The sequence below is a fragment of the Tripterygium wilfordii genome, chromosome 15 (assembly GCF_013401445.1).
Source record: "Tripterygium wilfordii isolate XIE 37 chromosome 15, ASM1340144v1, whole genome shotgun sequence".
Classification (NCBI taxonomy): Eukaryota; Viridiplantae; Streptophyta; class Magnoliopsida; order Celastrales; family Celastraceae; genus Tripterygium; species Tripterygium wilfordii.
In genome coordinates, this window is record NC_052246.1 from 9,570,076 (window position 1) to 9,642,164 (window position 72,089).

Genomic DNA, 72,089 nt, shown 5'->3' on the forward strand with positions numbered 1-72,089 from the left:
TCAATCCAATCTAACCAGGAGCAGACGATTCCTCTGGTACACCTGAAGTGGCCGTCAATCAGTAATCAGAAAGAAGTAGAGAAGCAGAATGACTGCGAGGTTCTTCCTGTTAGTTCAGACCAGACATGGATGACATCGTTTGTTCAATACTTAGTTGATGGTGTTCTGCCAGCAGAAAAGAATGAGTCTAGACGTTTGGTCGCTAAAGCTGCTCGGTATACAGTACATGATGGGCAGCTATATAGAAGATCTTATTCAGGTCCTTTGTTGCGATGTGTAAATTCAGAACAAGCCCAGTACGTGTCGGCAGAATTGCATGAAGGAGAGTGTGGTAATCATTCTGGAGGAAGGAGTTTAACTCATCGAGCACTGACTACGGGGTATTATTGGCCGACAATGAGATCAGACGCAATTGACTATGTAAGGAGGTGCGATAAATGCCAGAGATTTGCTCAGATTCCACGCATGCCGCCAGAAAAACTTACTCCTATCGTGGCACCTTGGCCCTTCATGAAATGGGGGATGGATATAGTTGGTCCTTTGCCCAAGGCATCCGGTCAACGACAGTACTTTCTAGTCATGACTGATTATTTCACCAAATGGATTGAGGCTGAGTCCTACTCACTAATCAAAGACCTGGATGTGAAGAAGTTCGTCTGGAAGAACATTATATGCAGGTTTGGAGTTATGTGCGAATTGGGGAATCAAGGTAGATTTTACGACGCCAAGGCATCCCCAATGTAATGGCCAAGCTGAAGCTTCCAATAAAACTTTGATCAGGACCCTGGAGAAGTGCCTGGAGAAGGCTAAAGGTGCTTGGGCTGATGAATTACCTGGAGTGTTGTGGTCTTACAGGACAACTTCACGAACGCCTACGGGGGAAACTCCTTTCTCTCTTGCATTTGGGTCTGAGGCCGTCATACCAGTTGAAGCTGGACTCCCATCTGCTAGGTTTCAGTGGGCTAATGAACAAAGGAATTGGCAGGAGTTGAATGATCAGCTGGACACTATTGATGAACTCAGAGATCAGGCGCTCACAAGGACAGCTGCATACCATGATAAAGTCTCAAGGTACTTCAACCAAAATGTTCGAACTCGAGCATTTCAAGAGGGAGATTATGTGCTCAGGAGAGTCTTTGAGAATACCAGAGAGCTAAACGCTGGGAAGCTGGGTCCGAACTGGGAAGGCCCATATTTGATCGACAGGGTACTAGGAAACGGCGCCTATAGACTGCGCAGGGAAAATGGAGAAGCAATCTTGCATCCTTGGAACGCCGTTCATCTAAAGTTGTACCATTTCTAAACACGCATGATTTTTTGTCTTTATATTGCTATAATTGTAGTTTAAATATTTCCTTTAGTATCTTTATATATTTAAATTTCTGTAGTTCATTATATGTGTCATTATATGAACTAATTTAAGCTTCGGAGTGTCGATGGGAGTCCCATCGACTACCTTTGATTATTCTTTTGAGCGCAGGAATTGTAAAGCCCGAAAAAACTATGGACAGTCGTTTGTTCGGATGCCAAAGCATGGGGACGCCATCGTACCAGATACGTTTTCATGCTTTCTTAAATTTTACTGTTTTTACAAGTTTTACCGTTTTTACGAGTTTTATTACTTCAGTTTTACAACGTACTATATTTGTAAAATATTTGAGGCATTAGAAAAAGAAATATTGATTTTATATATAAAAAAAAAAGAAAAAACATACATATAAAGCATATGGTCTTTACGACCAAATGTTTAAACTTTCGTTCATTTTATTTCTCGCTTCCTTAATCAAAACAGAAAGATTAAGGAGCGAGTCTTGGAGCTTGGCTATGTTCTGCTCCATAGCTTGCGATTCCGCAAGCTCTTCCAGTTGGAGCATGGCACAGCCAACGGTTTGCAGAGCTTTAGTAAGATCTGTGATCTGCTCCTCTTGGTCCTCCATGTCTTTTCTCATCTCTTTCATATCCTTCTCCATCTCTTTCATCGCCTCCTTTAGGTAGACGATGTACTGTGCAGGGTTTCGGTAATCAGGAGGAAGGAACGAACTTACGTCCCTATTGTCGTCAGAGTCAGATGGAGAGTTTACAGAGCTCTGAGAAGCAGCCATTTTTTGTAAAGACTGGGTGTAGTTATCTGGTCTGTAGGATAATTCTATTGCCAAAAGAGAATTAGCCTTTATATAGTTGTGAACCTTACCTTTTCATCTTCTCGAGAACACCCGAAATTAATTCTGCAATTAATTCTTCGCGGTAATCCAAGAGTCAAGATAAACTTTGCAACCGCAAAAATCTACACGAACATTTAAGATAGGAACAGAAGTCTAAACATATTTAAAATTCTAAAATCTCTAAATTCAGTTAATCTTAAAAAACCATAAGAGGTTCTTAGAACCGTATTTGTTGTAGTCAAAAAGGAATTAAATACCGTCTAAATTATCCCATTCAGCGCATGTCATTAAACGCATTTATTACTAGGGGACAAAGGTTCATTTACCGACGCCAAGACGTGCCGTCGCCAAAGCAGCACCAAGACTTTCTGCGTTTCCTGACCAGAACAATGATATAAGGCACGGCTGATCAGACTCACTGTCAGTACTAGGCGACCCATATACGCTTAGCCGGAACTGACAGTGTAGCCTGATCATCGGTACCAATATCACCAGATTCTCTTACCAACTTATCTTCAACCTTTACTCATCGAGTTGTTCTATCCTCCTTATATAGAACGCGATATTCTTACGTATTGAATTCTCTATCAAGTCCACCAATGGTGTTCTGAGACACGTGTTGATTTTCGTAAATTTTTGCCTGCCACTTGGCATACCTATTCAGTTCTTGGAGTTTTTTCAGTCAAGATTTTGTTACTCTGTTCTGAGATTCACCCTGCCATATTCTTTCCAGATGGAAATAATTGAGGCAACGCGTCCCACCTTGTTAGTTCTAGTTTCTTTACACGTCATTATTCGTAGTTTCAATTGGACTTTTAGAGTTACGTTCTAACAGTCCAACTTAAACTGGGGGACAGAGTAAGGCTATTGACTCTAGATTGCTATCAGAGTAAGGTTATTTATTGTAAATTGCTATGATAGGGTATTTAAACTAAGAGGAAATTGGAAATACTAAATTATTCGAACAATTATTGCAAATAACAAAAATTTAAAACCAAACAAGTTCAAATAGTTTCTGTTGTTACTTCAAACTCAATGGCCTCCGAGGTAATGGGAGGATCCGCACGTGGGATATCCTCATCTGCATTTTCAGGCTCAGAAGTTGAAGCTTCAATCCTAGGAGTCGGAAGTACTTCAGCTGGAGCATTTTCTGTGACAGTACCAGGTATTGGCGATTCACGGGCCTCAATGGGCATTTGTTCGACAGTGGGGATGTCACTCTCTGGAGGCGCCAGGTCTTTTTCGATGTTAGGTTCTCCAATTGCTTCTTCATTCACAACCCATCTTTTATTAGGCTGGTAGTTTTCAAGTACTACCACAGCCTTCTTGAGCATCAAGTCCACATCCCATTTCTGATGCTCATTCTTTTTGTACTGGGTTAGCAATCTGAACCTCTCTGCAGCTTGACCAACACCTCCCATGGCCCCTATCTTGATAAGGTAGTTTTCCTCCATCTTCTTGGCCATTTCAACCTTTTCTGCTGTCTTTATTGTCTGCGCCGCCAACGCTTTGTTTAACAGGTCCTTCTCTCTGGAAACATCCCCAAGTTGGTCAGCCAGATGGTGTACTTGGGATTCCAGTGTGTTCACTTTGGCCTCTGCACTCTCCAGTTGTTTGGTGACTCCTTCCCAGCAATCCTTGAAATACTGAGCATCTCTGATTGCTTGGTCGATCCTTGACTCGAATTGAGTGGCTTTGTATGCATCGTCATGGATTTTCTTTTCCAATGCACTCAATGATTCAGTTGATTGCAGGAGCTGCTCATCTGCTTCTTTCAATTTCTCTTCCAATCTTGAGATTTGAGCAGACATTTGAGTATTCTTGTTCTTCTCCTCAGTCAGTTGATTCTCTAAATCTTTTTGTGCAGACATGACATTGGCCAAGTTGTCTTCCAGCCCCTTTACCACGCTTTCTAGTCTCTCCTTTTCAATCCTCTCTTTGTTCAAACTGCCAATGGCGTTCTCTCCAGACCTGAGTACTCCTTGCAGTGCCTGTTAAGAACACAACAAAGGTGGTATTAGTCGTGTAAACTAATGACGATATAATGATACGTCTCCGAAACACTTACAGTAAAGCAATGAGCCACCGATTAGTTGAACTGGCTAGAAAGAGGCATAGCATCCAATTTTTTGGCGTCCTCAGGGAAGACCATTTTCCTAATCCCAACGGGTGGAAGTACGGGAGCAGAAGAGACGGTCAAAGATTTGGGAATCCATATTGATATTTCTTCCATTTCACTTCCCGTGACGTTCAACCTTAGCCTAGGCTGAATATTCTCCCCACCTTGGGCAGTGTCCTCCACTTCTTGGTTACCCGCTGTCGCCAACTCGGTCCTAGATCCGATTGCCATAGCTTCACTCCTGGCAACTTCTGATACTGCGTTTGCATCAACATAGTTGTCAGTTGTCGAGTCAAATTCTCCACGATTTTCGGTAGCCCGTGTCTCCACTAGTTCAGCAGTCTCTACCCTGGCTGTCCTAATGCTTGGTAACCTCCTAGTTAAAGGCATTGTGTCCCCTTCACTGTTGTCTGAATCATCATCCAGAACAATGGCAGCCGATGCACTCGCAGTGGTAATGATAAGACCACCACCCCTACCTCTGGGTCCCGAAGCAATGGCGTCGTGAAGGAGTTTTTTGGTCATTTCTGTCCCTTCGCTGACGTTAGCAGTCGCCTTTTCAGTTGCTTTCTTCCCGCTGCCCCCAGTGCTTTTCGATTTTCCTTTGCCAGTCGGATCTTCTCTTTGTTTCATCCTTCTTTCAGGTATGTCCTCAGTTGATTTTCGTTTCTCTTCGACTTTCTTGGCTTTGGACGTTTCTGCAGCACGCATAGCTGCCTCGAAATCTCCACCCACCGTTTCCTGGCCTTGCTGATTTCTTCCAGCATCCTGCATCAGAGCTTCATACAGGTCATCCGCATTGGTTATATCAGCAAACACGTTCTCAAACATTTCGTCACCTGCACATATTATAAAATAAGACGAATACTTTGAGCATATTTGTTTGTTCGTTTGGACAGTTAAAATGTACTTACTTATGTATCTCCAAAGAGATGTTTTCTCCAATTTACGTGCTGTTAGAATGTTTTTTCTGGATCTTTTACGTGCCCCAAGATTGTAAAACTCTTCTACTCTTTGAAGCACTTCAGGGCTGCTTTTCCACTTGCTTAGCAAATTCTTTGATGCTGCAAAGAAACGGTGCATAAGATTCAGTAACAAGCATAAACAGATAAAGAAGGAATGGAACTTACTATTTCCTTCAACCCAGTTTAAAGGCAGATCCCTATGAAGCCCATATACCAAGGCGTCCCTATCAAAGATATATCTATCTTTCCAGTCAACAATATGGTCGTTGGAGACGGTGTCACAAGAATTAGCTCCTCCCTGTTTCTCCGACGAACCGGGCAATACCTTCCTGGACCACTTTCTTTGGCGTAATAAACCACCGCCAATTCGTTAATCCCGAATTCGAGGTTTTCTAGTTCCGCCAAGCACTGAATGCTCAACAAAATTCTGAGGTTGTTAGGCATCCATTGGCTTGGGCATATTTACCAAATCCTACAAGCATCGGCAAGCAACCTTGGTATGGGAAATCACAATCCTATGCTGAAGGACAATAGATAAAACGGCGTCCATCCAGGGACTTGAAAATCGACTCCCTCTGTGTCAGCTCCAGGTCTTATCTCAATGGATGAATGGATTCTATATTTCTTTCGATAGAAGTCCATATCACTTGCTGCCAAGGTCGATTTAGGGTTTAACCCTTTCGGTATTAACGGCCCTTCAATGTGGCCATTCCTCTCTGATCTTTCTCCTTCATTAACTGGTGCGCTGGTTTCGGCTCTATCGCCACCAGGTTCCTGACTCCCCGACCCAGACCATGAGTAGTTTACACTGGGTTCTTGTTCATCTCTGTTTTGATCGGCGGGAGTTCTACCGCTGCCGGATACTCTTTCATCCTCTGATTCTTGATCATGAGGTCGCATCATTCTGTTAAATACAAACTCAGGGCAAGAGAAAGTGAGAATTACCTTCAATTGGTACGGTACGAGCGTCAATCGATGCTATCCTTTCTTCCGTCTTCAGCACATTTGAGGAATTTCTGTGAATTTCGGTTGAAAGTTTTTCTGAAAAACTATGAGCACGATCTTTGAGTTTTAGTATTGTACGATTGTCCGTAATACCCTTGTGTTCATCATGGTGCACGCTTACCGAAATGTGCTCTCCAAGGAACGATGGCGGTAGCAATTCAAAATTTCAATGTGCACGTCAAACGCATTAAATGCTTGTCGTGTTACGATTGACACGTGTCACGACCTCTATCTGCAACATTTTGATCTTAGCATAATGGCATTCATACAGTATTACTGTCACTATAACTACTGTTCATATACCTAATATTCTTTGGATTTATTGCAAATGGCAGTTTCAGAATAATAGTTGCAGTTCTTTCAACTTTTCGTTTACATAGACTCTTGTACTACATTGAGTAAAGCTCGTACTTACAAAGTCGCCATCAAGCGTTCTTTTTACAGGTGTTAGTCATCGCCTCTGAATACAAATCGGTTACATCGAATGGCTAGCATGCTAGCGCCAATTCAGGCCACGGCAATAGCTTCACCTCAGTCATTATGCTAGCGCCAATACAGGCCACAGCTATGACTCCAAAATAGCTTCTACGCTAACGCCCACGCTGGCTATGTGCAACCTCAAACAAACGAGGTTGTATACCTTGTCACCCTCAAACAAACGAGGGTGTCCCCTGTACAGCTTCGAACAAAGAAGTTGTATCTCACCAGCATCAGTGAATAACATTATACTAGGTTACACACGCCTCTTCACAATATACTCCATCAGGATCTTCACAGAAACCAAGCATCTTGGATCGCCTCTGCTATACGTTTCATCTTCAATTATGCTCATCCCTCTGTTTCTTGTTCATTGCAGGAAATTCATTACGCAAACTCTCCAAGATGAATTTGTCTTCATGCTTAGAGAGTGGGGGACAATTGTAGGTGCCAAAAATGGTATGGCCCCACCTGGTCACACATCGACAAGATGAGCTGGATTGTCTAGGCCCCCAGGTTAACTATCACAGTTAGGCCCGAACCTAAAAGCCAATCTTTGGGTCCATATACAATCTAAACATTATTTGCTACGTAGTATAAACAGTATTCTGACACCAAAACTGTCATATTCTCTGACACTTATCTACAGGATCTTTATAGCTTTATAGACTGGTTACTTTATTATGATCCTTCCTTAGCATGATGGAACTAGGTGTCAAAGCATCCGCAGGTGTTGGCAACCCAGTACAATCGCCAGAACATAGTAATGGCGGCGCCACCTATAAGCGCCATTACTCGGACTACCTCACTCATAAAGCAGTTCTTGTCAGTCTAATCTACAGCCGATATTTACAGGTGTGACTGGCTCACATCCTTAGGTATGGCTTTCTTTCATATACGTATCTATTCATTAAATACCGCCTACAAAACTTCCATACTGTCATCGACACCTGTCTTAATTATGACATATTGTTACTTTACCGCTTACCCTGACACAACCGGGATAGTAGACTTTTTATACACTTCCTTCATACAATTTGGTCCAATGATATAACTGGAATGGATACACAATTCCCGAGGTCGATCCTCGTTCTCTATTAAGACCCCCCCTCTTTTCGTATGTGGGGGATCGAACGTTTTTTTAAAAACAAACTAGACAACACAACAAAAACACTTGCTACCAACTCCAGAAAAGACCTATTCAGACAAAACACCTAAGACTATAGCTGGTCTTCCATCTCCGACAAGTACTAACTTGATCGTCGGAGCCTCCACGACCGGCACCCCCCAAGCCGGTTAAGGAGCTTTCACGGTTTGCTTTGTTGTGAAACTTGCAGGATCCAAGGCTGTAAACGGACCCCACAGGAAGAAGGATAGACCTTTCAACTATTGTAGAAATCTGCTCCTACAATACACATTCTTGAGTTTTCTACCTTGGTCTTCATCACAGTGAGAGAGCACTTGAATAATTTTCCATTTGCAAATAAATTGCTGAATAGTTTAAAAGTCTTAAACTTTAATAAAGGCCACGGTGCCAATTAGAATTCTGCACTAGAATTGGTTAATCAAAGCTTGATCATGGTTGTTAAAAAGGGAAAAAAAATGACATCTGGTATGCCATTGTCTCATGAAACGTAGTCAAGACCAACAATTTCAAAGTAGAGTTAATTAAAACACCAAATTGTATTACCTCCTTTATGTTTAAATATCGGGATGGGGGATATGAGAGTGATTTGAAGTTTTGTCTTAACTGTTCAAAAGAATGGCCTTTTGCAGATCCGAATAGGTATCTGGAATTATGGGGATCGAGTAAATTGTTCAAGGTTGTCTGGTTATTGAATTTATTTTTTTAATTAGCGGTACGCTGACAATTGTTTAGGTGATCGTGGAGACCAATTTGATGCTGTTTTTGGACACGTACGCTTGTTACCATTTTTATCGAGGTAGGGGTTCTGATCTTCTTGGACTTCTAAATACTCGACTTTTCGTTTCAATATAAATTCTGGGATATTATTCTCCTTGTTTTCTACTTGCTCCTTGAATTCCTAAATGTCATTTGCATTGGGAATTATTAGTATTTTGTTGTCTCCAACTGATTGGTCTAGAGTTTGGTTGCGATGTTGTGATCAGCTTTGATTTCGTTATGATATGTAGGGGTTCTATATTTATTGCCCTCTAGTGTCGATATTTCTTTTATCATATGATTTCATAAATCGCTCATTTCGCTTGGCTAGTACTTGATATTCGTTCTCGATTATTTCGTGTTCCGTTCTTGAAAATCTTGGTCGTTACTTGTTTCGTCTTATCGTTTCGTGATCTCTATTCATTGATCTCACAATAGTGCACCTGTTGATAAATTCCTTTTGATATTGCTAATTGTTCTTGATGGTTAATGTGTTTTGATACTTGATTGGTTGTCTGGATCTAATTATCCTTGTTTTGTCAACTTGCGCGATTGATTCTCTTGACATGTAGACTTGGCATGAAGTCGTTTTGGCAATTTGGATTGCTAGAAAATGTTTTAAATAAACAAATTTTATTCTAAATCATTTTTTTACCTTAAAATAAAATATTAGAAATATTTACTATATTTCTTTATAAGTTTATGTGTAAATCACATAATAATATTTTGAATTTTATTAGGTTCTCCGTAGAGCCTAGCGTCATATTTTAGAAAATAGAATGTATTTTTCTAAACAAAGATTGCATCGTTTTGGGTGCATGAAAATTTAAATTGAAGACATGCATCATGATTGACTGGTTGGTTTGGATGAGTGTCGATGATGTAGTTGGCAATAATGCGATAGTATTGTTGTTTTCGTCTGAGTTATTGTGGAATTTGTGGTGTTGGCTTTGTTGTTATTTCCTTGTGGGTTATGGTTGTTGATAGCCACGTAATTATTGTCTAGTCAGATTGTGGTTGTGGTGTTGTGAGGCCTTGTTGTTGTTGTCTTGCTGATTGGATGTGGATGATTTATTGCGCTATGCGCATGGTATTGAGCACCACGGCCTCCGATGGTTATTTCGGACTACCTTGTGTTGCCTTTGAGATTTGTGGATGGTTTCGTGTGCCACGGCATTCGACGACTTTCCAGAGTGTCGTGTGCTGCTACCTTTGATATTTCTGAATGGTTTTGAGTGTCATGGCCTCCGATGATTGTTCCGGACTGCTGTGTGCCGACTTTGAGAGATATAGTTGGTTTGATGCCACGGCCTCCGATGGTTGTTCCGGATTACCGTGTGCTGCGTGTGATTGTTACATGGGATGGTTGGTTGTGTTGGAGACGTGATGTGTATGATTGCATGCATATATATAATGCTTGTTCATGTACAATATTTTGTTGGTATTGACTGTGAAATGACCATATTGAGTATTGTTTGGTATTTTTATCTTGGTTGTTTCGTTGTTACTCTGTGTTCAAGTAGATTTAATATACTCTTTATTTTGTTGGTTGTTTCGGTATTCACTTATCGTTGTTCGATTCATTTTGTGATTGTTGTGCACTCGGGTGCCTACCATATATGTATCTAGGGTTCTGTCAGGTACTTACCCTTACTGGGCTTAATAGCTCACCCTCTCTTTCTTTGCTTCCTCGACTTTCAGGTGAGTACATTGATGGTGACCAGCTTCCGACGGCATGATCTAGATACTAGGATCTGTCAGGTTATGGGTAGTTTTTGCTAGGTTGTTGTTGTTTAAGCTTACAGATATTGAATTTGGTTGGTTGTTTGGATATTTTTATCATTTATTTTAATAATAAATGTATTGTGAGGATTTTGGTAAAATTTTCTGTAGTCGAGGTTAGTTTAGTAATTTCATAGACCCCCCTCTGGGACGGGCTGTTACAATTATTGTCAGTAGAACCACCACCAGAGTAACCACCCATAGGCATATCACCTCCAAAACCTCCACCAACACCTTGATACATCTTAGCAAAATGAATCAATGGATCCAAGACGTATCACTCTACATGCATCCTTAAGCGACCGATCTCAAAGATGAAAAAATGTTGATAAAGTTTGGAGCACAAAAGATGTAGCCTAACACCTAAACCTGAGAATCCGGACAGAAGGTTGATGAAATAGATGCTCGATTTGCATTGTAGGATGTGAGGACAAAGAAACGCTAGCTACCATGCAACCATGGCGTAACCTAAGACGAAAGTAGATGAGAGAGAAGAATAAGATAAGCTCAGATGATAGAGAAGAAAAAGATAAGCTCAAATGAGAGAGAAAATAAAGATAGGAGATAGAAGCGGGATAGTAGTGAATTCTAGGTGGGAAATCTATCACTCTCAGCTATTAATTTTTTAATTGAAATCTATATGGCATGATGATGTGTCGTGCCACATAGATTATGTATGATTGTGTATAGCTACTTTATGGAAGTTAACCATTTTCGTAAAAACATTTCAATGTTGATCGAGATAATAAATTAACTATTTCAATTGAAATGTTGGTTGAGAGAATAAATTAATTAATAGGGTAAAAAAACTTGCAAGTTTAGGAGGGGAAAAAAGATGAAATGTATTCTACTTTTATATTTTTATACATTATTAGGGAAACTTATAACCAGGTCCGTTGATTAAAATATTTTAACCCATTGAGTCTAGGCAATGACGTCACCTTTGTTACTTCTAAAACACGATACGCACCATACATTCACATTACTTCGCAATGATAAACCTTATTATTTGATATCTCAATGTGTGTTCATAACCCATATGTGAACGGTAAAATTGACAAAACTACTCAATTTGTAAAAAAACAAAATCACAAAGACTACCCCAAAGACCAAAATGAGATTTCTTTTATATTTTTAACGCAAGACTCTATAAATAGAAAAATTAGTATTAATAGGGTTATAAATAACAAATTCATTGTCCAAATAAATTAACAATTTTTCCAAATCCTAATCCATGCACAAAATAGAATTATCTAAAATTTGTGGGAGGATAGTATTCCTATCAAAGAAACCGTAAGGGATAAAAGGTAAATAAAAACAACGAAAATGTTAAACATCCCTAGACTAAACATACATAAGTATACATAGAGTGCCACATATATATATGATTGAATTACAAAATTTCATTATATCCCCATAGATATATGGTTGTGGAGAGTTTCATAGGTTTGTGTGCCACTTTTCATCATTACATAGATGTAGGGCTTGGCATCGGGCCGGGCTGGGCCGGCCTGGTTTAGTTCTTCGGGCCTCGTGCCGGGTCAAACTGAGAATATGAGGCCCAGGCCCGGCCCGGCCCGGCCCATAGAGCTCGGGCTTCGGGCCCGGGCCTCGGGCCGGGCTCTCACGGCCCGTCACTATTCATCTTCTTTGAAAATTATAAAATTAAATTATTCATCATAAGATTCGAACTCAGGACATTTATATAAGAGAGTAATGAACTAACCAACAAGCCAAAGCCACTTTCATGTTATACTTGTCAACTAATTAAATTATTATCTTTACATACCACCTGTTATATTTTTAACACAATTAAATAATTTTAGTAAATTTTATATTATACACATCTATAGTTTTAAATAGTTTAATTTTATACTTATTTTATAAAATCTTAGGATTTTAAGATTTTATCAACATTTATGAGTAGATGGTCATATTATGGCTTTAGGGTTAGTGCTTATGTTTAGGGTTTAGGATTTAAGATATTTAGGTTTTAGGGCATTTAGGGTTTAGGGTTAAAGGTTTAGGGTTTAGGGCCTTTAGAGTTTTGGGGTTTAGGGTTTTGGGGTGTATAATATATATATATATACATACACATATATATTATATATTATATATACATATATATTACATATATATATGTATGTATATATATGCAGACAGTGCATGTATATATATATACAAATACACAGACAGTGTGCACTGTCTGGGTATGTATATATATATGTATGTGTGTGTATGTATATATATATATGTAAATATATACATATAAAAATAAATAATGTCGGGCTTGGGTCGGGCTCGGGCCGGGCCAAAATTGGCCCGAGTTATCGGGCTTCGGGCCGAGCCCGGCCCAAAAAATGGGGCCCAGGCCCTCCCAAGGGATCGGGCCGAGCTGCCCAGGCCCGGTCTACTTTCGGGTCGGGCCGGGCTTTGGCCCGCGGGCCCGGGCCAGGCCTAGGCCCGCGGGCCAAATGGTGAGCCCTACATAGATATTGTCTATCTTTTGTCCAAACCCCAACCATTTTCTCTCTCATTGTTAGTCTCTCTCCGATTTGCAAGCTCCGATTTTGCAAGTTATGGATTTAGCGCTACCATTTAGCTAGAAGCACCCAGTGTTGAAGCTCCAAGCACTAGTGTTTGTGGCTATTAGAACTGGTCTTGTAGTAATGAAGAGTTCCAGTGAATATTCTAGGTGAATACCACTGATTTAGATCTACTTTCTTTATGTATAGTTTTCATATGTAGACTGGTGTTCATGTTCGTGTAAATCGGTGTTTGGCGTTTGCGTTTTGAAAATGTGTTATAATTGGTTTCTGAGTTTTAACAATGTGAGTACCACTGATTTAGATATACTATTGCTCGATTACTTTTTTACAATGGTATTTCTCGGTAAGTTATATAAATACATTATATTTGTAGTTAGTTACCTGATATTGAGGTGGTATTACATTTTTTTATTAAGTTTTTTGGAGAGCGATGCTCAGAATCATATTTCGAAGCATAGTCAACTGCAACTTGGTGAAGGTGATGTAGAGCGATGCAGAATCATTTCTTGAAAATGCAGGCCAACAATGAGGGTTTTTTTTTCCTTGATTGGCTGGGATGATAATGGACGTCTAAGAAATATTTTTTGGGCCGACCCGCGAAGCAAGGCAACATGCCAAGATTTTGGAGATGTTGTCACTTTTATACTACCTATTTGACGAATAAATATGACATGTCATTTGCTCCTTTTGTTGGGGTCAATCACCATGGTCATTCGATACTGCTTGGATGTGGTTTAATATCGAGTGAAGACACTGCTACATTTGTATAGTTGTTTAGGACTTGGCTTGTTTGTATGACAGGTGTTGCTCCTCAAGGTATTATTACTGACTAAGATAGGGCTATGAAGAATGCAATTCAAATTGTTTTTCCAAATACAAGACATCGATTATGTTTGGCATATTATGAAAAAAGTCCCTCAGAAGCCAGGTTCTCACGAAGAGCACGTAAGCATAAGTCGTTTATTGGTTGAAGTGGTTTATGATTCACAGAGTGTTAGTGAATTTGAAGGTGATGTACTATCAATTGAACTTATAATTTATTTAGTAGTATGATTATAAGCATGTAGAGTGCAATCTTGTTGTTAGATAAGGTAATTATATTATGCGGTAGTATACTTATGTCAGATCTAAAACATTATAAATGTTTTGTTATTATAGTATAATTAGTTGTATTGGTAGCGCAATTCTTTCATATATTGTGTATCTAATAGTGTTTTTTGCTGCGCAGATTGTTGGGAGATGTTGATGTGTGTTACACCTCGAAGAAAATGCATGATTGACATCTTTGTATTTGGACAAAGAGATGTGGGTTCCAGTGTTCGTTAAAAAGTATTTCTGGGTAGAAATATCGACAACTGGTCGTAGTGAGAGTATGAACGCTTTTTTGAATGGTTACGTGAATTCGGAAACTACATTGAAGCAGTTTGTCGAACAACATGAGAATGCATTGCGGAAGAAAGTAGAGAAGTGTCAAGCTGATTTTTAGTCTTGCAACAACTCTCGTGTGCAACTTTCTATGAAATGGAGAAGCAAATACGAGATTTGTACACCGTGAAAAAATTCGGTGAGTTCCAAATGGAAATCATTAGAATAATGTATTGTGGCATTAAATCAATGGAAAGAGGTGGGTATTCTACTCAATATATTATATATGAAGATGTTGTATATAACGAAGGAGGTAGGAAGAAGATGTTGTTCACTGTTATGTACAATGAAGTTGACGTCATTTGTTCTCGCATGAGGTTCGAGTTCAAGGGAATTTTATGCAGGCATGCTCTGAATGTTCTGTTGTGCAATGATCATGTTATACTTCCGGATAAATATGTATTTAGGCGGTGGAGAAAGGATGCAAGAGGTCATATGCGGGTAAAGATCAAGTTTAAGGGTTGTATAGTGTCGACAGAGCAACATAGGTATGACACTATGTGTAAATCCTTCACAACATTGACAGATATTGCATCAGAAAATGAGGAATCATATGTCAAAGTTATATTATGGATTGAATCATTAGTGAGAAATATGACAGTTATCCAAGCTACACATCTCGTACCATGTTCAGCTGTTTCGAAAGATTCCATTACCAAAAGAAGTAAATGATGACCGCCTTATGTAATGAAAAAGAGAAGTTTCAAGAGAACATGCAATGTAGGTGTAAGTACATCAGGTGGTTCATTAAATCAACAAGAATCTGAATTTAATGCCCTAGGGATTTTGAACTTATTTTCATATGCTATATGAGTATTGTTGACTTTGCGTTTTTATGACTAATAGTAATTTAATATAGTTGAGACATTGTGTTTTTATGAATCAAAGTAGTGTACTACTATGGTGACGACGTGTTTTAATTAATACTTGTGATGTTTTTATATGTTTGGTTATGGCATACATATGATTAAAGTCATGCAATGTATATTTATATATGTACGATATGTAATTAAAAGTTAAAAAATGTAAATACATTATATAATCCCACGGGATCAAAATCAGTACAAAGGTTAGTTTACTACCATGATAATACTTAATTAATTACATGGGTACTACTTAAAAAGTTGGAATTGATTATACAAATATGCATCCCATGAGTACATTGGATCATTCAAGAATTGATGAACCAGTATTGACCTATACTGCAATATGTCCTCCTTGGTTAGTTTCTTACCAATGGTCATGTTGTTCATAAGTTTGTCAATGATGAACATAGAAATGACCCCATAATCAACTTTGCACATCACACAACAAATATATTTTTTTGAACAACATAAATATGTAATAATTGTGTATATGTTCATCAAGTTGTTTATGGTAACTTACGAACCATCGGCTTGTTGAGGGGTATCCTGCATTATCACAATATTATGTGGTCCACCATCACCTGATTTTGGCACTAAAGAATTATAATAGGTGACCTATAAATGTTATTTTGAAGAATATTATAACTTACTAATAATAGTAACACATATATATAGGGTTCAAGGAAAAAATTACCATTTGCTCGACATCTTTGAGGTATGGATCCTTAATTTTCTTACTCCTTGGGAGAATTGAATTATAATGTTGCCATGTTAAAAGATCTCTGTCATGAACAAGGATCGTCCAATGGTTGAGGACATCATGTGGCCCAGCAACATGTAGAGGGAATATCAAATATCTTAAATTATTCACATTCGTCATGATTGTGCTTGACAGATTTCGTTGAATAGATTTCTCCTTCTTCTCTCTTAGGAATGTCATGCTATTACTTGTCACCACGAATGACAAAAAGCTATGATCAAGTGAAGGAAAATTCTCTACCTTGGTACTTTGTATCCTCATCAAATGCTCAGAGTACGCATTGATAAGCTGCAAAAATATAACAGTATGTGACTTATTATCACAGTATGTAATGTATATACCACAGTAGTAATTATGTAATTTGCATATAAAGTAATTAACAACATTTAATGTGCAATACCACATTTTGTAATGTAATTACGACTCTAGTAGCGTAATAAGTAAGTAAATAATGTAAACAATTGTATGATTGACTGTACTATACTTACATTACTTGCAACCATTGACAATTTACCAAGGAAACAATATTGCTCCAAATGACGAAGTTTGTCCCATTCCATACCACAGTATTGAACACAAAGCAAGCAGTATATGTGGAATTATAATTGTGTTCAATAAAACATCCATATTGCAATAGCACATAAAAAGTTTAAAAGGAATGGTACTTACTCATCATTGTCAATTTTAACAATATCATTTAATCTTGACTTCTCTTCTGGTGTCATGTATGTGAAAATTTCTGAGATTTTTTCAATTCCTTCAGTTTTTGAACTTTTTCAATCGTCTTGACATCATCCAAGTTGCACACTTCTTTGACATTATCTCCGTCTTCATTTTTTTTTCTCTCTTTCTTGGACTTCTTTTAACATAATGTGCATATTCACAATCTGAATCTTCCTTTGTCACCATTTTCTTTGTTTTGATACCTATAACCATCAATGAAGGGTCAGGTGATAAATCTTCCTTGACATTCTCCTCCACACTATCTATTTCATTATCTGTCACATTACCCATCAACAATCCCCGCAATAACATGACTTCATCTATAATCCCTTCATTCTCATCAGAAAGTTTTTCTCTTGAACTTATTTCTTCATGCAAATAAGAGGTTAGCAGCTCATTCTCAATTTGCAATCTCTCCCTCTTCTTTATTTTGTCTGATCTATCTCGAGCCAAACCTTCAATCTCTTCCAATGTAGCAGCTTTTTCTTCCTCCAACTTTTTACTTTTCACCAATGCTTCATTTAACAGACTTTTCATGTCTTCAAGTTCAGCAAAAACTTTTTTAACAGGTTTGGACATATGAACCAAAGGAACATTATCTTCCAGACATGATGGTGAAGCTTGTGTAGTGTCATTGGGAAGATTTGGAGGTCCATTGCCAGAACTAGAACTACTAGACTCAATTGAGGCTGAATTTGTGAACGAAGCATCCGTATCAATGTCAGAATTTGAAGGGGGATGTTCATTCTGCATCAATTCTTTCTCTTCTTCATGCATAATCAATGCAGCTTCAAATACCTTACATGTCAAAATAATCATACAAGTAAGTAACGTAATTGGAAGAATATGTAATGTATTAACATAATATTAATCATCATTTATATATTTAGGTACTGTGAATTGACAAATATATAATGTAATAACACAATATTATAGTGTATCAAATAGTCAGAACATCAAATAATAATGTAATTAGCATGTACTACATTTTAAGAACTGAATACCTCATCGCTCTTAACTTTCTTGATGTACCGAATGTTGAAATCCATTGGCCATCCTTTAAGATTCTACTTTAGCAGCCTTGGGAATACAGTAGAGTGAATAGGGTTGACGACTCTAGTATGTTCACAAAACCAGTACTGGAAAATGATAAAATTTTATAGTAAGATATTGATAAAATAAAAACATGGGAATAACAAATAAAGCATTATATTGGTTTGTTATCGATAACAATGTCACACAACCGGTGACCTTTGAAGGTGTTTTGTAGTACTTCTTTATCGAGTCCATGAAATTATCAAATATTACCTTAGCCCAGTTGTATTTCTTAACATTATCCAAGTCTTCAACAATCTTGATGAATGCCCAGGGAAGGTGGTATGCTCTTGCTGAGAAAAAGAGTGTCAAGCACGTGTATAACATCAACAATCATGCAACATCATCAGAATCTTCATCTGACTCACCCTCTAATGCTAAATCAATTGCATTCTTTATATTCGAAGCCTTCATGTTATTGATGTGTAAAAATCTTCGATTTACAAATTCAGATTCAACTAGCTTTTTCTTCCTACCAATCCTCAAACGCCTATTGTCAGACACTACACCAAATATTATCATAACATCATTGTCTGTTAAATCAACTTTTCTACTTCCTAACATGAAGCAACCCTTGCTGTCATTATTTGAGCAAATGTTACTTCTAATTTTTTTTTTCTCTTTCCTTGTTTTCACATCAAGTTCATCATATCTAATGAACTTCTTGAACATAAGCTAGAAGGGAGTTTTCCGGAGACTCCCTTTATGCCTATTTCTCAATTGCAAATTCTTAACTAGCAAGGTGATACCCAATAGACTGAACGGAATTGCACTTTCTTTTCCTTAGGCTTCACATATTTAGATTTTGAAGGACTACTCTTGGCTGCTCTTATTTTCATCATCCTGTATTATTTAAGATAAGGAAATGTAATTAGCAAATTAGTAATGTAATAAAATGGAACTGATATGTTATTAAGAAAACATCCAACACAATATTATTTAGATAGTAATTTAATAAAGCGGAAATGAAGTTTGATTGTGCCAAAAAATATGTAATGTAATTGTGTTAGTAAACTGAGCATAAATTACCGTTACTGTAAAGCAGAGTAACTTCAAAAGTAGTGTTATACGGCAAAAACTTGAGCATAAATTCTTAAAACGATGTGTTATAGGGAAAAAAAAAAAAACTCTACCTTTCAGTAATCATAAGAATGGAACAACATGGCTACATGAATTTTTAGGTCAGCAATTCTTTAACAAAGTATAGTTACTTCAAAAGTAATGTAAGGCCAAACAGACCAGCCCATAAAATAGTCACAAAAAGCGTAATAGGGGAAAAAAAACTCTACCTATCAATAATTAGAAGAATAGAACAACATGGATAAATGAATTTTCAGGCAATAAATTCTTTAACAAAGTAGAGTCACTTCAAAAGTAACGTAAGGCCGAATAAATCAGCACATAAAATAGTCACAAAAAGTGTAATAGGGAAAAAACTTTACCTTTTAGTAATCAGAAGCATGGAACAACATGGATATATGAAGTTTCAACCCAAAGATTCTGTAACAAAGTATAGTTACTTCTAAAGTAACGTAAGCCCGAACAAATCAGGGCATAAACTAGACACAAAAAGCGTAATAGCATGTATATCTGAACTATGAACAATCAACATCATGCAAGAACAAATATCTTGTAGTAGAACACCACTCAACAATGCTCAAATGCAAATACGCAAAAATATATAACAATATAGTTGATTTGATTCATAAAGATGAGAAATGGGTCTGATTTTTTACCTTTCAAATATGTGATTCTTTTAGCTTGTGATGAACCGCCTTACCGTGTTGTTCATGCGAATTCCACCGAGAAGATTTCTAGCCGACGAACGACGGAGAGACGTAGAGACAGAGAGGAATTAGATACAAAGAAAAGCTTTCATTTTTTGAAAGAATAAGAGAGAAGTTTCTCTTTCATGTTTCTGATATCTGACATTGATGTGCAGTTTTTCCTAATTACACATTGGCTCCGTTTGGTACAGTGGAAAGATTGATTTTCAATGCTAGCGGAAAAACTATGAAAAATATGCTGAACTTAAAGCTGTGAAATATGCTGTGAGGTGTTTGGTGAATTAAAAATTGATGCTAGAGGAAAACTGTTGAAATAAAATATTATAATATTAATTTTTTGTTTTTATATTAAAATTAATCTAATAAATATAATTCTTATTAAAAATCATTTTAAGTATTAATTAATAAATATTTTTAATTATTAATTAATAAAATTTTAATATTTTTTTATTTTAAGTATTAAAACTGTTAAAATACTTCTATAGTATTAAAATTGTTAAAAATAATTTTAAATATTAAAATATTTTTCATAATTTTTTAATCATTTTGTTATTATATTTAAGCAAATAAATATAATTTATTATTCAAATTAATTATAAATTGTTTTTATATCAAAACTGAAATTAATATTTTAAATATTAATAAAAAAGTAAAAGAAAATAATATTATAAATATTACTAAATGTTATCATTTGTAGGACCCACAATATTAAAAAATAATAAAATGTAATAATGATGTGGGGTCCACATCATTTAAAAAAAAAAAAAAAGAGGCATTCAACCTCCCGCTATGGAAAGAAGCTCTTTTCCTCCCATTGTGTTGGGGAGCTTCTTTTCTTTCAGTGGATCCACTGCTTCCGCTGCATCAAACGGTGACAGCGGCTGGTGCGGATCCACCTGTTTGCCCGCGTGATTTTAGAAGCAATTTTTTTTTCATTTAAATATGCCATGTTTAGGCTGATGTGATGTGCCACTTAGGCATATGCAAGGATGTTTGTCTATGTAGGACTAACGGTACCGTAAAAACAAATGGAAGCTCTGTCCCTGAAAGGCTGAAACCACTTGGCGTGCCACCCACCATTCGATTCTATGGCTCAGGAAGTACATTCGAAACGGAGCGTTTTAGTAAAACCCAGCAGGTCGTTGCGCGAGGTCAGTGACGTGAATTTATTTTCATTCTCTTCTTTATGGATTCTCCCTTCTTCTCTTTCTGAAGGTAGCAATGGCGAATCCGTTGGCTTGTGGACTGAAAACACTCTTCTTCGCTTTGGGATGTGTAATGTTGGCCACTCTCATCTACACCATCTCCATCGATGGCCTTCCTTTCAGGATCGAACTTCTCACCCCGTAAACCTCTCCTTCTCTCCCTCCTTAACACACACACACTCTCTAATATTCTCAAGAACTTGTGGTATCTAATAACTCTTATCTACTGCAATCGAATTACAGGTGGATGGGGGCTACCTTGATCGACTTCTACATTAACATTGGAGCGTTTGTGGTAAATATTTTCATCACTCATTTTCTATGGCAGATTGAATATCTTTAATTGCAAAGAAGAAATTCCATGCTAAAATGACAATCAAGTAATTTTATGTGCATCTTGTGCAGGAGAGTTTTGTTTTCCAAATTTGCAGTTCTATTTTTCTTTGTTTATATGGGTGTGTGCATTTACATAGTTTATGTATTAAATTCATCAGGCTTGGGTTTTATACAAGGAGGCGAATTATATTAGTGCAATAATATGGATAGTTCTGTTTGTTTCCTGTGGAAGGTACCTTCTCTTGTTTCCCTGTAGATAGATTGTTTACATGCTTTTGTTGTTGGTATCTTCGAATGGTTGTAACTTGTGTGTCTTAAGTTACTTTTTGTATAAGCATGAAAAAATAAGAGTAAATCAAAGATTATGTTTTACTTTTTCTTTGTTGGTTGCTTGGTTGCGGTTTTTAGCAACTAATTTTGGAGCTCGTTTCTTTCTCTGTACCTTATTATTGTTTTTCGAAGTAAGACTGTTGAATAAAATTTATTTACTCAGCAGTGTTTCCTTGTTATCATTCATTTTGTTGAGGACCAGAATTCTTGGCATTGGTATCTTCAAATGGTTGTGTCAGCACGGTTCTCTCTTGGTTCAAAGTTCAAACGTTTTTGGTTTACTTGTGATGCCATTATCTTGCTCCCTGATTTGTTTCTTTTCATTTAATATAACGTTTATTGGTCTTGATCTTCCCCAGATTAGAAAACACATCAATAGATGGTTTAAATTGTTTGTTTTTACTTAGTAATTCTAAAAACATGTAAGTTGTGAATACTTTAATCATTTTTCATGTAGTCTCTCGATGCAACATAGAAAGTTGTTTCTATTTTCCCTTCTATTATATTTTTTATTCACTTCAACTGTGTTTCTAGTTTTTTTTTTCCTCTTCCAGTGGTAACTGTGTGTATCTTTTATTTATTTATATACATTCTGCAATCAGGTTTCTGATATTTTTTGTTTGGTCTTTCCCCAGCATTGCTACATGTGCTTATATTTTTATCCAACTTCTCAAGCTATCACCCTCTCAAGCTTTACAAGATCCAATATACCATGTTCTACTGGGAGACTCTAACAGGTATGTTTACAAATGTTCAGTAATGTTGCGATAAGCTGATTGATTCTACATGTTTCTGTTTTCCTTTTGCCTAATGAACAGATTTATATATTCTGGTCGTATATTAGCATGTTGCCCATCCAAGTGTTAGCTGTCATCCATTATTTTTTCTATATGCATAACAATGAAATTGGAGGCTCAAATCTTATTTTTGCTGTTGCTTTTGAATTTATCGTTGTTCACATAAACTTGTCGTAGGAGAATTGTAGTGGAATGCATGTGTTAATGCCTTAAATATGAAATCTTAGAGGAACAGCTCTGGAGTTGTTTGTTGGACCTATGGTCCTATATGTCTAATTTTGATGATATTAAATCATTTATAAATCATAATGAAACATTAAAGCAATATTTGATTTATATGAATTGAATTTAAATGACTATATATTTTTTAGATAGTGCTGGAAATTAAGTTTTAAAAACAAACATACATGGACTAAGTTAGAGCATCAATTTTCCAATTATCATATCTTAACCAACTTAGGTCCAAATGACTTGAAACTTGAATCACATATACATGAAGGTTTAATATATGTTCTAGGACTATAATCATGAGAAATTAAGTGCATCACATATATATTTGGTCATATGCTTAAATTCCGCCAAAACTAGGTTTTACCTAATTTTGTGCATATGTGTTCTTTGTGAACGTGGTGAACCAAATGAACTCCGATTTAAATGAAATTTCGTGTGCATCTTAGTTTCATCACTATGAACATATTTGATTTAGTAAAGTTCAAGAGAAAAGGTCATTTACACTGAGTTAGCAAAATGACTTTGAATTTACAATTAGAATTTATCGGTTTCACTATTAGTGATCAAATTGCTTGGTTGAGTGACCAAACGATTTCCGATTGTTATGAAATTTTACATGGACATTCTAATACATATAAAATGATTTATCATGCAGTAATATGAATTTTCTGGGTTGTTTTTCTAATATAATTAACCTATGCGCTCTATATGAAGCTCTTTGAGCTTACATGCAATTGGGGAGTTCTACCTCCTATTTCCTTGTAGGTTAATCATCATTGTGGTCTCATATGGCTCAGAATTCAGTATGTTCAAGAGTGGTCGAAGTCCAGTTTCTAAGAATGAGCTTGGAGCTCTAGGAAACTATGAAAAATCCTATATTTGCCAACTTTCCACTAAGGCACTTAATCAAGTTGAATGAATCAAACATTGAGGCTATTGGTTGTGGTCTTCATGGAGATACAACTCTTTTCAAACATGTGGGACAAACCTTGTCCTCTCTATCATTAGTGATATATTCTTGTTTGACATTTTCACTCAAGACATGTGCTACCAAGAAAGTTAGGTTGGTGCAATCAAACAAGATCCTTGACATTTTCACTCAAGACATGTGCTATCAAGAAAGTTATGTTGGTGCAATCAAACAAGATCCTTGACTAAGGGATCACTTTTGAAGTCTTTGATTCAAAATGAAGGGACAAGATGGCATAGTACAATCTACATCCATGGCTGAGAATTAAAGAGAGTTTGAATGGTCAAGATTTGAAGACATACATTGATCAAATGGTTGTGCATAAGACAACTTTCTTGCTTGCAATTTTTGACTTAAAAAAGGGAGCATGTGCAACGTCTATATGCTCTATGGTGGAGATTTGTTTGCTCAAATCATCAATGATCAAGATTAGGAGCTGCAATGGATGGTAGAGATCAACTCTTGAAATTTGATCCAATGGCTGCAAGCATAGGAGAGAATTGCCTTTAAAAGAAGATCTTCCCTTTCATACAACTTGGAGAAGCATTTGCAATCAAGAGAGAACTTTGTTCAAAGCTTTCAAACATTCAAGCATCCATTGTCTACTAAAATCCCAGCTTCTTCTTGAGCCACTACTCAAGGCCTTCTCACCATTTTGCTGCTGCAAAGAGAGGGTGCTTTCACTTGAGCTCAAGGTGTTATTTCTCCCAAAATCACCTCACCTTACCTACTTGAAAATCCTACCCGTGAGTGTGTGATTGTTGTTATTGAAAGTTCTTCACTTAAAGTCCCTTTGTTAGGGCATATTACAAACATTGAAGTTTGAGGGAGTTCTTAGAAACCCTTGGTTGTAAAGTTTGAAGATTGTCTTGAAATCTTTAGTTTCAAGGGTGACCTAAAAACCCTTGTGAGTTTTGTGGAGCTCTTGAGAAAACCACATCCTTAGTGGAGGTTGAAAATCCTAGGTTGGTGAATCTAGGTAGTAGACGTAGGAGAAGGGTCTCCGAACTACTATAAATCGCTGTGTTGATTTCTTTGTTTACTTGTTTATATTTACTACTTGTTTCAAACTGCAGGTTTTTCAAAACCCTAATCTGTCCGAGATTAGCAGACTGCCTTAAACTTTGAATTTTGATCTGAAATTTTGATATAGTGTTTATTAAGGTGTTGTGACATTGCATATAAAATTTCGTTGCATTTTGACATCATTTGATAGGTAAAATCTGAGTTGAAAAATCTGTGTGCAGTGTGTTGCTTGAAAATCTGTTTTGTGCAATTCTTGATTATTTGATATTTGGTCATTCACTATATTGTATCACATCCTGCATTGGATTGAATATTGATTAGGAAAATCATTAGAGTCCAAATTTGTGTGCTACTTGTTAATTGCCATTAATTTGTTTAAATTGAAAAAGGGATTCCAATTGGAATTTGGGGACACAATTCACCCCCCCTCTTGTGTTAAAACTCGATCCGTCATTGTTGTGAACATGAATCTATAAGACAAGTGAAATCAGTTTTTGTTGTGTACTATGACCCGTGCTGCTAAGCAGTAAGCACTGTTTTAGATTTGAGTTAATAACGCATGCAAAATTTCATAGAAAATAACTTCAACACTTAATGGGTCAAGATGTAACTATGTAAGGAATTTAACGGAATCATATCAATGTATGAATTTTTTGCTGCTTGAAGAGTAAATAAACAGCTATGAAGTAAGTTTGAATATCATGCTACCTATGCATTCACATTTTCTATATTATTCCACTCGATTAAGGCATTTACTGCAATGAGTAGACCAATCCTTGAATATTTTATAATTGATAAAATATCAAAGTCATCCCTTTCCTCTGCCCCTCCCCCCTCTTGCTCTATCTCTCTCTGTACTTTAAGATATTCCTTTTTTTAAAGGTATGCTATGGGGAAAATGAAGATGTGCTCTCCTGTAGTGGCTGCAAGAATATTGTTTAGTGTTTTGGGTTTATTGATGCTCGTGATTTTGATTTACACTATCTCAACTGACGGTTCCCCATTCCGCAAAGAGCTCTTAACCCCGTAAGTTTTCCTACTTTTTTCAGTTCTTGCCATTTCTTTTTCTAATTATAATATCATGTCATAAAATTGTTGGCCTACTTCAGTTCTATTTATTCTAGTAAAAAAGATAAGTCTCGCTGTCTCCGAAGGCAAGAAAAGTTTTGTCATCAGTTATAGATTTGTTTCTCTTTTTTCCTACATTCTTCTTGATTCTTGCCGTACCATTATCATGCAATTTGACTTCGATGCTCGGATAATATTCATAAGACTTCGACATGCTACTGGCCATCTATTTAGTACATATTTCATATTTCAATTCTTGTTTTCCTTTTCTCTTAACCAATGATGTATGCAACCATTTAGCATCTTCTTGTAAAAGACGTTATTAGACTGAACTGCATTACTTGTGTTTTAATTGTGAAATAACATTACGAGCTCTGTCCCACTTAACTATACCTGGCCATTGCTACCCAAAGTTAATGGCCTCAATTTGATTTCCTGAGGAGCAAGTAAGAAATTGTGAAACTAGTTGTGCATTTCATCCAAGGATATCTTTCTTCTTTTATGGCCTATAGACTGCGATTAAAATACAGGTTTGAGCACATATGTTTTATGCAGTCATCTTTTTTTGTCTGTGCCTGTAAACAAATTGAATGGTATCTGCCACACTTCAGGTTATTTTCTGCCTAATGAATGTAACGATTTGTTAAAATGCACGCAGGTGGATGACAGCAACACTAGTTGACTTCTATATTAACGTTGTCGCTCTATCGGTATGCATGAATTCTTACCCATGTAGTTACAACATCACTTGGCTGTCAGTTTGCCCTCTATTTATCTAATACGAAAAAGAGAGACTAAGAAATTATGACATATTCAACTTTGCCTGGGATGTGCCACAATGGGAATCATCAACTTCCATTTGCCTAATAAGTTTCTCTCCTTGATAAGACACGGTTATCATAGAGAAAGAGAACTCATGTTTTTGCTAATGATTCAAAATCTTTTGGCATCATAACATTTTTATTTATCATTTGGAGAACTAAAATTCTAAAAAGAAAAATCTTTCTAAGGTGCAGCTGTGCACTTCTTGTATTTTCTTTTTCTAAACAAAAATGGTTAAAGGATTAAAAGTCAGATCTTGACCAAGACATTTCAGGGATCGCATATTCTAGATAGATGATTCATGATTTTGTATTGATTTATGGTAAAGAGAACTTTTATCGTTGAGGTGTAACTAGACTGTTAACCATGGCTTATGCATCTATTCTTCTGGTATAATGAGAACACGATTTGAAAAGGTTGACATTAAATCATCTAAACTTTCATTGTAAGAAAAACCGTTCACAAAACTTCTCTGACTGATCATGCAGTGTACTACAACTGATGCTACTATGGTTAATGCATGCATTCAAGCCACTGTGTCTCTTAAAGTGATCTTATTTACACAATTGATTAGAAGTCTCAGAAATGCTAACATAGGATTATATCACTTGTCTTACAAATATGGCAGTATCTATTCATACCCTCAAAAGGTGATCGAGGCCTAATTCAATGTTTTTAATATGGAATTTTGTAGGCTCCAAATGCTGGTAAAATTAATGTTTCAAATTTCATTAACTGCATTTAAGCTACACCAACTATTAAATATGCCTTTTATTTATTTGGAAGCACTTTTATTGGTAATCTCAGAGAAGAAGGCATACTAGATTTTAGCAATAGTTGGCTGACGATACTTGCAAACAACATTTGTATTAGTCTTTATCGTGTTCTCTACTTTAATTGAAACTGTGATTACCTAGGTGACTTTATTGAACATTTGAACCTAATCATTACTTCTTGTTAACAACATTCTCAGACAATTGTCTTATATAAAGGCATTGTCACTATTTACTGTCAAAAAATGCTGTGGCTCAGTGATGAACTGGTTGAAGGTCTAACTGTTGTGTTCATCATTAATCCATATGATCTTGTGTGGGTGCGAGAAATAATAACATTAGTTCAAGCTTAAATTGCGTGTCTGGACTGAAATATGAGACTTCGAAGTTTTTGATGATTGGAATTAGCACCTATCGTTGGATATATAATGGGTAAACAAGAAGCAATGTTTCTGTGAGCTAGAGCTGACTAAGTCTCCGATACTTGTGCACAAATTTTCGCTTACAGGCTTGTACTGGCCATATAAATATAGAAGCACAAGTCCTGCCATAGGATTTTAAATGCTTCTTTTAATAATATTATTGAAGATGTGTTATAATATTCTTGAATCATGAGATAATAAACTTAGCAGTATTTCATTTGCCATCACAACTGTCATGGTATTTTCTAGTGGTTAGCGAGTGCTGGCAACTGATTCTTCCATACGTGATTTCAGGTTTGGGTTGGCTACAAAGAGACAACATGGCAAGCTGCATTCATTTGGATAGTTTTATTGATTTGTTTTGGCAGGTAACCATCTGATTTTTTAATAAATTTGGGTGCTGCATCATAATCTCTTGAGAATCTGAAAAATTCAGAATCTGTCCCATGAGGCACTAGGATGAGAGCACATCAAAAGTGAATCTGAACTATAAAACAAAAAAAAACAAAAAAATTAAAGAATGCAAACCTTACATTCCCATCCACCTTTGCACTCCATCTCCGTGATACACTCTCTATCTCTGTTTCTCTCTTCGCCCAAGTCAAAACATCTCCCAGCTCCAGCAGTTCTCATCGATCTTGGTCGGAAAGTCACCACCCTCGATATTGATCATTGTCCACCTTAAATCACACTTTCAATTCCAACAATCCCAATAATCAAACCCATTTGTCTGGTCTCAAGTCTCCATGTGTAAATCCAAAAAAGAGCACAGTGAATCTTCCTCCATTTATTATTAATTAATATTTTAAAATTATTTAATTTATAATTAATATCAAATATTTTCATCTGAAAGTATTATATAAGATACAACACAATTCATAGATAATTTTTTTTTATTTGAAATTAAATAATATAAAGAATGAATAAATAATATAAGAAGAAATTAGTATTTTAATACCGTACAGATTCAAATAGAGATACTGATGCAATTGTTTTAGATAGAGATGCTGTAAATCGTCAAAAAATGGTGTTTGAGGAGGTAAAATAGAAAATCTGCTAAGAAACACTTATGCGAGTGCTTTAGCCATATTTTGGTTTGTATGCTGACAAAAGGATGAAGGTTTCTAATTTCTGATGCATGAAATTGAGCTGCCATTGGAAGTTGAAGGTTTTTATCTCGGGAACTTATTCATCGAAGCAGCTTAGATAGCCTGTGTAAGGCAGTTTATTACCTCTGTATATTTGCATTTTGAGGTCAGATGCATAACTATTCGTAGTTAAAGGTTAAACGGAAACTACTGTGTGAGAGGTTCCCATGACGAAGGTGGGATCAGAGAAGAACAAGATGTAGGTGGTCTTACCCAAGCATTGTGGAGAGGTTGTTTCTAAGATTTCAATCTATAAACCTTGGTTGCAATAAAGCAAATTTACCACTAGGTCACACCATAAATGCCTTTTCTCAGAATGCATAAATATATTCTGCAACGTGTACCATTGGTTTAGCTCGTTGGATATCATGGTGAAAGCACACATGTTGCGTGCGTGGATATGTGGATGCATGTCTCTGCGTGTGTCTTGTGACTTCTGTTACCTGAGTTACCATTTATTCTTAAGCATCTCTATCTTATGCATTCTAACTGTCTTTCCACTCATGAGTTAAAGTAGCATAGATAGTCTCTTTAAATGCTTGGTATCACGATGAGGTGTAGAAATGGTTTAGTATTCCTGCTTGGGAGGGTCTCCGATTGATATAGGCTAAAATCATTATGTATTGAGACACCAGAAGTAGTGTTGATATTTGGTATCTAACTGTGCAGCATTACAACTTGCATCTACATCGTCCTGAAACTGTTGAAGCCTAGCTCTCAAGATCCATTCTACCTTGTTTTATCGAGAGATGATTATAGGTAACCATGCTGCTGAGTGGTACTGGTTCTTGTATTGGGAAAGAAAAGTTGACGTTGTTTATTTCCCTGTTCCTTTATTATCACAATGTAGTTGAGGAATATGATATAAAACTTCTCTCCTCCTCGATACAACCTTTTATTTGGAACTTAAGACTGCTTTCATTGATATAAAAGGAAGTAACTGTTTTAGAGCTTATATTCTTGGTTTTCAAAGAGGTGTTGACGTTTCTTTTCTAAGCATTTTAGAAGACCTGTTGTTGGATTTGGCGAGAAATGATTATTAACATTGAAAATGAAGCTCTTTCAATCATGCATATCATCAGTTGTTGGCAATATTAGAATATTAAAATAAGGATTTGACAACACAACAAAATCCATCATTGTTGCAGCAGGGAGGGTTTTCTGAAAACCCGACTAGAATGACTGGTTCAACTGGTTGAATTCAAAACCATTGCGCTTTCATGTTTTGTTATTCAGTCTACTAGTTGATGGAGTCGGACTTCTTAATGTTGTAATTGTATATCTCGACTCTTTGGCTTATATCTCGCTGATTTTATTTTGGTGCGTGAATTTAACTGAATACAAAGTCGAGAAATGATTGTGCTCTTTCAACTGCAGTTTAATGATCTATTTGGTCTTGCTGGTTGTTCTGATTTATATAGAATTTATATTTTCATGTTCAACTCTTCAGGCTGAGTATGTCGAATGGATTTCTTGAAACTGTGGATTAACGCACCACTTTTGTGGAGCAGCCCTTGAGCTGAATGGCAATGGAGAGACGCTCCGACAACAAGTCACAGTGAACTTAGCTTGTGGTTTATGATGCAGATTAGGCGTGAGATACATTGATGGAAGTGGGCCACAAGCGGAGCTGGTGATGAATTGATGCGCATGGGTCGGTGATGGCTTGTAGAAGCTGAAGATAAGGATGGAAACTTCAAGTGGAGCAGAGGAGTCGGGTGCTGCATTCATGAGATGGAGATGGTGATGATGTCCTCGTCATGTCCTAGTTTGACCATGGACATGAGATAAGATAAAGAAGGTGACATGATATATGCAATGATCTCAGCAACCAATACACACATTGTAGTAACAGCCAAAATAATAATAAAAGAAAAAATGAAATCGAAGATATCATTGAGACAAAGAAAATAGAATCCCAATTATAAAAACAAAAAGTAAAAAGAAAAAGGTGATAGTGTGCGTCAACACACTATAAAAATGAAATAAAAAATATATATATAATGAATTGAAAAATGAAATAAAGGAGGAGAAAATGTGTGGTGGCAGGGGTATAAAAAGGAGAGTAGGGTTTAAAGTTGAGGGGCATGTTAGGGGTTTAGAGGCTCTTGGTAAGAGGGCAGCCTTACGGGAAAAGAAATCAAAAAGGAGATCTCGTGTGGCAGGAGAGGGCGACTGTACAGGAGCAAATAAAAAAGGAGGTAACGAGTAAGAAAAGAAAAGGTGTAAGAGAGATGGGATTTTGGTAGGAAAAAAGAGAGGAGACGTGTGGGAAAGGAGAAAAGGTGTAAGAGTGGCAGTAGAGATAAAAGGGAGAAAGAGGTCTGAGCATTGGTGCTTGTAATATCAAGCACTTCAAAACCATTATCTCTCTTCTCCTTTATCTTATGTGGTACAATTTAATTGGATGAGTGAATCCCACAATATACACTCTTCATTAACACTTCATACATTCCAACACTTCATACTCACTTTCTCTATTTTCTCTCTCTTCCTTTTTATCATCTCTCTTCATTTTCATATCTCTATCTTCCTTTTCATCTTCTCTTTCTTCCTTTTTATCATATCTCTCTTCACTATTCATTAACTATATACATACTCCAACTCTCAAATATCCTTTTTTCACAATTAAATTTTCAAGTGTCATTTTTCACCAATTGTGTGTATGTAGCGCTATATTTATAAAAAATGTAACATTTCAAGTACTTGAAATACACTCCATTATACCCATTGTGAACATCTAACACTTAACTTATCAATAAAGTATCATCTCAAGTACTTTAAAATCATCTCATTGTGGATGCTCTCATATATATAGCGGGGAGCTGCACAAATTAAAGGGGAGATCAAGAGAAAAAGGAGAAAGAGAGGTTTTCGTGTGAGAGAAAAGGGGAGAGCAAGGAACAAAAGGGAACAAAAGGAAGTGTTCTTGGAGGAGACTTAGCCGCTGCAACATAGAGAGCAAAGACGTTTTTCATATCCCATTTCTCTGAGAAGGTAATAATCGGCAAACATCATTGTATCTCCATATCTCTCTGACTTTATCTTTGATTCATACTCTGCAACTTGGTTTCCCTGATTTTTCTGGCTTCCCTGATTCTCTATGATTTCTCGGGTTCCATGTATTATTTGTTTTATATGTTCATGCTGCTGGTCCAGCTTTGGCTTCTGTTTATAGTGTTCATATGCTCTTGCTTGTGTATTTGTATGCTTATATTGATTTCTTTTTGGATCTGTTCACGCTGCGTGTTGTTCACAGCAACCTGTTTCCATTTCTTCGATCTCATTTGATGATAAACAACTTGAGATCTTGTCTATATTTGAGACTCAGTCTCCTGTGTTTGTGCTTCTGTATTTTGTGTATGCATTGGTCTCTGCATATATATGTGTTCATATGGGTTTGTATATGTATATCAGGTGTGTGTCTATGTACAATATGTTCATGTATATATGTGGTGTGTCTGTGTGTGTGTATATATATGGTGTGTATGTATATATATATGGGTTTGTTTGTGTCCGTATGTATATATATATGGCGTGGAGTATATATATATATGGTGTGTGTATATATTATAGGTCGTGTGTGTGCGTGTATATGTGCCACGTTTACATACATTTATATTGTTTGTGAGTACATATATATGGCGTGTCTGGGTGTGTATATATATGTTGCGTGTGTGCATATGGACCTGTTTGTGTATAAATGAATGCATATATATTTACGGTTTGTATGAGAGTATATAACATGGTTAGGGGTACACATGTGTATATACATATTTATATGCATGGTTTGACCGTATATGGCATAATGGAAAATATGTTTACGTTTATGTGTATATGTATACTTGATTTGATTTGGACTTGATATTGGACCCGTTTGGATCAGCTTTTTTTGGAGCATTTATACTACTTGCTAGTATAAATGCTCCATGTCAACCAAACAACAATTTACGACACATATTCCGAGACAATTTTTTGCAGCATTTATACTACTTTGTGAAATGCTCCATCAAAGAACAATTTTACAATTTTTACCCAGCTTTTTCCAATCTTACCCCCAGTATATTGTTGATTTACCAAATATACCCCTGGATGACCTGATAAAATTTAAATAACTTACCAAATAATGTATACCCTTTCCAAATAATGTATTAATTAAATTTAATTAACTCGGTAATTTATTAATTATTTTATAATTTATTATTTTCTTCAATTAATTTAAATACATTTATTGATTTTATAAAATTTGTATGTTTGTATACAGGTATACAATTAAAATGTCTAATACCCCTGCACGTAATTTATCCAATATGCTACACAACACAAATGTTAATAGTAAAAGTTCAACCAAACACTTACCCAGCATTCAAGCAGCATATCTGCTACTAAAATTGTCTAACATTTCTGCTACCACCATTTCTGCTAGAATATCTGCTACTTTGTAAATGCTCTACCAAACTAGCCCATTATGTTTGGATACCCATTGGCCCCTTTTTTATGTTTGATGTCGGGTTTGGGCTTGACCCCATTTGGGTCAGAGGGCATACTTAGAGGATTTGGACCGGATTTGAGCAATGGGTCCTGAGGGCAAAATTGGATTTTTGTACACTTGTATAATTTTTTCATTTTTATTTTTATTTGTGTATAATGGTAAAGATGTAAACTTTGTAATAGTATAGCGAGAATAGTGAAAATGCATACATAGATATTCTAGGATGTTAAAAACATATAAAAATCAGGAATTGATTTTGTGAATGATGATTGCATTAGAATGCATGCTTAAGACTTTGATTTCTTACATTATGTCATGCCTTAGATGTATGTTAGGATTGTTTGAATGCCATGAAAATAAATGCAACGCGTTAGTTATTATTGGATTAATCCAAGCTGTCTCACATTAATAAACACACCAAGATTAAATTATGGAACCTGTATGTTTTGTTTAAATACCAATGAGTCTTCAAGATATTGGGGTTCCATTGACATTCATTCAAAACATTTGGATTTCGTGGACCCGGAAAACAAATATGTTTTTAGGGATTAGGAGATTAGGAGAATTTATTTAAGGACTTAAAGATGAGTTTAAAGATATTTGGCCCATTCAATGAGCCTTAAATTGATTCTTTCTTTTCTCGTGAGAACATAATTGCGAGTAAAGCTTGAATTGAACATTATTCCTTGATTGTGGGCCCTTTTGGTACATCAACCAAGTCCTCAAGAGTCCCTTTTTCCAAATATCCAAACACACTCTAAGTGGGATTTTTATTCATTTTTGGCCAAGCCGAGAATGACCCTAATGATCTCATGCACACCCTTTTTTCAAATATCCAAACCCACTCCAAGTGGTGTTTTATCCAATATTTGGCCAAGCCGGGAATGGCCCCAATGATCCCATGCACACCCTTTTTCCAAATATCCAAACCCACTCCAAGTAATATTTTATCCAATCTTTGACCAAGCTGGGAATGACCCCAATGATCCCTTGCACACCCTTTTTCCAAATATCCAAACCCACTCCAAGTAGTGTTTTATCCAATTTTTGGCCAAGCTAGGAATGGCCCCAACGATCCTGTACACACCTTTTTTCAAATTACCAAACCCACTCCAAGTGGGATTTTATCCAATCCTTGGCCAAGCCGGGAATGGCCGCAATGATCCCGTGCACCTTGTTCTCCAAACCACTTCAAGTGGATTTTTCATAACATTTCGATAAGACCAATCAAAATGGGATTTTCAAAAGCAAATTAGAGCTAAATAGGAAGACATTCAAAGATAACCGTTTTTGGGAGTTGTGGGGTGCCTAACACCTTCCCCATGCTCAATAGACCCCCTTGCCCATTTTTCTCGTAGACTAGAACGGATGTCCAATTGCATCCTAAAAATCAATTGGTGACAACTTTATTGTTTTTCATACCGATTGCTTCACACGTATATAAAAGGACACGTGATTTATGTGTGTATCTATAAATTAACACAAGATTATGAGAAAGTGATAATATAACCCACAATCAATCCTACGGGCCAAAAAAAGTCTGCAATTGGACTTTCAAATGGGGATCTTTAACAAATTAATGGTGGCCTTTCAAATGATATTAAGAAAATGGGCTCCACACGAAATGGACCATCAAATATTGAACATGGGTTGACATGAATTGGGCCTCAAAATATAAAAACAAATATAAAGTGATTAAAAATGATATTTATACTTAAATGGTGTAATAATCACTTTTAAGCTCTAATTACATGACAAATGCCCTAATAAATTATCATTAAAAGTGTACATTTTTGACACTTTTCACATATACAAATACTCTTGGTAGTTTGTGTTTGGCTATACGAGTTATTTTCACCATTGATGGATTAATGGATTTTTCCCTGTCTCTCTCTATATATATATTTGTGTGCGTATATGTGTCAGCATTTGCAACTGTGGCATGTGTAGTTGCCGTTGCATGGCTACATTTGCTTTACCATATTCCTGAACATTATTTTGTTGTTGTTTTTTTAATGAAAATGGTCATCGTCTCACTCCTTGCTTTTATGAAAATTTTTATTGAGCCTTTTCAATTACTATGCAAGATGTCAAGAGACACCTTTTAGACTCTGAGAAAAGCTTCTTCCAAAATAGAGGTATTTTCAAAACATCCAAAAGCACAACTACTTGAAAGGGCCTCATGACGAGATCACCTCTGTTGCAATTCCCGTTGCCTTAGCAGCTGGTTCATTTGTATCTTATTGTGAGTTTCTCTCTATAATTTATTGGGACCGTATTTACAGATTCAAATTTATGTCTCTTTGAACCATCCAAAATAAATTTATTTGCGTCAGTTTATCTACATTATCTATTGTTATTTTGTTATGCTTAGTATATATTGAAATTTATGCTTAGTATATATTAGAATTTATCTGCACTATCTATTGTGGTTTTGTTATGTTTAGTATGTGGTTTTGTCATGGTTAATATGTATTGAAATTTATCTGCTTTAGTTTATCTACGTTATCTGTTGTAGTTTTGTTATGATTAGTATATATTGAGATTTATCTGTATTAAATTTATTTGCATTATCTGTTGTGGTTTTATTATGATTAATATATATTGAAATTTATTTGGAAAATATATATATGAAAGATTTTTTTTTCTTATAATATATCGACAATAAATCTTGTTTGAAAGAGTTTTTCACATTGATTTAAAAAAAAATTTTTCAAAATTTGTCATGGATTTTTAGAGATGATTTTGAAGTTTCGTTTAACAAAAGAAAAAGTCAAAACTAATGATGTCATGCGCATTTGTGTTTGAGAAAATATGGAAAAGAAATGAAAATTTGTCGATCTGCTCTATAATTTTATTAGATGAAAATGGAAATGTGTGTGTATATATATATATATAGGCAATTTAATGAGATGTGTCATTATTAATTATTTTTTGGGAGTCATTATTTGTACACACAAGTTTGTACTCACTACACATACTTGCTTAAGGAACATTATTTTTTTTTTGATGCACACGCTGAGTTTCTCAAATTACCCTTTCATACTCATTAATTACATAACATTTACTATCCTTAACTACCCTCTTCAGCACCTGCAACCTATCCTATATGTCTATTGATTATACAAGAGACACAATGAGAACACTACAAAAATTAGAATTTAGTGAATGGATTCTGTTTCAACATTCAAACTTCGAAGAGTATTAAATAGCAGAAGTTGAACATACAACACTACTGTGCCAAATGGCAGCTCAAAAGAGGCAAAGCTTCTTGATCAGATCTTATAGGCGTGGTCTGCAATAAATAGTTGGTTCCAAGCAACACTGTGCATGGAAAACTCAAGTGAATTCACTTGCTCCCCCTCTTTGTATCTGTTGCTTGCGTAAATATCACTTGGTGTTGTCCATGCTGGAGGATCTTGTCATCAATCACGTCCAACATTGTATCATTCTTCTCAAATTGTCTTGCAAAAGCAGCTCCATTTTGAACCTATTCAACATAATCATATATGTTGAGAAAGTGGGGTTCCATTTTGGGAGGATTATCCCAAATCATATGTCTGATGGGAGAATATGAGAGCGACTAAGAAAATATTGTAGGCAAATAGAGGAGATGATGATAATTTTTATAAAATTTTAATCAAAAGTATTAGGGTTATAAATGTAATTTAATTTACGAGAAATTTTATTTACACACCATCAAACTATTAAGTTTACAACACCTACTCCAAGTTTACAATAAAATTTTCTAAGTTTACACCCAAAATCTAATGAGTAGCCCAAAATACATTTTACTTGTAAAATATGAAATAAGAATTCCTTCTTTATAAGTTGTTGTCTTCAATTTTGTAAGGGATTCCTTATTCGCATCCAAATTCAACCCCTATTTCGACAAACTGAGACTTTGATCTACTAAAACATGGAGTGTTCTTCCCCAAGTGATCCTCTCAAGAATCGGGACTAGTGAGGCAGATTCAAGCCTCTCAACATGAAAGAATTGACCCAATTGGATATTATCACCAACTATTGATTTTGCTAAGATTGATTTGTATTTTTTGTGTTAAATTGGGTAACTGACGTAATAAGCGACTTAAGACTTTTTTTTGTTAAAAAAGGGCACAATCCTATGATTTTTTGTTACAAAAATCTAGATGGATGCATTGATTTATCTTCATTTAAGGACATATTAGAAAAATTTTGCGGCGTTTAAAAAAATTTCTCTTAATTTGATTGTATTGAGAAAAATATGGGTGCAAAGAGAAAACAGGTTTTAAGATAATTTCATACAATGATAATTTGGTAAGCATCATGTAGGGGTGCCTGGGGTCTGCTGTAAAATTTTTACAGCAGACCACACCGTAATTTCATTGGACGGTGAGATGTAATCTAATTCAATCTAACGGCTAGTGTTTTAAAGGCACAAAAATACTCTTTTCATTTTCTCTCACTAATATTCTCACTAGAGAGACACTTTCCTTTCCCTTTTATGCAACTTCTTCCTCAGGCGAGCCTTGTTCTTGCATTTTATCTTCATCGAGTTGATGACGACGGTGAGTCTCTCTAGTAATTTGGGTTATTTGGATAACCATAATCTTTCTTCTCCATTTGGGTTATCTTCTCTTTCTTCTCCATTGCTTCTACATCGAGACTTCGAGAGACAGATTGGAAGAAAAGAAGCAGATCTGCAAAAAAACAGATCTAATTTTTGGTCCTAAAATTTTGTTTCTTGGCCACTAAAAAAAGCAGATCTGCAATGCAAGGTCCTCTTTATCTCTTTCAGCACTGAAAAAGTGGTCTACAGCTCCCTCCTTGACGATAGTGTCACAATCTCGTGAAGCGGTGGCATCTCTTCGTCTCCCTCTACATCATCATTGAACTTGCTAAATTATTTATGGGTTCGATTTGGTTTTAGGGTTTGCAAATATGGAGGAATTGGGGCTTTATCTATTTTCATTTTTGAGAGAGAATATTAGAGAGAGAGAAAGAACCAGAGAGTTAGAGAGAGAGGACAGAATATGTAGAGATTTATTTAATATTTATGAGCCTTTAAAATAACAGCCATTAGATTAAATTAGATCACATCTCACCGTCCGATAAAATTACGGTGTGATCTGTTGTAAATTTTTTACAGCAGACCCCGGGCAGCCCATCATGTAGTGGACCAATTTGTTGAAGCCCATTGAAGAAAGCCCACAAACCACCCATCGGACATTATTTAATTCCTCTCTAGAATCTCCTGTGGTTGAAAGAGAAAAAAGAAGACAAGACTCCTCTTCCTTCTTCTAATTTCAGTTCCCTATACTCTCTCGGAGTTCGATACTGTGCTCTGTCTGTCTTTGGTTCTTGGTACGGCTTTGCATTCGGAACACTCAAAGACTTCCAAGGGCAACACAGATCAAAACCCGAGGCTTCTTTGTGATGCCTAATGAGGTTCCGTTATGACAATGAATATCGTAAGTATTGCCAAAACACATGCCGAACGATTTTGATAACTGTGGTTATAGTTCCTTCTTGTTCTGTGATCTTTGACAGGGTTTCTTCTCCAAAATTGTGGCTACACTAACTCTGTCTCTCATTCCTTTGCCCTTTGTGTTTGGACTCGTAATTGGGGGTTTCTGCTAGTTAATAGATATTTTGGTTTTTTCCCACTTCCCTGTAGTCCATGAGCAATGCATGTACTGCTGTGATTGATTTTAACAATAGCAGCACCAGCACACGGAGACACACACATTTTGTGAAATGGTTACCAACTTTGAATTTGTTTCTTATTAAACTGATCCTATGTGGGTGCATTTTTCCTTAATTTATTCAAAAGGAAGTAAAAGGCACGATGGGCACATAATCAAATGCCTTAATGCTTTATGTTTAGGTGGGTGTGCCAAAGTTGTATGTTTTGTGTGCATGAGCATTCTCTGGGAAAATCTCGCCAACAAATAAATATGATTTTTTTTTCTATGCTCAATATTTCTCACATTGCACAAAAATTCTGGAGTAACTTCTGTTGTATTTGTTGTTTTAGGTGACTGTTTGTCAAACGTGTGGTGGTAAGAGTGAGAAATTCTCCGTGGCTTTGGTTTATTGCGATAAATGTCGGGCTCATGCTGTGCATTGGTAAGAACTATTATTCGTTTAACAAAGTTATCAACTAGGGCTGCTGATTTGGTATCATGGAAATGCATAGAATCATATTATTGTCAACTTGTATAGACCAGAGATAATAGTGACCTTTTTATGATGACATGGTTTTCCTTTTATCTAGCGCAAGTTGATATTTTGTCCACTTTTTTTTTAACTTTATTTGTTTTGTTTTCCAGCTATTGCTTGGATGTTTTGCCCGAAACTTTTGATGAATATGTGGTTTGGTTTTGTGAGGATTGTGGACCAAAGGCTCTTGACATAAGTACCTCTGCTAGAGTCGGTGGAAGCGAGCATGCAAGTTTGGAAAACATTGTAGGGAAGAAGAGGAAACAAGTGAAAGTACAGAAGAAAAAGCAGAAGACTAAGAAGATAAAATGCATTACCAGCTCATTTGACAAACCTAGCTGTCTACGGTCCACAGAAAGCGACATTGAAACGTTGAAAAGTATCCTATTGGAGCAGAAGAAGAAGAAGAAGAAATTTTGGAAAAGACTGAAGAGGAATAAGAAGAAAAAATTCATTGACAGGTCACTGGGTGAGTCTGAAGGGCGGACACTTGAACCTAACCCTTCCTTTCAACTCGTTGGGGTGAATTGTACCAATAGTAATGAGAGACTTCAGGACGTTGAGAGACAAATGGGATTGGATGGGGATATTCTTGATGAAGACACTGCTTTTGTAGCCATTCATGAAGAAACTGAACCTGTCAAGTGTCCCACTATGAGTGATGAGAAAGACCAGAGGTTTCAGAGTCAGATAGAATCCGATTTTGGTACCTTTTTTAGTCATTGCACAGGGAATGGTGCAAAAGATCAGAGGTTTGGGAGGCAGAAAGGATCAAATAGGAACAATACTAATGACGAAATTGAATCAGGCGAAATTATAGAGTCAAAGGAAGCTATTACCAACCCTTCAGATAGTCCAGAGTGCTGTTTTTGTAATCAGCTGATAATTAGTGAAGAGGGAGAGTTCGTTAGTCTTTGCACTGGGAATGGTGAGGAAGATCAGAGGCTTACGGGACATGAAGGATCATTTGGGTGCGACACTGATGAAGTAACTGAATCCGGCGAAATTAAAGAGTCCAAGGAAACAATTACTGACCCTTCAGATAGTGCAGAGAGTTATCTTAGTGCACAGCCGATAATTTGTGAAGAGGCAGACTTTGTTAATCACTGCACTTGGAATGGTAAGAAAGATCAGAGGCTTGTGAGACAGAAAGGATCAAATGGGAATGTCATAGATAAAGAAACGGGATCTGGTGAAATTAGAATCTGTAAGGAAGATATTGTTGACCTTTCAGACACTGCAGAGAAGAGCTCTGTTTGTGTACTGCCAATAATTGATGAAGAAGCAGAGTTTTTTAATCGTTGCACTAGGAATGATGAGAGAGATCAGAGGCTTGGGAGTCCAAAGGTATTAAATGGGAACATCGCCAATGAAGAAACTGTATCTGGCGAAATTAAAATCTCTAAGGAAGCTATTACTGATCTGTCACATATTGCAGAGGAGAGATGCATTCAAGCACAGCCTATAATTGATGAAGAGGCAGAGGTTGTCAGTTATTGCACTAAGATTGATGAGAAAGATAATAGGCTTGGGAGACAGGAGGGATCAAATGGAAATGGCACAGATGAAGAAACTAAATCTAGCGAAAGTAGAATCTGTAAGGAAGCTATTATTGACTCTTCAGTTATTATGGAGAAGAGTTGTGCTCGTGCGCAGCTGACAATTGATGAGGAAGCGGATTTTGTTAATCATTGCACTGGGAACGATGAAAAGGATCAGAGGCTCCGAAGTCAGATGGTATCAAAAAGGAACCTTGCTGATGAAGAATCTGAATCTGGTGAAATTAAAATCTTGAAGGAAGCTATTACCAACCCTTCAGATATTGCAGAGGAGAGATGTGTTCTGGCCCTGTCGATGATTGATGAAGAAGTAGAGTTTGTTAAACATCTAACTAGAAATGTTGAGAAAGATCGGAGGCTTGGGATACACAAGGGATCAAATGGGAATGGCATAGATGATGAAACTGAATCTGATCAAATTAAAATCTCTGAGGAAGCTTCTATTGACCGGTTAGATATTATGGAGAAGAGCTGTGTTTGTGTTCTGCCGATATTTACTCCCATCTGGAGGTGAATCTCTCTGTCTCTGTCTCTGTCTCTTGCTCCCCTTTCTTTTGGATATGTTATTTTTCTCTTTGATGACTGGTATTCGGTTCTTGACAACAATCTTTATTAATATTAACTTGTTTTCTGTAATTGGGCAGGGGAAGTTTAAGCATTGTCAATGAAAATTTTGGTACTCTTGATGAAGTTGTAGCGCATCTGTCTACCTTAGCATGCTCCAAAGTAATTCAAGAGGCGAAGTTGTTACCAGGATTGCTTTCGGCAGAGTTGCTTCCTCGGTCTACGGTGTGGCCAAAAAGGTTCGTGAAGTGGGGGCCTGTTGGCGACAGTATTGCTCTTTATGTCTTTCCGGACAGTGAAAGGTATTGATTTAAACAACGTTGCTTTGGTTTATGTTCTGTGAATCTGTGTTATAGCTGCCCAAGAAATAACTTCCATACGGTTTTTCAGAGATGAAAGGATTTATGAGAGTTTAGTGCATGCCATGATCTGCCAAGACCTTTGCATGAGAGCTGTTGTTCAAAATGCAGAGATGTTAATATTTGCCTCCACCTTGCTACCAAAGTTTTATTGGAGTGAGTAGAAAATTTCTCCATTAGCTTTCTAGCCTTGTTATAGGTAATAGAACTTTTAGCTTAATCTTTCTAGTTTTGCAAACTAATGATGATTGACTTGCAGAATCCGGGCCAAAGTTCTACTTGTGGGGAGTATTTCAGAGCAAAGCAAGATTCTCGTGTAGCTGAGGATATATATGGTTCCTCTAGTGGGGTGAGATGTGATGAAAACCTTAACCTGTTATAGACGAGGTCCTATCGGTTGTCTAAGCAATGATAGCTATTGTCGAAGTTGATTATCTCCCCTTGTTTTATGCCAGTGTTAAGGTCTATCCAGCAGAAGAAGTATAGCGGGCCTTTTGTCTAGTTTTCTCATTTTACCTTTTTGGGGATGGGGGTTCCTGTAGTGGCCTCACCACTGTTAACAAGAAAATATGATCCAATGGTTCTTTATTTTTCAACTTAAAAGTCTTAAAACTATTTTTCTTTTACTTTTTTTTTTCTTTACTTTTTTTAACTGAAAAATAAGATCCGTTGGATCATATGTGGGGGGCCACTACAAGGCACTCTGAATCCTGATTCCGTTCTTGGTGGCTGTTCAGCCTTGTATCGTGGAGGCCTAGAATGACACAAGAAGAGCAGTAGAGGAGAATTACATGAGATCTCTTTTGGCTCTCGAGGACCATTTCGAGCTGCAAATTTTCTTGTGTCCCAATTTTGGACAGTAATGGCGTTGCCATTTATTAAGGTTGTGTTTGGTATCACTTTTAAAAATTTTGAAAATAAAAATATAAAATATAAAATGAAAACATAAAATTGAAACTTGTTTAGTTGAACATTTAAAATTGAAAACAAAAACTGAAAGTATAAAACTGAAAAAAAATAAATAAATTTGTGTTTATACTTTTATTTTCATAACAATGGAATATATTCACACCACTATATTTTTCATAACTACAGCCTTTGTTATGTCTATTGCAACGTAATTCACTATTGAAAACATTAACAAAAAGAAAAAAATATAAGAAATAAAACAATAACCCAAAGTATATTTGATCATTGTCTTCAAATCTTTATGTAATTTGTAATCTGAAATCTTAAAGAAAGTGCAATCTATAATAAGTGTAACTAGTTCTGTTTTCAAAACTTTTAAAAACTTTTTTTTTCTTGTTTTCAAAAATTTTGAAAACCTGTTTTTGGTTTTCATAAAAACCAAAACAGAAAATTCAAACAAACAATATTTTTTATTTTTTTTTTTAAAACTAAAACAAGAAATAAAAAACAAACGTGATACCAAACAGAACCAAAGTTTTCATCCTTTCAGAGTTATTCTTTTAACGTTCTAAAGATGAAATGACATGTCCTTGAGAATAATCAATGTGAGATTTGAACTCGGGACCTCTCTTAACCTTAGCTAAGACCCCTATCGTTAACGATGCGATACCTAGATTCCTCTAAAACTCGGGTGAAACTGAGCTAAACTGACATTCTTTTTACGCTCTGATTCATTTGGCAAATAGTTTCTGCTCAACAGTGCTGAAAAACTGTCTTGATTTATTTCCTTGATGAGCTTTATTATGGGTGAGCAGCGGCAGTTTTGTCTAGAGTAATCAGTCATGTGCTCTGCGTTTGGCTTTTGTGAGATTTTAGTCTGACAGGTTGACTCTTGACTGAGTCTTGCGAAATGCTTCTGTCAAGTGTTGAGCCAAGGGGAATTGTCCTGACTTTTTGACACGAATTAATTAAATCTAACTAACCAATACTAAAAGTCAATTACGGTCCTCTATAACATTTCCTTAAGTCCACTTGATAAAGACTACTAAGCTGCTCGCCGGCCTTCTCAGCTATATTTTTTTGTTTGAAAAGTATAAGTTTCAACAATAGTGAACCTTATTTCTACCCTACACTTTACTAAGGACATACGGTGTAAAAAACACATTTTTTTATCATCCTATTGACCCTATCACTTTCAATCTCAAATCCTTCCATCTTCTTCTTCCACACCACTTTCAGGCCCAAATCCTTCCATCTTCTTTTGACAGTGACTTGCTACAAATCTTCGACGAACACCCACTGACATCCTCGTCGTCATCAATGAGAACTTCGAAGGCAAGATGCAGGAAATTGTTTTGGAATTTGGGAGGAGAGCAAGAGTGGCAAGATGATGAGGGAGAGAGAAGAATTAGGGTTCTAGGGATGTAGATTGTATTTTTTAGAAAAAAAACACAAAATGGGGTGAACTCATAATTATTATATTTTTAATTGAGATTTATTTAGAGTGGGGTGTCCTCAGTATATAATGGAGTGCAAATAATGTTCATCTTGAACAATTCATTTCATGATAATAACGTTAAATCTCGGGATAACAGTCTCGTGATAGCAGTTTAGGAAATTATAAAACCGATGTTATGAAATTAAAAACTAAAGTAACGGAAAGTAGGCATAAAGACTAACAAAATAAACACCAGGCAAAACCGGAATGACTAACATTGTTCTTGTACAATGTTAGGTGTTGGTTCAATAGTTTTAATTTTCTTTTAAAAAAAAGGTTTATATTTTCATTTTTTGGAGGGAGAAGGAATAGAACATTTCATCTTGTGCAACTGTTAAGAGTCGAGACTTCTGCAGTTTTTCTAAAAAACAGTGTAAAAAATGTAGGTAAAGACATAAGAGCCAGAAGGAGTTCAAATAATGTTAGAAATAAATTATTAAAACCTCACATTAGTTATGCGAGTTTAAACGCTTAGAATCCATTTAATAGCATAATATCGCTATGGATAATGCTCTAAAATGTGATTCCCAAAAGACCCTCGTTTAATATGGAGTGCTAGATGTGAAGTGGGTATTACAAGTATGTTTTTAATCAATGAATATTTTAATGTCACATAGATTTGGGGGACTTTTGGGGATCATATTTTAGGGGTCTCTAACATTGTCCTATTGCTATTTAATGTAAAGTTGAATAATTTAATTATATTCCGTGTTTGATTTGAATAGAATATGGTATTAAAATTGTATGGTATAATTCTTACACAATACAATATTTGATTTATTTTCAAACAAAATGATAGTATGAAATACCGTAATTTATACCAACTACTCCCATCTAAAATAATAATAATTTTTTAATCATCGTATGTGTATCAGCTTTTATACTGTAATCTAACGATAAAAAATATCACCAAATCCCATATTGATCTTCAATGAGAAGATTCTCTCAACCCAAATCTAATTATATTTTTATTAATAACAAAATAAAGTTCATGCCAAACACTGAACAATAGTGTGATTATAGCAGGCGTTTTGGCCATTCTGATCTTTTTCCTTCTATGGTGTTGAAATTTCACAGGAAATGAGAAGAACAAGTGCAAATAATATCCAAAATAGATGCGTTAATCCATCTATATCATAAAATAATAGCATCATGATGTTCTAATTATACATCATTTTACATGAAATCTTGTATCATTTAGAGTCATTATGAGATTGATGCTGCCTATGAAATGTATATTTTCACATTACAAGTGCATAGGAGCATATCAGACGAAAATGAGTCAAATTGGATCAAAGATTGAAGAACTTGAAGAAAATGGCAGGGAAGAATTCTGATCGATCGGACCCCAGATCCAATCGATTAGCCAATCTTATTTCAGAACTTTCTCGAGAGGAACATTAGCTCCGATTGCTCCGATTGTGCGATTTGTGCGCTTGTAAATATATCACATTACGTCACAAATAAAAAAACTATTGTGCCTACAATATAACCAAATAGTTCCAAAAATATCCAAAATGAATGATATGATATCAAATATAATAGCCAACAAATCTTTGAAATACTATTATAAGCATGATAAAATGTTTCTTGTCAAACAACCTCTTAATTAGGGTTTAGCATGGTCAAGTCGGTTGTTTATTGGTCGATACTCTAGTCGACCCTATGAACCGACTTTGACTGAAATTCAGAATCATTATCGGCTATTACTATAAAATTAGCACTGTTTCAATTATCCATGACAGTCAGTACATAGACTCAGCAACAATAGCAAAGTAACGATTTAAGTTTTCAAGTTACAGACTTATAGGTATTAATAACAACTGATTCAAATAGTTTAACAAACATGAAAATGATTAAACCAAAGTGCATATCAATGCGACAATGCCAAGCAAATTGCATTTTCGCAATCCATAGAATCCGGACACATGGTGTTCTCAAGCTCCTTGAAAATTTCAAGCTTTTCTCTAACATAAGATAGGTGGAGTTCCACCTAGTACATACATCCATGCATACATTTGGCAGCCCTGCTATACCTTTATTATGAACAAATTTCCTAAACTTCTCTTAACTTTTGCAACGATGATCTTAGCCACTTAACAATGGTTGTTTGAGATCACCCTTGTCCTTTCTACCGGAGATTCCAAGCAAGCATTGAACACATGAAGCCTCATATTAGTTGTGCGATAACTCTTTGACCCTCATGGATATACTCTTTCTTCTTGCAATAATTGAGCTGACATAACGGGTATTAAATAGGTGCCATCTTCATTCATCTTATAATGAAAGTGGTTCCATGCTTCAAACTTCTTCTTTCCCGACTTAAAAGTTGTTTGTTGTGTTGGTTGAGTCACAATAACTTGAGAGTGTAGAGGACCTTGTCCTATAGGCTGAGGTTGAGATGTAAATAGATTTAATCATCGCTTCGTCATTCTAAAATTCATAACACAACCAAAAGAATAATTAGATACTCAAAATTAGCTAAAAATATAGAATGTTAGAATTTAAGTATTCAACCATCGATATCAAACAAGATGTTAATAATCACAAGCTATTGCACTAAAACACTTATTTATAATTTATATTTTACAGAACTCATGGGACAACAATACAACATGGTACTCATCTGAAGACATGGAAGCTTAGAAAGAATAAACATATAAATATATTACAGTACAATGGAATCACTGAAATCGTTAAACCAAATAATGCAAAGAATCTCATTAATGTAGTTTAAACTATAAAGAGCTCTACTAAAACATTTGTTCCCTTTTAGTTTAAATATACTAAAATAGTCAAACATATCCTTAAGGATAAACATATTACAACACAATTGAACCATTGAAATCGTTAATAGTCGATTGGTCGGGTAATTATCGACCAATCAATTTTTGAGTACATTGACAACAACCAACCGATCCATCTCTACATGGGTCGGATGAAATTATCGGCCCGATCTCGTGAGTGGACTGATGATTGATTATCGACCAGAAAAAGATGGGTTGATAATGGATCGACTGGTAGGTATAACCAACACATGTGCGCCCAACCATACTCTTAACAATATTCATCTTGACTCCATCATCAGAGCCCAGAAATAGGTGTAGTGTGACTGTTGTGCCAAATATATATATACAGTTGTGCATCTTTTGCACATAAGTTCATCCCATTTTTAGTTGATTAAGAGTTGATATTGTCTAAGAAAGCTATATTTGTATATTGTAGGTGCCAAGGCAATAAAGGGAGGAAAAAAGTGCAAAATAAAGATTTAGACTCCAGAAACGATGTCTGATCGATCGGACCTGCCAAAATACCGTGGAGACAGAAGCCATTTACGATCGATCGAGATTAATTTCGATCGATCGGATTACTATTCACCAACACGCGTAGTTTCTTGAAAAAGTTCATAATTCACTTGTTTTTGAGTCAAAACGACCCCAACTTGTTAGGAAAACGACATAAGAGTTTGGGGAAGTATAAAAGGGCATAAAATAGGGTTTTGGGGAGGATTGGAGCTGAGATTCATTATCTACCTTTCAGGCTACCATTAGAGCTTGGAGAAGAAGAGGGCTCACAAGAGGGTTTCTTCTCTCCTCTTTTATCTTTGCTTTTATGGTTGATTTTCATTGCTTGATGATGTATCTTGACTCCATGAGTGGCTAGATTCTCTTGCTAGGGACCTAATGTAACCTAACTTTGATGATTAATAAACTTAGCTTTGATTTCTCTTGATTTCTATCTTTTGTTGATTGTTTATGGGTGTGCTTAATGCTTTTGGATGTTTCACCATCATTCAATTGATTCGTTGCGTAGATTGAGACCGGGAGGAGATATCTAGATATCATAGGTTGCATGAACCATAGGAATATGAGGGCATGACATATGCAATCACTACACGGTCACAAATCTTAATGACTCTTTGTCTCTTGAACATGATTGTTAGGAATAACAGGGATTAGGGATAGATGAAATTTTGGTGTAACCAGGAATGGAGCATTGGATAGGATAGGGAAATCGATTATCAACAATGAGGTAGTTATTTAGGAAATTATGGAGCCAATGGAGTTGAATCGGATAACGGACGGTGAAATTAGGTACCCTAGTACTTTTGATTTTTGAGTTCAATCTTGTTCTTGCTTACTCGCTTAATTTAGTTGTTAATAACTTTTCAATACTTCCTTTAGTTTAGAACAAAAGAAATCCAACCCAATTCGCTTCTCCATTTTAGTAATTGTAGCTTTGATTGATATTGAATTAAATTGTCAAAATCTCTATAGGACGATACTCTACTCTCTCTTTATTACTTGCACTATTTTGTATACTTGCGAATTTGCATCAACAGTGACATTGTTACGAAGCAACTAGATACCTGCATCCACACATTTATTTTCATTGAAATGAGGTCGAGCTAACTCACTTGAAATGTTTCTTTGGTTCTCCGTAATTGTCATCCCATGACCTAATCGAATAATAGCATGCCTAAATTCTTCATTTGATTGCTTCAAGACTTCCATCATTGAAATTTGAAGCTCGAGAATAAAAACAGTCATTCCATCAATAATTTATTTATTTTTCCTTCTATAAATGTTGATACTACTTAGCTCATGATTTTGAGTAACACAAACATTTGCTTCAGCTGCTTCCACTCCAATTGTATGTGTTATCATGCCATAGTTCATCTTGCCTATCAATTTCATTGACAACATCTCCAGCCTCCCCAGCTCCACCACCATTGGCTCTATCCATCCTAAAAATGCCTCCATGCCTGTCATATAGAGAGAAATGTGTGTTCCTCATTTTCTTAACCACAAACTCTCCCTACACCAATAAATAAAGCACAATTAAATTTTCTATCACAACTATTTTTGCTAGTCATTCCAATCAAATCCACTCATCTTCATTGCATTATTGACAATGTTATACTTCTTCTTCAATCCTCCAAAAGTTTATTCAATATGGGATTTGTGTTTTATACTAGTTTCAAGAAACGATTCCCTTATATATGGCTTCGTAAATGCAAAATTTTGGGTCTTGAAAGTGTCATTGTCACAACAATAACTTTTCAGAATGCACTTTTCTATGAAATCCACTGGTGCACTCTGTTCCTCATCCTTCCATTGTCTATGATTCCCTTTTTTTCTTAGTAGCTTGAGCGTTTCCAGTTAGGTACATCACTGCAAATTATGCTTTGAAAAATTAAATCCACAATTTTAGTATATGAAACTATATTAAACAGATAATCAAAAAACATAATGCATAGTATCAAACATTGCTAGCACTGTGATGAAGAATTGCTCTCCATCAAAGATTAGGAATTTGATTGTATATTGATGTTATTCAATTTCTTAATTTAGGGTTAGAGCCAAGTTAAAATAAGGGAAAGATCCCAATTAATTTAAGAGTCCTTATTTAAGTCAACTAATAAGAGTTTATTTTTTAATTTAGTTTGGGGTATGTACGTGTTTTCTTATATACTGGATCGAATTAGAGGAATATGTGGTTTCTACATTTGAGATTGTATTAAAGTTCAATTTTATGCCTTCATTTGGTAGAGCTTATTTGCTGCCAAAACAAGCTAGCTTATAAGTGTAAACTTTTTATTTAAATATGGTCCACTAACCTTTATCTTTTTTAGTGTTTTAGTTTAACTTGCACTTATCATTAAGGAAATGCTGATTATTAAATTACCAATTAGGATGAATTTTAATATGAGATAATAACCACTAAGATAAAATCAAAGAGCCATGATGGGTGGTAACTCTTAGTGGTTATCTCTTATCTTAACCCTCTTCTCTTCTCTATTAAAGAGCACGTTCAATTCGTTAAACGTACGTATTTTTCCATCACTAAAGTTTCAGTGCTAAAAGAGAGACAAAGAGAAGAAGTGTGTTAAGTTTGTTTTGCAGGTTATTCTTGGAGCATCTTTTGAGCACCTTCTTCATTCAACGATATGGCAAATAACGGTACACAATGCCGATCCTATTAAAGTTATTTCCGCATTATAAGTAGAGTATATGGTGATTATACTATCAATTGGTATCAGAGCATGGTTTGAATTGTTAGATCTTAGAATGTTGAACGATTACCTGTTTATTGTTTTAGATAAATTATATGTGATGTTCGGTTCAATTTTATATTCTCTAGATTGTTTCGATTTTTACGTGTGAAATATATGTGCTTGATGTATTAATGCGGGCTATATATATGGGTATATCGGTATGATTAGTTCTCGAAATCGTGATCTATTGTTGAGCTACCCAGTTCATGTGATTGGTTAGATCTATGGGTCATGGTCTATGGTTTTGGCAAAACGATTTCCGAGAAATAAAGCCATGAATATATTTTGTAAAAAGATCAATTTTTGGTGTTATATGTTTTCTTATTACTGATTTAATATGGTAAATTATTCATGACATATATGTATATACTGTAAAGTCACATGCTTGTGTAATCGCATTAAATGCTTGTTGAATCTATTGAAAATTTGATAGAACCACACATGTATGTTTGAGTTCTCTTTTATCTTCATTATATATGATCATATGATGGGGATTAATGATATGTGCAATTGATGTAGAACTTATGACGTTATATTCTATCTAAAAGTCGAGGAATAATTATCATAGCTAAAGTTCAAACATGGATTACGGATCTGCAGATTATTGATTAAAAAAATAAAATTATTTTGTTCCATGTAATGTTTATGGTGGTGTGATGGAAATTATTGATCAATCTTTGATTGAAACAATGCTTTACAGTATAATGATGTTTTTGATCAATTAAGAATGTCTCATGGTTCAAAGGGCTTTTATCTGTGATATCACAATTCATACACATTTCTACATGTTACATCATTGGTGATATAGACACTGTATATGATTCATGTAAAATGAAGAAGTAATTATGTGTACGTTTCTATGCTTCTGTAAAATTTCGAATGGATTTTCGGTACCGTTGTTTCCAATTTTTTTTTTAGGAATTGTTACAGGATACATCCCTGCACCACTATCAATGCAAGCGTGTAGATGTGCTATACTTGATATTCCTTGACATTCCATTTTGTAATGGTATAAGTACTATTTGGAGAAGTTTTTAATGTTTTAGAAGATATTTCTTTTCTTCTCTATAATATGCACATATAATCTGGGTTAAATATGCTTACCAGTAAAAGTTTTAAACTGAATTTTGTCTTTCAGTTGTTTACATTTTATGCCCGGTTAAAGTACAATTCATATTCGATTTGGTTGGTTTGTTCATAAATGAATATTTCCAATTATTTATGGTAGTGCATAATTATTTATTTGTTTTAATTATGCATGTACATGTACCGACTTCTGTATATTTTGAGTATTATGGTATAACTCAAATAAAATTTAGAGAATATTGTTGGTTAGTTTTATTTTTATATGGTTTATTAACTTGTAGTCGCCAAAGTGGCCTATGTTGATGAATTTTATAAATATAAAACTACATTAAAGGTTAGTCATTAAGGGTGGCATGAAAGACAATAATATTCTCAATGGCATTACATAATTAGAAGATTGGGACTATCCCAAAGGAAAGTTACTTTCAACTAGTTATGTATTGGATAGGGTGATATAATTTTAATGGTTGTAGTGTACATCCAAAGGTGACACAACTAATTTAAAGTAGTAAAATTATATCAGACCTAATAGGTGATTAATGTGTTGCATCTAAAGAGTGGATAATATATATGCTAAGGTTTTTGCCCAAAGGTAAACCAAAGTGATATAAATGATCCATTTGTTAGAATTTAATTCTATATTAAAGATCGACTCAAAGCCTTATTTGTGAGCATAATTTTGTTTTCAGTTTTCGTTCCTACCATGTTGCATTCCCATGCTTCTAGCATTCCGGTTCTCGATGGGACAAATTTCTCTAACTGGCTTGAACAAGTCAACTTTACACTAGGTTTGTTGGATTTGGATTTGGCTCCTCTGATGGACAAACCTGAAGTAATCACTGATGAAAGTACTGAGGAAGAAGTGATTGAAATGAAGGCTTGAGAGAAATCTAACAGGCTCGGCTTGATGTTTATGAGGATGACTATAGCAAAGAACATCAAAACCTCTCTACTGAAGACAGAGAATGCTAAGGAATTTTTGACTTCAATTGAGGATCGTTTCAAATCAACAGATAAGTCACTAGCGGGCACACTTATGACGGAACTAACTACCATGAAGTATGACGGTAGTAAGGGAGTTCAGCAGCACATTATCGAGATGGAAGACAAAGTTGCAAAACTGAATTCTTTGGGAATGCATGTAAGTGATTCCTTTCTAGTTCAATTTGTTTTGAATTCACTCCCTACTCAGTTTGGTCCATTCAAGATCTACTATAATACCAGTAAGGATAATTGGAGCTTGAATGAACTTACAAACATGTGCAAACAAGAGGAGCTAAGGTTGAAACAGGAGGGAAATTATTCTGCATTACTGGTAACTCAAGAAGTGACTAAGAAGAAGTGGAAAGGTAAATCAATTCCACAAAAGAAATATAATGCATCTGGAAAAGCCAATTAGAAGCAGAAAGGAAAATTCATTGTCAAATGCTACTTCTGTGGCAAGAAAGGACATGTGAAGAAGGACTGTAGCAAGCGCAAAGCTTGGTTCGAAAAGAAAGGTAAGAATCTTTCTTTTGTATGTTATGCATCAAATCTTGCTGAAGTTCCTTCGAATACTTGGTGGATTGACTCTGGTGCTACGGCACATCTGATTAACACAATCCAGGGATTCCTTACAAGTTGAAAGCCGAGGCAAAGTGAACGATTCATCTATATGGGGAACCGTTTCAAGGTGGAAGTGATAGCTATTGGAACTTATCGCCTACTCCTAGAAACGGGTCATGAGATGATCTTGAAGACACTTTATATGTGCCCTCTATTTCTAGGAATTTAATTTCATTATCTGGATTAGATATTTCTGGATATTCTTTTTTATTTGGTTGTGGAAAACTCAATTTGATGTTTAATTCAATAACGGTTGGTTCTGGTACTTTATATGATGGTTTATATAAAGTTTCTTTGAATCATGAGTTTGCACAATCTTTAATGGCCTTGCATTCGGATGTTGGTTCAAAATGTAGTAGAATTAATGATAAAGCTTCAATCTTGTGGCATAGACGACTGGGGCATATCTCCAAGGAAAGAATCGAAAGATTAGTGAAAAATGAAGTTTTGGAAAAATTAGATTTCACTGATTTTGACTTGTGTGTAGACTGCATTAAAGGAAAGCAAACTAAACACAATAAGAAAGGTGCCACAAGAAGTAATGAGCTTCTTGAACTTATTCATATAGATATCTGCGGACCTTTCTCTATTCCTTGTTTTTCTGGAGAAAAATACTTTATCAGTTTTATAGATGATCTGTCACGTTATGGTTATGTATATCTAATTCATGAAAAGTCTCAGGCCGTTGACATCCATGAGGTGTACGTAACTAAGGTCAAGAGACAATTAGATAGAAAGGTTAAACTTATCAGATCAGATAGAGGTGGTGAGTATTATGGTCAATATGATGAGTCGGGACAAAATCCTGGCCCATTTGCCAAATTCTTATAAAAGCGTGACATTCGTGCTCAGTATACAATGCCAGGAATGCCACAGCAGAATGGTGTTGCTGAAAGGCGTAATCGTACACTCATGGGCATGGTTAGGAGTATGATGAGTTACTCCAAGGTACCAAATTCTTTGTGGGGAGAAGCGTTAAAGACCGCAATGTATATCTTAAACAGAGTTCCTAGTAAGGCAGTTCCATCAACTCCTTTCGAGTTATGGAATGGTAGGAAACCTAGTTTAAGACACTTACATATTTGGGGTTGCCAGCGGAAGCTAGAATTTATAACCCACATGAAAGGAAGTTAGACTCTAGGACAATATCTGGTTATTTCATTGGTTATCCAGATAAGTCTAAAGGGTATAGATTTTACTATCCAAACCATAGTACGAGAATAGTTGAAACTAGAAATGCCAGATTCCTAGAAAATGGTGAAATTAGTGGGAGTGGTGAACTACGAAAAGTAAATCTTGAAGAAGTAAGGGAAAATATCCCATTACCCTCTACTTCTCAAAATATTGTTGTTCCTTTAGTCACGGTTACTCCTCAATCTACTCAACGATTTGAGGAAGTTGAACAACAAAATGTAAATGTTCCACCACTTCAAGAAAATATCACCAATGAAAATATTGTAGAACCACCACAACCAGTAGTTCTGAGAAGATCTCAGAGAGATAGAAAAATTGCCATTTCAAATGATTTGTGGTGTATCTACTGGAATCTGATTATGACATTGGGATTAAAAAGGATCCGGTTACTTTTTCACAAGCCATGGAAAGTTATGGTTCTAGAAAATGGATTGATGCCATGAATGATGAGTTAAAGTCAATGGAAGAGAATGGTGTATGGGATATCATCGAATTGCCTATAAAATACAAGAAAGTCGGTTGTAAATGGGTCTATAAGACCAAACGCGACGCAAAGGGAAATATCGAACGACATAAGGCAAGACTCGTTGCCAAAGGTTTTACTCAGAAGGAAGGTGTTGATTATACGGAAACTTTCTCTCCAGTTTCTAAGAAAGATTCTCTTAGAATCATTTTGGAAATTGTAGCTCATTATGACTTAGAGTTGCATCAAATGGATGTGAAAACTGCTTTTCTGAATGGGAATTTGAGTGAAGATATCTATATGGAACAACCTGAAGGATTTGTAAAAGAAAGAGCTGAACATATGGCTTGTAAATTAAAGAAATCCATATATGGACTTAAACAAGCTTCCAGACAATGGTATATTAAGTTTAACGATACCATTACTTCTTTCGGATTTAAGGAAAACATTGTTGATCAATGTATATATCTGAAATTTAGTGGGAGTAAGTTTATCTTTTTAGTTTTATATGTGGATGATATTTTGTTAGCTAGTAGTGATTTCGGTTTATTGTATGAAACTAAGGATTATCTTGCCAAGAATTTTAAGATGGTTGATATGGGTGAGGCATCCTATGTTATTGGCATAGAGATTTTTAGAGATCGATCTCAAGGATTGATAGGATTGTCTCAGAAAGGATATATTGATCGAGTCTTGGAAAGATACAACATGCAATTTTGTTCTGGTAACGATGCTCCTATTGCCAAAGGTGACAAATTCAATGAAAAACAGTGCCCGAAAAATGATTTGGAACGAGAATATATGAAGAAATTTCCTTATGCATCTGTTGTTGGGAGTTTAATGTATGCACAGACTTGTACGAGGCTGGATATTAGTTTTGCGGTGGGAATGCTAGGTAGATACCAAAGTAATCCAAGAATTGAGCACTGGCAGGCAGCAAAGAAGGTTATGAGGTATTTACAGGGGACAAAAGATTATATGCTCACGTATAGGAGATCAGATCAACTTGAAGTGATTGGATACTCAGATGCAGATCTTATTGGCTGCAAAGATAGTATGAAATCTACATCAGGTTTTGTATTTATGCTAGCTGATGGAGCAATTTCTTGGAAGAGTGTCAAACAATCAATCACTGCTTCATCTACAATGGAAGCTGAGTTCATAGCATGTTTTGAGGCTACGAATCATGCTTTGTGGCTGCGGAACTTTATCTCAGGACTTGGTGTTGTTGACTCAATTGCCAGGCCGTTGAAGATATTTTGTGATAATACCGCAGCAATTTTCTTCTCTAAGAATGGAAAGTACTCTAAAGGTGCAAAGCATATAGATTTAAAGTACGTGATTGTTAGAGAAAGAGTCCAGAAACAACAAGTGTCACTTGAAAATATTAACACCACTTTAATGATTGCTGACCCATTGACCAAGGGGTTGCCTCCCAAGGCTTATAAGGAACATGTTATTAGGATGGGTCTTTTAGGCAATCTGTGATTGTTATTCGTTTCTTGAATTTAAAGTGGTTATGAGTTGACACATGCGCATTTATTTATGTTTCTGTCTTTTCTGTTATTCAATTGTGAATGTACATATTATCTTTGCATTGATTGACAAAAAATGTCTTAACAAGACGAATTACAGGGGTTGTTACATCATAAAAGATTGTGTTAGTGAAGGTTGTCAATATTGTAGTACATGGAAGGGAGTATGACATATGAGTTGTATAACCGCTATGACTTATATTGTTAACCTAAGCTAATTACAATGTTATAGTATCATTTTGATTGGTTTATCAGCTATATTTTTAAATTACAAATTCGTGATCACGTGTCTAAAGTTTTCTGATAAAGTCCAAGTGAGTCAAAATTATTTTGATTTTAAACATAATCGGTTTAGTGGACCAAGTGGGAGAATGTAAACTTTTTATTTAAATATGGTCCACTAACCTTTATCTCTTTTAATGTTTTAGTTTAACTTGGACTTATCATTAAGGAAAGGCTGATTATTAAATTACCAATTAAGATGAGTTTTAATATGAGATAATAACCACTAAGATAAAATCAAAGAGTCATGATGGGTGGTAACTCTTAGTGGTTATCTCTTATCGTAACCCTCTTCTCTCCTCTATTAAAGAGCACGTTCAATACGTTAAATGTATGTATTTTTCCATCACTAAAGTTTTAGTGCTAAAAGAGAGACAGAGAGAAGAAGTGTGTTAAGTTTGTTTTGCAGGTTATTCTTGGAGCATCTTTTGAGCACCTTCTTCATTCAACGATATGACAAATAACGGTACACAATGTCGATCCTATTAAAGTTATTTCCGCATTATAAGTAGAGTATATGGTGATTATTCTAACAATAAGTTGTTGGAAAAAAAAGCTAGCTTATAAGCTGTGTGAGAAGTTGTCAGGTGTTTGGTGAAGCTTATTACAGTAGATCTAGAAAACGCCTGGCTGCTCTTTGCCGCCTCTTCTTGGTTGGTCTATCAAGAAAGACGATGAAGTGTGCAAGAGCTCTGTTTCATGCAACAAAGTGGATGCAGATAAAACTCATTTGGAGGATTTCATTCTTAAGAAAACCAATTCGAATATTTCAAGTTTAGGCTATGTTTGGTATCACTATTGTTTTTTGTATTCTATTTTTGTTTTCAAAAAATAGAAAACAAAAATAAAAAAATAGTGTTTCTTTGTAAATTTTGATTTTGTTTTTATGAAAACCTACAACAGGTTTTCAAAATTTTAAAAACACAAAAAAAATTTCTGCAAAAGTTTTTAAAACGCCACACACACGACGACCTCCTTTCTCTCTCACACGACCACGACATGTGTACCGACACTTCTCTCATTTTTGGGTTGGATCGAGTCAGTCACAAGCCGGGCTTTTGGCGCGGGCTGAGCTACAGGCCCGGGTCAATACTGGGCCGAGTTTCAGTCCTGGGTCAATCTTGGGGGCCTAGTTGGTCTCGGGAAGGTCTTCGGGATCATGTCGATCCCGACATGGTCTTCGGGGTCATATCGATCACGAGACAATCTTGGGGTTCAGGTCGATCCCGAGACTGGCTTCATGGTCGGGTCTGTCCTAGGACGGTCTTCAGGGTTGGGTCGGTCCCAAGCAGGCTTTGGGGTCGAGTTGGTCCCAAGACGGTCTTCGGGGTAGGGTACTTTAGGCTTAGGTCAGTCCCGGGGCGGTCTTCGGGTTCAGTTCGATCCTGGGATGGTCTTCGAGGTCGGATCAGGCTTCGGGGACGGCCTTCAGGGTTGGGTCTGTCCTAGGACAATCTTCGGGGTCGGGTCAGTCCCGAGTAAAGGTTGAGTTAGTCTCGAGACGATCTTCTGGGTTAGGTCTCTTGGGACGGGCTATAGGCCCGGGTTGATCTTGGGATGGTCTTCGGGATTGGGTCTATCTCAAAGCAGGCTTTGAGGTCGGGTCGGTCCCTTGGAAAGGCCAGGTCTCGGCTTTGGGCCCAGGTCGGTCTACTACCGGGCTCCTAGCTCGAGCCAAACTTCGGACACTGACTTTTTTTTGTGAATCAAAAGCATTGCTTCATGACATCTCGCATGACGATCTCATATTAAATCAAATTTATGTTTTCATTTTTTGTGTTAAATACGCCACCAAACAGGTAGTCAAATTTATGTTTTTATTTTCTGTTTTATATTTTCTGTTTTTGTTTTCATAATTTTTTGAAGTGATGCCAAACAAGACGTTATTTTTTCGGTGGGTTTGTTTGGTTCATAAGAAAGTGCAGGGAAAAAAACAATTTTGAAATTTTCCTTTTCATTTTGACAAATACCTATTTCTGACTTCGCGATCTGATTTTGAACAGAGATTGTTATGATGAAGGAGAGGTTTGTAAAATTGTTACTTAATGAAGATATGTCAAGGTCTGGCAAAGGGGTTTGCACTACTTTGGCTATTTCAAATACCATTGCGGTGTCGGAAGAGGCTAATGGCTGAGATAGTGGTCACCGGAGCTGAGAATTCCTTGTAAACGCTTGCACCAAACATGTAGTGCAGATGGTGTCTTCTGGACAAGCACAAAACTTGAGTGTACTTGATGTTATTATGTTTTTAATTGTTGTTCATTTAGCTAGATTGGGGTGTATTTAGTTAAAAAGGATGTGTAAATAGTGCTCATCAATGTTTAGAGGAGGATAATAAAACAATTGAATTATCATTTTTGCAATGGAAAAAAGTGTTAATTCAAATACTTTGATAGAATCGAATTCGAATGAATCACGTTGCCACCACTGTCACAAATTCACAGCTCATCCATTAAGGACTCTAACTGTCACCATCACTTGAGTTACTTGGTTAGTTTGTTGTATTTGAGAGTTGAGAGTCGAGAGAGAGAGAGAGAGGGAAAGAGAGAAATTGAGTAAAGTTAAGTGTGTTTGGATTTTTGGTTTTTGTGGACTTTGCAGATGGATCAAAGTGGGTTTGGACCTTGACATTATAGTTTTTAGGGTAAATTTAGTGGATTTGGAATAAAAGAAGTTTAATGGGATGAATTTGAAAAAAAATATTTTTAGAGGGAGCAAGATAAAAAAAAAATGTATAGTATATAAGGTATTTTAGAAAACTAAGAGGGGTAAAATAGAAAAATTGATAGTATAACAATATTTTTTTAAAAAACTAAGGGGGGCAGTTATCTCCCTTAGGATCAACGTGTCTCCACCTCTGTTGGAGGAGTTTTTATATTATTCGGCCCGCAGCATACAAGAGCCACACTTTTCATAACGGGTTATTCTATCTAACTTTCTTTAAAACCATCCAAACACCTAAGAATATTATAAAGAATAATTTTATATTATACGAAAGGTCATCCTCTACTCGAAGAGGAGCCTTGATGTACAAAGAGCAACAAGAACTTAGCCCTCAAGTTAGTTTCTTCTTAAGGATATGTTAGTCATATTCTCTCATCGGAATTCAATGTGTTTTGAAGCCAACCTAACACATAAATTTTCTGTAGGCTCACCTAACACGCGTGGTTTATGGACTATTATCCGAACCCAAAAAATGTATCCCTTGTTGGGTGAGAATGAATCATTCTTATTGGAAATTCAAGTTCAATAATTCCAAACACCAAAGTATCTATAAATAGAAGTATTATAATATTTAAAATAAGAGCCATTAAAGCTTTTCTTAGAAGTTTCAGCGCGTATATTAACCAGTCAAGCTGAAACAATCTACAAAATGTGTTAAGAGATGTGAAATGTTTTCATGATTCCACGTCATGAGGATTGTTTTAGGGTGACGGATGATGGATGAAGGATTAACTGTTTAACACTGTGATTAGTCTAATACTAATCCAGCCTGTTAACGTCATGCCAACCATGTCAACCTTTTCTTTTTATTTTTTCAACAACCAATAATAATTCATAGAATAATCCCAATTTGATCCTTCATGGCCTGTTTTTTCTACAATAACTGTAACTACTCCCACTGCTTATTGTTTTTTTGGGGGCAGAAAAGTATGTGTGGTTTAGACTAACATATTTACAGCACTAAATTGCTTGGCTTCTAGAAGAACTTTTTAATTGAAAATTATTTTTATAGCATATTTATGTATTTAATACCAATTTAAATAATAAGAAATAGGTGTATGTGGCACAACCATTTTTGCAGGTAAATATTTGATTTGATAACCTTATTCTTAATAAATAAAAAAAAACACATGTAATTGACTATAGTTAATTTTTTTTAATTATCCTATCATGTATTTGGTGTTTACAAGACTTTAAAAAAAAAAAGAATTGACTTAATAACAAGACCCCCCCACATGTCTATAAGAAAAACACATTTAGCACGCAGTGGCGGACCACCTTTTGTTCATATTATTGTATTGAAGATCGGCTCAAGCACATCTTGATCTTTTAAAAAAATTATTTTATATATATAATATTTATAATGTGATATAAACAATACATTTTTTTAAAAAGTACACGCATTTTTCCTCATTATTTCCTTAAATTTTTGAAATTATTTTAGATATATTATCAAAAATACTTAATTTTTTTCTAATAACTACATAATATGTATATGATAGATGATTTATACTATCGTCTAACACAACTTAAATGATTTCTTTTTGTTATATTGAACACTTTACATTTTAATTTGTGATGTGTAATTTAATGAAGATATAAACATTTACTTACTTCATATCACTTTTCAATAATTAAATAGTCCTAAAATTCCCTGAATGAGTGAGAGATCCTGGAAAAGGGAGTCTTCTGGTTACTGGATCTACTGCATAAACTTTATGCAACGCAAAGGCACACTGCTTTAAATAAAGAGCTTTTTTTTTTTTTTTCCCGTGGTGCTATCCCCAAACTCCCATCAACCTTTACCTTCGACTCCACCATTAATCATGCCCTCTCAATCTATTTTCAAGATTTACCACCATTAGTAGGTTTTTACTTGAGACGGTTTCTAGTATCAAATAAAAGATATAGCAAGTCAAGCTTTCCATTGCAACTTAAATGTCAACATTTTAAATATTTTGGGTCAGGTTGTCTAGACAAAATTATACAAAAGTCAATGTTTGATCCAGCAAAACCCAACTGTCGTTTTAATTAACTGAGAAACTAATTAACCATAAATCCATATTTAAATTTATATTATAATTTGAATCGTGTCACAATATTGCAATAAATATCATCTCAATAAGACTACTGTAGTTCAAATAAGTCTCTGCAGTAACTTTCATTTAAATAAATTTTCTAACATTAATGATACTATGATAGCAACTCCATAAGATATCGATTATGTTGAAGGTTCAAATCATCCCACGCTAAAACAATTAATAATCATCTTTTTTTCCAATGCAGGCTAGCTTATGTATAAACGAGTCGAACTTAGCAAGCTTTGTTAAGTTATAACTCCAACTTCATTCATTTTAAAAGTATTTTAACAAAAATTTAATGAAATATTTCTTTCTATTTTCTTCAAATCCCTTTATTTATTTTTTTAAAACTATCCAAATAATGAAATTGAGAAAAAAATCTCATTTTCATTCTCTTCCATTCCCTTTAAATTTCTCGATCCAAACACATTCTTAAAGTTTAAAAAAAAAATGAAAGAGTGTTGAAGGAGATTACAATGTTACTAATGCTACACAACAAAAATTAGCATCAAGAAGAGTTGTCAAGTGCCATAAGAAATATTTTTGACCCACTAAAGTAAATAAAAAGTAACAATAGATAAATCCATTAAGAGGTATCCAACTAGCTAACCCATCAACAATATAAATCCAAATTCCACTTTTACCCCTAATTTTGTATCTTCTTCTTCTTCTAATCTTATTCATTGAATGAAAAGAATTACAAATCAAAGAAATTATTGAAAAGGTCAACTGAAGGTGACGTCAAATGAGGTGAAACAAAGCTGCTTTGAGAAGGGCTAGCCATGATGAAACTACTGTTCCCAATCCCATGTATTGCATTTGCAGGACTCGAATCATATAAAAAGCTTCCAATCGAGTTCGGATCAGACGGCGGCGCAGGAAAAAAGTTTGGTGATATCGGCTGCAGCGAAGCGGGCCCCGGCGACAAAATACCGGGAAAACTATTACTCGTCCTCTCCATCAACACATCCACACCGACCTCTTCCAATCCCACACCGCTGCTTACTTTCTTCTTTGCCTCCGGAGAGTTATTAGCCTTCTCGATTGTAGCATACCTGGCCGCAGGCGATGCCGCCCCACAATCCTCATTGAACGGATTAGACGTTGCACATGTGGCGGAAGACGATGATGATGAGGAGCCCGTGAGGCGTTGGACTAAATTCATGAACTCACTCGGATGGGTGTGGATCACTTTAGGGGACACGGTGTAAATTATGACCGGAGGCCGCGGCTGCTGTGAGTTTTGTTGATGTGGCGGTGGTGCCACCGGTGGTTTTCGGATCTTGTGCGAATCTTTTCGGACCTTAAGAGGCGTCGGTCGCGGGCCCTGCAGTTCTTTTCGCGGTGATCTGATGACTGGAAAGTCCCATGAATCCATGGAGGAGGAGATGAGAAGAAAAGGAGAAGAAATCAAGACCGTGGAGCATATTATTGTTTGTATTTGGTAATTTAGGGGGACATATTTATAAATATATTTTAAAATGATTAATATAAAAGATAGTAAATTATTGGTCGATTGGCTACTTGGTAAGGTGGGTGCGGAGAAGAAGGCCGGTTTCGTATCCATGTTTGAACTTGTCCAGGTTTTATTTTATTTATTATTATTATTATTATTTTTTGTGTATGTTTGAAAGAGTCATGTAACACGTCAACATTAAAGATTATACAGTGGAAGGGGGTCATGTGCCATGTAGGATTGTAGTGCTGATGTAAGACAGCCATGCAATAATAAATGTTTGAATGGAAGTGGTCATGCGTGATTGTGTGTCGTTGACGTAGCATAGCCCACTCGTTTTCTCAGTGTGAGATTTAGCGATTTAGAAATAAGTCTTTTTGCAGTGTGCTGTGTTTTGAGCTACTATGGTGCTATGCTGTGTAAGTTTCAAAACTGATATAATCAAAAGTTGACCAAGATAGTTTGAAGAGAATAGTGTTATTCGTGTCTGTCTTGAAAACTTCTTTAGCCGTTTTACTTCATGGGTCTTTAAAAGATTTGTTCATGTTATAGCCCACTTATTCTTTTTACGGGCTCTCCACTTTGGTCTATTGGGTTAGCTAGGGGTGTACACCGGGTCAGAAAACCCGGCCCTACCCGGTGACCCGGTCCAACCCTATCAAACCGGGCTAAACCCGGCCCGGACCTCTGTTAACAGGTCCGGGTATCGGGTCTAGATTTAATTGGTTATCGGGTTATCGGGTCACCTGATAATCAATTATAACAAATAAATCATTTATAATTTATTAGTTATAACAATTAACAATTGAAACTAAACCTAATTTCTTCGTGCAAAAACAGAAGCCATAGAATAGAACAGCCTACCCCCTTTCGTTGACCTAATTACTCAGCCAATGGAACCTGATTTCCTAATTTCTTCGTGCCACCGTCTCTCATCAGTCAAACAATCAACAATAGAACTCCATTCTGCTTTATCCTCATCGCCATCGGAGAAGGCTTCTTCGCCTCTTGGTCTGCGCCGGTCATGAATGATAATGTTGGGCTTGTGGTTTGTGCTTCATGATTCTTAGATTTTGAGGATAGGATTCCAAGAGGACCTCAAGTATGTATTGGTCCAAACTTCTATTACTTCATTCTTCTCCTCTCTCAATTTCTACAATTCATAAGAGGGGCATAAGGGTTTTAGACGAATCATAAGAGAGGGGCAGATGGGTTTTAGATGAATTGAAAAAGCTAATTGTTGATGTTGTATTGTTGTCCCTACAGAAGAGGGAGAGGAGAAGGATGGTTTCATGGTTTGCAGAAAGAGCGAGGGAGATAGATGGGAATAAGAGAGTGTGTGAGATTGTGAGGTTGCAAGATTAACAATTTGTTATCATTTTCTGGTAAAGATAGAGCCCGGGTTATCGGGTTACCCGAAACTCGAACCCGATAACCCTGTGACCCGAAACCCGATAACCCGGTAATCATTAACAGGGTTATCGGACCAGGTTTTCACCTCTTAAAAAATATCGGGTCAGGTCAGACCCAGTCCAATAACCCTGAACTCGACCAAATATTCACCCCTAGGGTTAGCTTTTAATAAGCCCATTAGTCTTTACTTGTACTTGTTTTATCTCTTTTTATATTCTTTTCCTGTTAACATCAGTTTGTAGCTGTTGGTTACAACTGACAGTTCTCTTAATTTATTCTCGTTGTTAGTCGTTTCTGGCCTTGACTTTTGAATACAATGAAAACAACTTCTTTCTAACTTCTCTCTACTTCTTCTTCTTCATCTTTCTGTTTTGAATTAACATCATACATTCTCAAATTACAAAAAACATTATGATATTAGGTCCATTTTCAATGGCTTCACTTCAAGCCTCAACATTCGCAACTGAGTTAAGCAATTCTTCATCAAGATTTAACACTCTGTCAGTTGGGATTCTATTTACATCACAATATGCCCCTACAATGAGTCAATCAGACCTGTTAAGAGTAGTGCATGCAAATGCAGGTATACATAGTAACCTATTCTCAGGTTTAAATCCATCCACTTCCACACTACCATCATTTAACACAGGCCAACCCATTTTGCCAACACCTCCCGCATACACAAATACATTGCCAATTGCTTCAACTCACCCAAATTTACACAGTTTGCTTTCAACTCCAGGCAGTCAATATAATGCTAATTCTTTTCAAAATCCGTATGTTTTTCTACCCAGTGATTTTTCTGTTCACAAATTGATTGCTCTTGAATTGAATGGAAACAACTATCGTGTATGGAGTTTGAATTTTTTGAATACTGCTGAAGCTAGAAACAAGGTGGGTTTGTGGATGGAAGTCTACCAGTACCTATGCAGAATGATCCTAACTATCAATTATGGAAGTAGTGCAATGGATTGATAAAAAAAATGGATTACTATCTCTTTTATTCCAAACATACTTCAAAGCATCTCAGGCTGAAACACAATTCAAGAGGTATGGGAAGATCTTAAAAATAGGTACTCTGTTGTTACTCATATTAGAGTATTTGAGTTAGCAAGAGAGATTTTAGTAATGAAACAAATTTCATTATTGGGGAATGATTATTATGTCAAGTTGAAAAGCCTTTGGGATGAGTTGCAATGGTACGAAAAATTATCACATTGCAAGTGTGGCAATTGCAAATGTGAAGTACTGAAATCTATTTTGGTTAAGAGGAATCAGGAGAAGGTCATGCAATTCCTGATGGGATTGAATGACAGCTGTGGTGGAGTCGTAAGTCAAATTCGTATCAAGTTGCCTTTTCCAAAGATTACACAAGCATACAACATAGTCTCTTAGGAGGAAAGGAAGCATAAGCTCATTGAAAAGGCTCCCTCTATAAATCAAGAAGCTTTAATCATAGCAGTAAACAAGTTGGTTAATTCCAACAACAATGGAACATCAAGACCGTTTCACAAGAAAAATCAAAACAAGAGAGATGCTCAAGGAAACAACAAGCATCAACAGAACAAGAAAGACTCACTATTTTGAAATTACTATAAACTGACACTTCAAAGAAGCCAAGAAACAACAACTACAACAATGGCTATGGAAAAGCATATACTAATCAAGTAGGAACATATGCTGAGCACAAATCCATGGAGTTCATAGAGGATCAATATCATCAAACGATTAATTTGCTACAAGGAAAGGGAGATCACTCTGGTTAAACTCATGGGAAACAATCACAAGTAGCTTCAGTATTTGGCAACTACTCTTTCAAAGCTCATAAATTTTTAGTAATATGGTTAATTGATAGTTGGGCTTTAGACCACATTATATGCCATGCACCTTTATATCAATCATGTTATCCTGTTAGAAATGAATATTTGCATTTATCAGATGGACAAAAGCATGCCATACCTTCTCAACAAAGAGTATTTTGTTCAATTAGGTTTGAAAAATTATGTAAATACAGTTGTAAGTACAGATGTTTGACATCAAAGATTAGGGCATCCATCAATGAAGGTTCACAAACTTATTTGTATGATGCCAAACACACCACTCAATGAACGTAAACGTTGTATTTTGAGAAAAATGAAGGGAGAGGCCTTTCCTATTAGTGAAATTATCTATGAAAATATTTTTGATCTTATTATGTGGACATATGGGGACCAAATTCTATTGTTTCATTATATGAATTCAAATACTTCTTGATTATAGTTGATGACTTTTCAAGGATGACTTGGATATATCTAACGAACAATAAAGCTCTAGTAAGAGATTATATGAAAGGATTTGTAACATTAGCAAAAAATCACTTCAATAAAAACACTAAAACCATTAGATCAGACAATGGCTTGGAGTTCAACATGTTAGATTTCTTCCTAAATCAGGGCATACAACATCAGAGATGCTACCCCTACACTCCGTAACAAAATGGAGTTGTGCAGAGAAAACATCAACATATACTTAACACTATTAGGACTTCAAAACTGCACAGTGGTCTTCCTGATTACCTATGGTCATTCTGTGTTCATACAACAATATTTCTTATTAAATGAATGTCCAGTAGAGTACTCGACAAAAAACTCCTTATGAGATATTATATAATAAATCTTTCAATTATGAAGAACTTAGAGTTTTTCGTTGTCATTGTCTTGGCAAGGATAACAGACCTGTCACTTCAAAGTTTCAACCTAGAGCTAAAGCTTGTATTTTTCTATGTTACTCCTTAGGCACCAAGGGTTCTAAATTGTTGGATATGGAAAGTCAAGAAATCTTCATTTCAAGAGATGTCAAATTTTTTGAAAATGAGTTTCATTTTTCTGTCTACAATTCAAATAGCTCAAAAAATGAAGAAAATCATACAATAAATATTATGCATAGCACAAAGGCTATAAGGCCTATTAGAACAAAAAGTCTCATATAGACCTAAAAATTATGTAGAAGCTGCAAAAGATAAACAGTAGTATAATAATATGGATTTAGAAACAGAAGCTTTGAATTCCAACAACACATGGGAACTAGTCACCTTACCTCCTGGTAGAAAAGCTATAGGATCAAAATGGATTTTCAAAATTAAATATAATACTGATGGTAGCATAGAAAAATACAAAGTAAGGTGATAGCTCAAGGCTTCAATCAAAGAGAGGGTTTTTACTATAAGGAGACCCTTGCTTCAGTGGTCAAAATAACAATAGTAAGACTTTTCTTAGCCTTAGTTAGCATGAACAAATGATTTACACAACATTTAGATGCGCATAATTAGGATTCAGAAGAGGAGGTCTATGTTAGAATTCCTCAAGGTTATGAAAAACCAAAATCTAAACTAGTTTTTAGGTTGAACAAATCTATATATGGTCTAAAACAAGCTTGTAGACAATGGAATAACAAATGTAGGCAAATTCTTCTAGATTTTGGTTTTTTCTACTCTACTGGAACTAGCATTGTTATCTTCTACTCTATGTAGATGGCATGGCTCTAGGAGGGAATGATTACCATCTAATATATAAGGTTAAAAATTACTTACGCAACTGTTTTAAAATCAAAAATCTAGGAACTTCAAAATACTTTATAGGATTAGAAATTTAGAAAACACTAAATAACGCTTATTTATAAGTCTGAAGAAGTATATCACATACTTGATTAAAGATACAGGTCATACTCTTGCCAAAATTAGCAACACTCCCATAGATACTGTAATACCCCGTACTTCTTTTTCTTTTAGAAATTATGTAGGACCAACATGTGTTGAGTATATATATATATATATCCATTTGAGCTAGGTAGACATGTTTGAATAAATACCGAGTGAGTTGGGAGTATACAAATGGTTTAAAAGCTGAAATTTGGTTTGCAGGTGTAATTGTCCTGACGGCCATAGAAAAATGGGTGCAAATATGCCAAAATAGGTAGAGGTGTCCGGACAACCATCCAAAGTGTCCGGACACCTCTTAAAAAATCAGCACGCGTGAATTGTTTTAAAAACACCAATTTCACGATTTCTCCTCAAATACCCGACCTAAACAAACCCGAAGCTCCATTTTCTCTCAAATTTCCTCCCTTCCATCAATCTAAGATCATCAACCAAGGTAAGATTATCATCTTTCAAGTTGATTCAAGATGGATTAGGAATTCTCTCTCTAGATTACATATTCCTAAATTTCTCTCTTTGTTCTAATCTTTCAAGGTTTGAACCCAAACTCAAATCCATGAGTTCCTACATCATTTAAGGCCTAAAGGTAGCTTGAATCCCTTTCTCCTACTTGTCTCTACAACCTTGGTAAGTTTTCTTAAACCTAAAAGCTAGTATCTAGAGATTGAGTGATTTGAGATTCTAGGGTTTTATGAGTTTTATAGAGTTGGGGTAAAATCTTTAAATTAGATGAAATTAGTGATTTAATAGATTGATTTAGACTTGTTTATGGTTGTATTTCTATTCTATTGTTGATTGGAGTAGCAAGCTTGAGTGGTGAAATTCAAGAACTTAGAAAGTTTTGGGTAAGAGAAGGTAATGGTTTCTTGATTTATTGGGTTAATTTGTGTTAGATATGTGAAATTAAAGTTGTCTGTATATTGATTGAGGATGGGCTTATCGAATAATAGGTTGATTGAGGTCGGAGAATTCAAGATTGAGTATTGATTTAAATAGCTAATTTTTGGAGTGTGAGGTAGAGAAATTTCATCCCTTTGCTATTTCCTTTCAAGATGTCCTCCTATTAAGAACGTTTAACTTTTCTCATTGTTCATTATGATTTCGTTCTCTCCTTAATCGTATCTAAGGGAAAACAACCCCACTTGTGTTTACCTTGTTGTATGACTTGAGTAAAATTGCATACCCTATTTGTTTAATCTTCTATTGAACATGAGTTATTCTTGAACATGCATCATGTAGTAGTATATAAGTAGGTTGTAAGTATACTTTATTGCATAACCATATTGGACATGTATTGTAGTTGCATGGTGGATGTTGGGTATGGACCCGTACATCTCTTAGGTATGGATATTGTGAAATGTGGAATGTCGTTAGGCTGTTCAGTGTATTGACACTAACGAGAACATGTGGGTTCTTATTCGAGAAATAGTTAACTGAACGTAACCAACTCGAGAACCATAGCCGGCCCCTTGGGGAGGCCAGATAGACAGTTGTCTAGGGCCTCTTATGGGGAGGTCTCACTTTTTATTAAGTTGTATAGTTTTTTAGGTGTGTACAGACAGTACAGTGTACTTGCCAATTGATATAAGAAAAAAAAATCTTAATATATTGTTATTTAAGAAAACAAGCTCATTAGCCCAAACACAAAATGACATGCTATCACATATATAAAAATTAAAAAGTGCAATTCATTGACCTAGAACTTTGATTGCCATGGAACAATCAAATCCAAACCATACAAGTGAGGCCCCTCCCCCATGAGTTATTTGGTTTAGCGTTATTTGGTTTCATTTGATGTAATAAATTTATAAGTTTGAGTTGCTTAATTTATTGGATCTTGGTGATAATTTATGTGTATTCAAGAACTAATTATATTGCATTTTGGATTTATTAGATATGCTGGATTTCAGATTTATAAAAAAAATTATTTTAGGGAATAGGGGCTTCATTTTCTTAACTTGTCTAGGGTCTTCAAAATGCTAGAGACGGCCCTGTCGAGAACTTTACAGAGAGTATTTACCACATGTCAAGTAATGTTCTCTTTCTTATGATTATGCACTATTCTTCAGACCTGAGCCATCAAGATTGTATTGTGCACTATTCATCGGCCTTGATGCTTTATGTATGAAGGCATGTGAATGTACAATAAGGGATCTATGACTCTTGGTAAAATGAGAGTTTGCTATGTGATCGAACAATTCCATGATTAAAAATCTCTGGTCAGAGTATGAGTCTTTGAAAAGAATGAGTTTGTTATATTACTCAAGATCATGAGAGTTAGGTTAGATACATACGACTGATCGTAGGACTTGACATACATCCATGTCCGTGATGATTAGCTCATACATAGTATGATAGAAAGAATGAATTGCACACTGACCATTACGAAAGGCTTGCCAAACTATTCTTCATTGTCTAAATGGCCATGACATACTGTTAGGCGTTTAACCATCGCTTATGGAAACCTTGCTTGTTAATAATAACAAAGAGAATTGGAAGGAGTTTCAATTCAATTGCGTGGATTGGAAGAGTTCCAATCAGCACATTTTTTATTATAATGTTCTATTACTAGATTATGTCAAACCTATTGAGGTTATAGTTACACACAATAGTACGAATGCAATTTATGGAAATAAGGAAGCCTCTATTATGAGATAATGGACGTAATTATGGTGTGAAATAATTGTTAGATAATTATTAATATATGAAATAATAATTAAATTATTATTTTATACAAATATAATTAATATTTAATAGTATGGTGTAGTCCGATATTGTCTGGCGTTTGCAATCTCCTAAGTTGCTATGGTGTTTGCAAATGTCTAGGATGCTTTCATGACGTTAGGTTTAATGTTTGTTAGTGTTAATTTTAACGTTTTACATTTTGGAATTAGATTCTCTGGATGTACGGAATTACTTTTCATATTCTGTAAAATAGAGAACCTCTAAGTAATATAATGTAGAGCTATATATGATAAGTTCTCTACCATTGTTCCCTATTTTACAGACAAGACTCATATTTAGGTAATCTCATATGGATGCTGTTAGTTGTAAGTTCCCAAACCAATATTCCAATAAGTCGTTGAAACATTTATGGACAATAATACTCTTATTCCAATAAATACCTCTCTCCTCACATTGTCTCTCCTCATATGTTTCTCACCTCCTCTCTCGCTCCTCTCATAACCATCCTTTTACTTCACCAGTTCTCCTCTCTCAGTCACATAGCACGCTTGGAATGTGAGTTTGACGAAGTTGACAGGTAGATTTCTCGATTATTCTCTTTGTTCATCGGGTTCGATTTCACCATCCTAATTGTTCATCAGGTTTGACAATAGGTATTTTACTGCTTTTCAATGGGATTCGAAAATCAGACGGTAGCCTGGGCCTCTTACGCCTTGACTTTTTAAGTAGTTACGGTTTTTCAGTGGGATCCATATATTTGAGTATACAAATTTATAGAGCAAAACGAGAACAAACAACACTAGAGGTGAAAAGAAGAGAAGCAATTTTGGTATAATAGAGTAATACAATAATGGTGGCTATTTGGTTGATTAGATTTTTTCGCCCCAAACTATAAACGCTAGCACGCAAGGGCTTTCTCTGAGAAGGGCTCGCTTGTTCAAGTTCCGCCCAACCTATACAAGGTGCTACTCGCTCTCTCTCAGCCACTAGTGGCTTATGCAGTTGTCGGCATTCCTCCATGCTCCTCCTAGACCCCTATTTATGTATATAATATACACATATACATATACACAGTCATTCTTGTATGCGCAGACCCGTTTTTAACAAATCATGCGGGCTTTCCATTTAAGACGTCAGATCAATCCAAGGGTCCATATTAAAAGCATTTTTAATACACTTAAAAACAAATTTGGCCCTCAGATTTCTCCGTCTTCGAGCTTTTTCACAAACAGCCGATGACGGCCGCATAACACCAAAGCCACCGTGACAGAGATTTCGACTCCATCTTTGCGATTTTGCCTCCAACTCCTCCATTTCTCCTCCATCTCGGTCTTTGCGATTTCTTGATTCCAATCCCTCTTAGGTACGATTTTGGGTTTGTTTTTCCGAAGATTTGTTTGTTGTTTGATTTACTTAGTGAAGTTATCTGTTATTTGTTTAGAGTTCCTTTCTTTTTGTGTTTAACGATATGGTTTGAACTGT

At 35.7% G+C, this 72,089-nt stretch overlaps 4 protein-coding genes across 6 annotated transcripts; 3 read left to right on the forward strand and 1 right to left on the reverse strand.

Annotated features, from left to right (window-relative positions):
* Positions 1-14,483: 14,483 nt before the first annotated feature.
* LOC119979855 (protein FAR1-RELATED SEQUENCE 1-like) lies at positions 14,484-15,059 on the forward strand. Its single transcript, XM_038822479.1, has one exon. It carries the CDS (start codon positions 14,484-14,486, stop codon positions 15,057-15,059), a length of 576 nt encoding a protein of 191 aa, XP_038678407.1.
* A 5,710-nt stretch (positions 15,060-20,769) lies between these two features.
* Positions 20,770-30,671, forward strand: LOC120016467. 3 transcript variants are annotated; one of them, XM_038869254.1, is made up of 9 exons: positions 20,770-20,964; positions 21,067-21,118; positions 21,318-21,391; positions 22,125-22,226; positions 25,396-25,539; positions 26,240-26,291; positions 27,893-27,966; positions 29,416-29,505; positions 30,334-30,667. In XM_038869254.1, the coding sequence occupies exons 1-9, from the start codon at positions 20,840-20,842 to the stop codon at positions 30,389-30,391; spliced, it is 771 nt and encodes a 256-aa protein (XP_038725182.1). In that variant the 5' UTR covers positions 20,770-20,839; the 3' UTR covers positions 30,392-30,667. The 3 variants fall into 3 exon arrangements, with proteins under 3 accessions (XP_038725182.1, XP_038725184.1, XP_038725183.1); XM_038869255.1 differs by having other exon boundaries at positions 20,771-20,964; positions 30,197-30,669; XM_038869256.1 differs by lacking the exon at positions 29,416-29,505 and having other exon boundaries at positions 30,197-30,671.
* Positions 30,672-38,502: 7,831 nt separating this feature from the next.
* LOC120015953 lies at positions 38,503-42,823 on the forward strand. Its single transcript, XM_038868482.1, has 6 exons — positions 38,503-38,691; positions 39,258-39,349; positions 39,553-41,511; positions 41,646-41,867; positions 41,956-42,080; positions 42,184-42,823. The coding sequence occupies exons 1-6, from the start codon at positions 38,677-38,679 to the stop codon at positions 42,246-42,248; spliced, it is 2,478 nt and encodes an 825-aa protein (XP_038724410.1). The 5' UTR covers positions 38,503-38,676; the 3' UTR covers positions 42,249-42,823.
* Positions 42,824-61,868: 19,045 nt separating this feature from the next.
* On the reverse strand, positions 61,869-63,021 carry LOC120017053 (protein MKS1-like). Its single transcript, XM_038870111.1, has one exon. The coding sequence runs from the start codon at positions 62,924-62,926 to the stop codon at positions 62,057-62,059; it is 870 nt and encodes a 289-aa protein (XP_038726039.1). The 5' UTR covers positions 62,927-63,021; the 3' UTR covers positions 61,869-62,056.
* Between the last annotated feature and the right edge of the window lie 9,068 nt (positions 63,022-72,089).

Excerpts from the sequence above, each read along its gene's own strand:
- LOC119979855 (XM_038822479.1), top strand. The coding sequence starts at position 14,484 with ATGGAGAAGCAAATACGAGATTTGTACACCGTGAAAAAATTCGGTGAG.
- LOC120016467 (XM_038869254.1), top strand. The coding sequence starts at position 20,840 with ATGGCGAATCCGTTGGCTTGTGGACTGAAAACACTCTTCTTCGCTTTG. Across the intron at positions 25,540-26,239 it reads CGCAAAGAGCTCTTAACCCC|GTGGATGACAGCAACACTAG; the intron begins GTAAGTTTTCCT and ends AAATGCACGCAG. Across the intron at positions 26,292-27,892 it reads TTAACGTTGTCGCTCTATCG|GTTTGGGTTGGCTACAAAGA; the intron begins GTATGCATGAAT and ends ACGTGATTTCAG.
- LOC120015953 (XM_038868482.1), top strand. Across the intron at positions 41,868-41,955 it reads GTCTTTCCGGACAGTGAAAG|AGATGAAAGGATTTATGAGA; the intron begins GTATTGATTTAA and ends ACGGTTTTTCAG. Across the intron at positions 42,081-42,183 it reads GCTACCAAAGTTTTATTGGA|AATCCGGGCCAAAGTTCTAC; the intron begins GTGAGTAGAAAA and ends ATTGACTTGCAG.
- LOC120017053 (XM_038870111.1), bottom strand. The coding sequence starts at position 62,926 with ATGGATACGAAACCGGCCTTCTTCTCCGCACCCACCTTACCAAGTAGC.